The 72089-nt window shown below is 35.4% G+C and overlaps 1 long non-coding RNA gene across 8 annotated transcripts; it reads left to right on the plus strand.

Annotated features, from left to right (window-relative positions):
* Positions 1-30193: 30193 nt before the first annotated feature.
* On the plus strand, positions 30194-48977 carry LOC149558342 (uncharacterized). 8 transcript variants are annotated; one of them, XR_016365020.1, is made up of 2 exons: positions 30194-30707; positions 48546-48977. It is a non-coding gene; the product is annotated as an uncharacterized LOC149558342 (long non-coding RNA). The 8 variants fall into 8 exon arrangements; XR_016365023.1 differs by having other exon boundaries at positions 48550-48977; XR_016365019.1 differs by lacking the exon at positions 48546-48977 and adding an exon at positions 40023-40420.
* The last annotated feature ends 23112 nt before the right edge of the window (positions 48978-72089 follow it).

A 72089-nucleotide genomic window follows, 5' to 3' on the forward strand; every position in this document is an offset into this window, starting at 1 on the left:
GACTCAATTCTTCTTACTTGTTCTTGTAGACTTAATCAGTGTATCCATCCTTTGCAGCCTTAAGTAGATAATCAATGTAGTATATCATCACTATCTCGACTGATATTTGTACTCCTTTTTCATATCATAATTCAACCTTTCCTCTAGGTTCTCTTGTTATCTTATTTGATCAAATCCTCTTCATCAATCAAACAAATGTTAGTACTTAAAACAACTAAGTAGTTGTCTTACTAGCAAGTAGCAGCTTTGACATCAGTGACAAAACAATGATTGAAACACATTCTCATACTTCTATCAATATTTTCTCAACATAGGAAAGGGTATGTATATATATATTTTAGTGTGTGTGCATATTTGTATCTATATATATGTAATGTATATACATGTTTACCTGGCATGTATGTGGCTTAGGGTTAGTGCATAAATATACTTATTGTGTAGATATACTAATTGTATATATATGAATACCATGGGAATGGGTGTGTTTTAAATGTGGTTCAGGTGTTGTATTTGTGTTACTACTTAAATCTGATATAAAGTCATCCTAAGAATATTGGTGCCAAAAATTGTGCTACTCAAATGTGACAAGGGTTACTGTGTTCTTAGGTTATAATTGATGGTGTTTTTGCACATATTTTTGTGGTTTCTAGAAATTTCATTTTTTAAAATCAGGTTTCAAGATATGCAATTTCATTTTCAAATCGCATAAATCAGGTTTCAAACAATTTCATTTTAACATCACAAAAATCAGGTTTCAAGCAATATCATTTTCAAATCACATAAACCTGAAGCAATACACAACCTTACCCAAGTAATGTTAATGATATGTTAGCTTGAAATATTGAGTCACTCATATGGGAATTTCATGCTCAAACTTTTCATTGGAATTGTGCCTTTTGTGCACGGTCGGCTATGAAAATGATTTGGTATTTGTCTTTTTTTTTTTTAATGTTGCCTGCGATCATCAAAATTTAGAAACTCTCAAAATAGGTAGTCAAAATTTTGATGACATTAGGGGGCAATTTTTTTTTTAAAACATCAATTTCACAAAATGTGCCCCCTCCATCAAAAATTATCATAAGAAAATAAGGCCAAACTATTGTTGCAATTCATTAAACAATTGCTACATATTCTAAAATAACACTATGACACAACCTACTTGGGCACATGAGTAAATCATATTTAATGAGAAAGTGTTGTACAAAGATTTGTCACAACAGTATAAGGAAAAAGTAAATGATTATGTAATGATGGATGATATTCCAAAATATGATGCTCTAGAGGCCCCGCATGATTTGTAACAACATAAACAAAAAATACCACAAACTCCAATAAATGTTGGATAATCAACAAGGCTAAGTGGACCTCCTAAAATATTCTCTCTCTCTTTGTATTCTATTTTATTTACAAATACTAGTAAACCAGAAGGATATGATGAATCTATGTAGGTAGATACAAATATTTAATGGGAGTCTTCAATTATAGGAGAAATGGACTCCTTTCTAAAAAGTCAAACTTGAGCATTATGTAAGTTACCTATAGGAAAAAGGGTTTTTAAAAATAACTAGGTTATAGGCTAAAAAAGAAGGATGGAGGTAAGAAAAGACTTCAAGTTAGATTAGTTTTAAGAGGATTTGTACAAAAAAGGGCATTACATTTGATGATATGTATTCTCCATTTGTTAATATGACTTTAATTTGTAATGTTTTAAGTATTGTGTCCACTAGAGATTTTCATATGGAAAAATGATGCTAAAACATATTTTCTCCATACTGATTTGGAAGAAGACATATATATGGAATAACTATAGGGATTTTAGGTTAAAGGTAATGAGAATTTAGTGTGAAGATTGAAGAAAAGTCTATATGGCTTGAAGCAATCACCTTGGTAATGGTACATTAAATTTGATAGTTTAATAATTGAAACATGGATACAATTGGTGTCATTTAGAATATTGTGTTTATTTTAAGAGGTTGGATGATGATAGCTACATGATTTTTTTAATATGTTGATGATATTCTTAACACAAGGTCTAACATGGATCACATCAAGGGGTTCAAAGAACAATTAGAAAATTCTTTGCGATGAAGGATTTGGGGGAAGCAAAAAAATCTTTGGTAAAAATTTATAGAGATAGGAAGAATAGATTATAAAGACACAGGAAGAGGAGAATAAAATGTCTAAGGTACCTTGTGCTTCAAGAGTAATTAGTTTAATGTATGTCATGATATGTACTAGACCAGATATTGCACATTTTGTGGGATTTGTTAGTAGGTATATGAGAGTCATCTTGGAATCAAGCATTGGAATAAGTTCAAATAGATCCTTAGATACTTGAGAGGTACATTTAAGTAAATGTTTAACTTTTGGGGGCTCTACTACTAACTTACAAAACTAGTTTGACTCAAATTTGGTAGGGGATATGGATACCAGGTTGACTACATGATATGTATCTACTATTATTGGGACAAAAGTGAGTTGGGTTTCTCAATTATAGAAGGTGATTGTTTTATCTACTACAGAAGAAGAATATGTTGTCATACCAAGATAGCCAAGGAGATGATATGGCTATAATTTTTATGGAAGAATTCAAGCACTCAAAAACTAAAAATTATATACAAATAGCCAAAGTGTCATCCATTTTTTCTAAAAAATTGAATTTTACATTTAAAGAAAAAATATGTACATCTATAGTACCACATTATTTGGAAATCATTAGATGATGGGTAGTTAAAGCTAGAAAAGATACATGTAGATGGCAATCCAACCGTTATGTTTACAAAGGAAGTACCAAGGAAGAATATAAACTTATATTTAGCTTTATTTGGTCTTCTAGACCGAACATAATAAAATAACAATAGAGTCTAGAGTGTATCAATCCAATAAGAGCTTCAAGGATAGAAGTGTGGCTATAAGATCAATGTCAAAGTGGGAGGTAGTTTAGTGTGGAACATAATCAATCCCCAAGTGAGTAATTTGTGGTGATTGATCAAGTAATAAATGTATACTTTTCATAAGGCATAGGGTTTAGTACAATGCCTTAATTTATTTTTTTGGTTAGCTCATCAAGTATTTTTGAGTTGAATCTCAACTATTTCCCAAGAATGACTTATTAAGTATGTTTAGGGTTAACTTTTTAAGTTGACATAATTCATGATTCAGTTACATTCATAAGTTGGATATCACAATCCTTAGATGGTATATCTTTATAGGACAAACACAAATAGGTGCTTCATAGAAAAAAAAGACATTATTGTCTCAAAGCCAGAGGAGATGTGTTAGTTTGGGGAGGGTGAAATGATGGAAACTATCAATTTGAAGCAAACTATGATAAAAATATATATATCTCAAAACTAGAAAATATCAAATTTCCTTTTGAATTTAAGTTGGGAAAATAATTGTTCGCCTAAGACAATAACCTTCTTATGGGTAGTTGTGCAAAATAGAATGCTTACCGTAGAATGGTGTAAAATGCTAGGTTATGAAGGTCTAGATCAAGGTGTATTTTTAATAAAAATGATGAAGAAATTGTAGAACACACTATACTTTATTCCCTCTTTCTAAATTATGCTCAAACAAAATTTTCCAAAATTTGAATTGGTCCATAGTGCATCACTAGTCCTAAATAGATTTTCTTAAGCAATGGCCGACAAAAATACCTAATGGTTTATATCACAAAATCTAGACAGTCACACCCTCTATAACTACATTAGATTTTTGGAAAGAATGTAATATAAGACTTTTTCAAAAATAAAGAAATTTCACCTCAAGCATTAGGAAACAAAATTGAAGTATTTAATGTAGAGATCTTCAATAATTTAATGAGAAATACCAATAATATAGAAGGTGTATTTTCTCAATGGAACACCTTCACAAGGAAAACATAGGTGCGGACTAATTATTGAACCTTAATTTAGTAAAGGAGGAAAACATGGCAAAGAAGAAAGATCAAACTATAAATGGACTCCAACTAAAATGGTTTGGTGCAAACTAAATTTTAATAGGGCATCAAGGCACAACCCAAGTAAATCTAGAATTGCATGCATTATCCGTAAGTGGGAGGGAAACATTATACAAAAATAATATAAATAATTGAAAAAATCTACCAATAATCAAGCTGAAACTATATCTCTCATAGAAGGTTTCCATTGATGTATTAATCTTGGAATGAAATCCTTAGAAATAGAAGGAAATTCCCAAATTATTACAAATGCATTAAGGACTAGTAAAACTTTAAATTAGAAACTTCACTCAAATATAAAATGAAGCTTCAATATCCTTTTATCATTATCATACCTTGAATTTAAACATAAAAATAGAGAAGGTAACCTTATAGTAGATGATCTGGCCAATAAAGGTGTTGATGAACTAGTTTTTACAGAAATTGTAATGCCCCACTAGGGAACCCAAAAGAAATTAACCTAAAGTTTCACTAAGTTTGTCAAATACATTGTTTTTAAGATAACAATTAAGCAATGACATATAAAATATAGTGGAAGCAATAATTCACATACATACAACCATCAAAACATATTACATCTCTTAAAGGTCTTGTGATGTTGAATCACATTTATATAAGTTTAATTAATATTAAATCTAATTCACAACAAATCCACATCAAAGAATAGTCGCAAGTACAAATACATTTAAATAATAAACAATTATAGGATGCCAATAGGCAATAATCAGAATGCATAATCATCCATTTTATAAGTCATAGAGAATAAAAATCTCAAAGAATATACATCATAAATAAAATACATCATCTCATAAGATCTCTAATAACGAAATACAATATAACAAGGTATAACCATCCAACAGAAATACAAGATCAGAAAGAAAGGAAATACAATATAGGTACATCAAACAATGACATCCAATGGTCGAATCTCAATGGTATAATAAAAATGCACTACCACTTGACCTCACGGAACCTAAATGGCCCAAAACCACCTTACTAAGGATATAGTCTCAAGTCCCAAATACATAACAAACCACAAGTCATAAACAACATCTAGGTCAAGGAAACACTGATAGAAAACTATCTCAAAGGTACCAAGACACAAGTATCATCTAATCTAAGAGGCAACAAAGACATGTAAGAAACTTACTATGTAAGTGGGCAAGTGCCAGCACATGAGCCAACTCTAAGGTTACCCTGGCAGCCTCTCTAGACTTTGGCCCCCTAGTGTCTCTATGCGGCACCAATATCTTTTCTTACAAACAAGGCATACTAACAAAGCAAGGTCACAACCAAGAATCCTCTCTACTCCCATCCTAGCCTATAATAGCACTTGAGGCATGGGAGAGGAAAACACTGACTCTTATTAGATTATTTTACTCTCATTTAATGAAATGTTATCACTTATTAAAACAACTTACTAAGGGTTACCCAAGCATCCACTTAGGACTCTGATCTCCATTGCAAGTGACTTCCCAACATGCACATAGATTACCTACCCTAGGCTTATAAAAGTACAACTCATAAAATCACAATTTTTACCTCATTCTTTTACAAGAAAATGGAAAGCACCTATAGAAAACATAGTATTTGGAAAACATAGTATTCACCTCAGTCCTTTACAAGAAATTGGAAAGTACCTAAAGATAAATCACAATAATCACCTCAGTCCTTATACAAGCAACTGGAAAGCATCAAAAGATAATTAATCAAAACTCAAAGGTTACACTAGGAAAATAACTGTAATCACCTTAGTTCTATACAAGCAACTAGAAAGCACCAACAAGCATTGATCAGATCTCATCATAGAAAACACACAACATCATAAAAACTTGAAGTTCCATTTTCCTATGATCCTATTGGTGGGATTATTTCCAGTGGGATGTTCTATTTTAATCTTGATGCATCATTCATCTTTTCAACATCAATGGTTGGTGCTTTATCGCAAGATGGAGCTGCTCAAGCATTAACCAAAATGGGTAAGCACTATGTTGAAACCTATCCATGATGATGAAAGGAGAAATATCACATATAGCTCTCAGGAATGCTTCTTTTCCACCATTGATCTCAGCAAGATCTATGACTGGTGCTTACCTGCATTATGAAAGTGAAAGATCTTTAAACAATGTAGGCAAACACCTTGTTAACATCTAGCACACGGTGATATAAGTGCCACATTCTCTAAAAAGAATTACTACTAGTCATAGGTGTTACATACTACTATGAAAAGTGTAATGCATTCATTGGCTAGGGTGTTTGACTCAGCACTAGCCCATGTAACTCTATTCCACCATTGATCTTTGGCAGATCAATGGCTAGTGCTTTCTTGCTATCTCGAGTTGCAAGTTTTTTAAACAATGTAGGTAAGCACCTCAATGAAACCTATCCATGTTAAAATTATGATTGGTGTTTCATGCTATTCAAAAGGTACATGTCACTCTACCATTGATCTTGACAAGATCAATAGATGGCGCTTTACCACTTTGAGAAAGTGATCAATATTTAAACAAAGTGGGGAAGCACTAACATGACATGTAGCAGATAATGACATCATAAGGGTAATAAAAAATTCTCTATCATGGCAATTGTCAAAACATGTTGGCTAGAAAGAAGATATTCTATTGGTCAATTTAGATGATTGGGTGCTATAAAGGTGCAACTTTTGGTGATCATCAATCTGCATAAGATCAATGATTGGTGCTTATGATATGAAATTGCACGAACTTTAAATAAAGCTAGGAAGTGCCAATTTGTTGAGTGGCAAGGTGGGACTAGTTGTGAATGAAATTTTATAACTTATGTCAAGTTCGAAAAAGGTGCTGAAATGGAATGCCAGTTGGGTCACAATATTAAAAGTCTTATTTGCATGATGTTGATCACCTTCTTGAAATGATTGAAGGGGTACAGTGATATGTGAAAATCCCCTAACAAATCTCCTATGAAACCTGTAGAGACCAAAGAACCCCTTAATTTGTCTAAGGTTCACAGGAGTAGGGTAATTGATAATAGCTCTAATCTTTTTAGGATCTACTCGAACTCCATCTGCATTGATGATATGCCCAAGGTATAGTAACTTAGTCAACCCAAACTTGCACTTAGGTTCCTTGCCATATAATGTGATGTTTCTCTTGCATCAAGACTACCCCAATCCCATCACAATGAAGCTCAAATGGCTTCATGAAGTCTGGTAGAGCTAATAATGGGTATGATAACATCACCTTCTTGAAATGATTGAAGCATCTTTGTACTGCTCCTGTCCATACAAAGGCCCCTTTCCAAAGAACCCCTTAAGCTGTGTAAGGTTCGTAGGAGTAGGGAAATCGATAATAGCTCTAATATTTTTAGGATCTACCCACACTCCATCTACACTAATGATATGCCCAAGGTATAGTAACTTAGTCAACCCAAACTTGCACTTAGGTTCATTGCTATATAGTGACTCTTTCTCCAAAATGGACAACACCATCTCAAGATGTTGTAAATGCTCCTCCCAAGTCTTATTGAAGACCAAAATGTCATCAAAGAATATCAGGACAAATTTCCTAAGCTACCCACTAAATACCTGATTCATGCAACTCTAGAACATAGCAGGGGCATTGGTTAGCCCAAATGGCATAACCAAAACTCAAAGTGGCCATAGTGACACCAAAAATTTGTTTTCTCAATGTCATCCTCCCTCATCATGATTTGATCATATTTTGACCATAAATCAATCTTTGTAAAAAAAATGCACCATGCAGCTCATCAATCATCTCATCTATCCATAGGATGGGATATCTGTTCTTAATGGTCTTCTTATTTAATGCCCTATAATCGATGCACATGCCAATCATCCCATCCTTCTTCTTTACCAACACTATTGTTGAAGCAAATGGGCTCTTACTAGGCCTAATATGCCCCATTTCCAATAAATTCTTAGTTGTCTTTTCTATCTCATCCTTGTGTTTCTTAGGGTGATGACAGGGGGTAATCATAACTAGTTTGGTTCCCTCCTCGAGTTCAATAATGTGCTTCATCCCTCTATCAGGAGGAACCCCATGCAGAATCTCACCAAAAACTTTGGCATGCCTATCAAGTATCAACTGGATATCTAGTGGATGGCTCTTCACCTATGGTTCCTATGAGGCTGGCATAGTAAAACATTTTGTCGCCCATTCTACATCATCATGCCAAAATAGTCTCTGCATTATCCTCAAAGAGATTACTTTGTAGCTGCCATCTAAAAGTCCTCTAAGTATAATAGTTCTACCCTCATGTTGAAATATCATCTCCAATTTTGCTAGGTTAAGTGTGGACTTGACTGGTGAGGCCATCCATGTCATGTCGAGGATGACATCATAGTCTCCCATGTCTACTACATAGAACTCATCCTCCAACTCATAGCCATCTCCAACCCTGATGTGAAGATTAGATATCTTCTGAGTGCATAATAATTTGTCACCATTAGCTACCATAGCCCTAAACTTGACATGCTCCTTGATTTGTAAACCTCTCTTGGCTACCAATTGTGCATCTATGAAATTATGTGTAGCACCAATGTCAATGAGTGAGATCACTTTCTACCCCTAGATAGTACACCTGACCTTAAATGTGATTTCCTTTTGAACCCCCATTAATCATGATAATGACTTCTCATCCTCAGGAATGTTGCTCTCCTCTGTAGTGCTATCCTCATCTGAATCAGAGTGATGATCCTCCCTCTCTAATTGTGACTCCTCTGTTGAGAAATACTCCAATTGATTTGCCTTAGCTTTGAAAGGACACTTATGAGATAAGTCCCAAGGCTCTTTGCAATGAAAACACAACTTCTTCATCCTCAACTCATTCAAGGTGTCATTATCAAACTTATTATCCCCTTTTGGCTAAGCATCCTTGTGAAAAGATTTTATGTCCTTCTCCTTGTTATTTTTCATATATGAATCCCTGTGTTGAAATTTTCTCTTAAAAGAAGAAGGTACCAAGTCGCGAGCCTTTTTAGTGACCTCTTGTAACATAGCTAGGTCATGCCCCTTGACCCAACCCCTAAAGGGATTTGAGAGTTCGTCCATAAACAATGCTACTAACATCCTCTCTAAAATATCTATGACCAACATAGCTAACCTCTAAAATTCACTAATATACATCTCAACTGATCCCCACTTCTTGAGTTGTGCTAATTCCTTAAACTATAACTTGGGATCTTTGGTATCAAATCTCTCTATGAGTCTCTTAGTGAACTCCTTGTAAGATGTGATCTAATTATGTCCCAAGGTTACCATGCCATGGTGCCACCACTCATGTGTTAGTTCATTCAAATGAATAGCCGCATACTTTATAGCCTCCTCCTCAGGCATAGGATTTAGTTGCAAGTATGTATCTACCTTCTGCACCCAAGCTCATGCAATCATCTTCCCTGAAGCATCATAATAAGGTAAAGAAAGTTTTGCAACTTTCTTTCTCAACTCAAAGTTTTGATTCCTCCCTCCTACTCTAGGCATGTGTCTCATCGTCAAGTTCATATAATCTCTAAGGGAAATTTCTGCCTAAAACTCTAGTCCGCTAGCCTCCCAGTCCCTCTTGAACTGATCCTATAACTCAGTAATCTATGGTTCATTTACAAGTTGAACTAGATCTCTGGGTGGGAAGGTGGGTAGAAGAGGTCCAGAGCTCATTGTTCGAGCTGGGTGTGCAATGTGTCTAAAGTTATTAGCCTCATTCTCATTGTTTCCATATCCATTATTACCATTAATGTTATTCTTAGGACCTTTGTTGTTGCCTCAGCCTCCATTATTATCATTTCCCCTATTGTTATTGTTTCCATTGTTGGCATCACTTGGATTAATATTGACACCCATCTATCTAGCCATAAGCTACAACATCATATCCATTTGCCTATTATGCTCCTGTTGCATATGTTGCCCCTCCTCTAATGTACCTAGTAACCATCTGATCATTACCTCCTTCTGATTTGGACCAATATTCTTGCCTCCACTTAATCTTGTATTCTTGTCATCTTGGTCACCCATACTATTTTCTTGTTCAAATAATATCTTCTATGTGTTTGTATGACTGGATTGTATGTCCCTCTGCACAAATGAACTAGACTATTCACACTGTAAGTCTAAACTCCTACTTTGTCTTGCTCTGATATTGTGAAAATTATAAAGCCCTTGTCGCATGTTCAAACATAAATGATTAGCCCTTTTAATTTTTGCTTTTAGTGTTTTGACATTTTTTCAAACACTTTTCCCTTTATCTAGTTGTTCCAAATTCCCTATAAGACCTCCATAGGATGGTAGGACTTATAGCTCTGATACCACAATAATGGGCACCTTGGAAATGCTCAAGAACTGAACCAACTATTAATAGAAATTTTAATGTCTTTGCATAGAGTTGAAACCACATAACATGAACAAGAAGGAATTTATGTAAACTGAAGATTGAACTATTGTTTTAATAATATTATTTTTCAAACTAATAAAATTAAATATTTAGCAAACTTTTCAACTCACTAATTACTCCAGCATTATAACATGATAGTCCAGTAATGAATACCCATCATGCTACTACAGTAATATAAATAGGTCGCACTATAGTGCTGCTCTAGTAAAACTGCCTTCAATCAGTCCAAGACCCTCATAAAATCATCCCTTTATAATGGCATAAGTATCAAACAAGAAGTGAGAATGATATGAGAAAATACCCAATCTGCCTGTAGCTGGAAATGCACTCACGCTGCATGTTAATGAAGTTGATAAATTATAATTCCAAATACTTGAATATAGAGAAATGGCAAGAAGAATACCAAAAATGTCATAAGGATGATCACATTGCATAGAATGATATCAAAACAAGTACAAAATCATGTACATACATTCATAAATATGTGTATGTACTTGTAGTGTGTGTGTAACAGTGACCTTTATGGTAGTCAATAAACCCCCTTTCTACCGCAAGTGTTCCAGCTGCAACTTTACTTGCAGAAACCCCAATGGCTAGATGGTGGTGCGAAGATGGTGTTGCAGGACTTAGGAGCATGAAGTCCTCCCCAACCGGGTGTGTGGAAGTTTGGTGGGAGGTGGACAAGTCCCCAAATTTTGGTTTTCCCAAGAGACCAAAAAAAAAACAATATCAGAATTTGGCAGGTTATATGTATTACATCAGTGCTAAGTTTCATGTAATGGCCAACAAATGTGAGTTGCCATAAATGGCATGTGAACTAGTTGACAGGAATTCTAGTCTCATGTATGGCACTGTTGCAGCATAGACACAAAATGGATATGTTGAAAAAGTTTCTAAAGCTTTAAAACTAATGCGCTAGGTATCTACAAAGCCTAGGCAGTATGTTAAACCTTCATTAAACTCCAGAATTGAACCAGTACATTGTTCATGCAATTGAAAGATTGGGCAGCCAGAACAGTGAGTGTTTTTCCTTTAGCTCTTCTAAAAAAAATCTATAATTTTCAGCCTTTTCAGAGGACTTTCAAAACTCTATTTATATAATAAAATTATAAAAAAAATCAGTTCGCTCCTCCATACAAAAGATAAGCCTTCTTTTCATAAAATTTAATATCTAAATCATGAAAATAAGTGCCCCATCAAAAGGGGTAATATGGCCCTTTGGTGTGGATAAATGAACCTAGTGAAAAAAAGCATATGGTCTATTAGCATTATGCATTCAGCTAAGATCTAAAAATGTAAAAAGTTTTGAAGAGAAAATCATTGTCTATTGATTTATGAAGACCAATTTTTTCTATCAACTTATAATTTCTCGCTAGACTAGTAAGACTTAATGAATTTTAAATTTGATACTGTCCTAAATCTGTCATACAATAGTCAATACCGTCGGAAATGATAAATTTTGAATTTGATACCGTCCTAAATTTTGAATTTGAATCTCTCCATCTGTCATACTATTAATGAATTAGAAAGTAACGAAAACAATTGTAAGGCGTTGGTGCAACCCTGAAACCAACGTAGCCTAGGCATTTCTTTTTCTAACCTACACCATCTTCCCTGCCCGCGGCGCACATGCAAAAGAATGAAACATAGACATGAAACTGAACGGTTAAATATAATGTCTAGAACACTGCAATAATTTCAGGATATGCAGCGAAAGGGAGAATCTGAGATATATATTGATCGTTTGTATTTTATTAGCTACTTCTCTGGTGATGCCGATTTCAACTTCTCTGTTTTCAGCCACTTCGCTATAGTTAGAAATATGTTCTCAAAAACCAAACTAAGGTAATTTCTCATTGCGTGAAATGACCATGCAAATTGGATAAGAAAGAGCCTGACGCATGCGAAACATAGCAGAATAGGCACAGAGTGAGCTTATCAAAATAGTTTTAAAAATCTTTGACGTAATTGCAAGAAACGGATATAAAGATTTAGAATGGGAGTGTAGAGACAGCCAGTAAAGCCTGGACATACCTGAATAGCAAGTCAATCTAATGTGAATGCTCAAAACTCTTCAAATGTTCATCCTTTCTCCCTGTCTGTCAATCTCCACACACCAGACAGCATATGCGAAACATTGTTTATGCTCAGAGCAAGATTTCCGAGTAGGCCTCGGTAAATCACATGGGCGACCCAATAAAGTGGTATAATGCATCTTCTCACCAATTCGTTGCAACATGCATTCTCCTAATAGGCCCACAAATATTTACAAAACTCTATGTAACACACCCGTTACAAGAATATCACAACTTTACATTGATATTATTTTCAAAAGGAAATATAAATTTCTTTAGAGGAATCCTCTTCCTTGCCAAACTATTACAGGAACGACCAGTGGCTATTCGCACATAGAGTTCCTAATTCCTTTTATCCCGAAAATAGTACTTTTTGTAAAAATAGATCAATCAGAAATTAAAAAAGGCTAAAAATTAATCAATTATTACATCCTATAGTAATACAAAATAATTAGGTAATCATAAGTTCTATAGAATGGAGTATTTGTCTTTTACTAAAATTAAATAATATAGATGATATAGTATTAATATAGTTAAAATTGAAAAATAATATATTTTGATAGAACAAAGATAATTTTATGTGTTTGATTTTGATTTTGATATAAAGTGGAGTATCATTAAATTGTGATTGTTTATTAGTGTATCTATCTTATCTTTACAATCATTTATAAAGTATTTTGAATTAATGAATCGAAATAATATTTATGTTAGTAAATATTGGTAGGGTTTATTAAAACCAAGAGACGTTGGGGTCTTCTTAGGGTTGTAGAGCTTATGTAGAAGTTTCTAGTCGAGGTAGTAACTATATTTTAAATTTAGTTGTACTATAAATGGCACAAGTTAGCTTTTTTTGTAGTTAAACTAGAGGTTAGCGAACATGGATTTTGTGGAATGTTTTCAAGTGAAAGATACTAAGGGCGAGACAAAAGCAACACATTAAACAATTCAAATTTGAGTAATTATTTTATGTTACATGTGGCATTTAAAGTGGTAGTTTGATCAAGAAATAAACAATACGATGAAAGAGAATCTTGGGTGTAAGGGCAATATTGCATCACCCAAAAATATTTCTATTCCTAGTTTTTCAATTTTGCATTTCAATAAGGGTTATTTATGTGCAGAGTTACTATTTGTGGGAGCTTGCTAATTTTAGTAAGTTGGTCTCATGTGCTCAGATTGTTCTAATCTCATATGTGGAGGTTCGTCTTAGATGCATTGGCCTGTCAGATGAGTTTCATTGTCATATCATATGTATTAGTGCAGTTATTATAGATTTTTGGTATGAATTTTGGCTATCCAAAAGTCAAGTCTGATGAAGGCCTAAATGACTTTGAAACAAGGTCATACCCAAACTGATGGACACTTGCACAAATAACTGATGTAGAACTTTAGTTAAGGATTCTAGAATGGGGTTATAATAGCCCATCTGGTCAACAGTTTGTCAGTTATGGTCCCTAGAAGTGGACCCATGCAAAAATGTTGATTGTAAATTGTCTTGAGTCAATCCTATGTAATAAAATGTAATAAACTAATATAATATTAGGTTGGTTAGCCTCAAGGGTGATGAATAGTGTCTAAAACCTTCCTAGCAATGAAAAAACACCTATATAAGAAAGGCTCGTAGTGATGTCGAGACAGTTCTAGATGATAGTCACAACTATGTCTTATAGACTATTGTAAGGAAAGGACCTATGTGGGCTTGCATATTATAAATATGAATTATGGAAAACTCATATTTTTTTCCTCTCAAGTTGTTTTTGTTTCATTGTTTTTGTTGTGTTGTGGTATTAAGGAGAGTACCCTTCATCAAGTGGTATCAAAGCAAGAGTTTTTACTGTGCAAATAGACCACTAACTATGAGAAACTTTGCACCAGGAAATTGGTTTGGGTTGAGCATGTAGACAGATTCTCAATTGTGAGGTACTTTGCACTAGGGTTTCAATGGAAGTGCAAAAATGCCTCCACAAAGAGAGTGTGGTGTCTAAGGTGTTACACCTAAGGTTAAAAGTCCTCCAAAGGAAAATGAAAACAATGCAAACATAAATGTGTAGAGGGATGAATCTCACCATAAGAGATGAGAGTGAGGATGAAAGAGAAGGAGAAGGACATATTGATAAAAAAGAAGAGGAAGTTTTGAACTTAGAAGAAGAAAGTCTTTTTACGGTCATTTCCAATATTGGAACAAGACCTAAGGTTGAGGTTCCCACTTTTTTGGGAAATTTTAACCCAAAGGAATTGATTGATTGGATCACTAAATTAGAGGAATACTTTGAGTATGAAGATATTGAAGATCCAGATAGGGTCAAATTTGTGAATGCCAAACTAAAGGGCCATGCAAAGATCTGGTGGTAGGAGATTCAATTAGAGAAGAATAGAAGAGGGAAAGATTAGATCACAAGATGGGATTGAATGATAGCTAAAATAAAGAAACAATTCATTTATATGGATTATAAGCTTGATTTGTCGAAGAAAATGCAAGGGTTGAAGCAAGGGGGAAGATCTATTCTAGAGAATACCAAGGAGTTATATTGAGTTCTCATCATAACCAACCATGCAAAAGCTAACAAGGAGAAAGTTTCCTATTACCTAATGAGTTCAGGCCAGCCATTCAATAGGATCTAATGATGGCTCAAATGACCACTATTGAGGAGGCATACTAGTTTACCCTAAGAGTTGATGAAAAGTTGAACAATCTTTTTTATAACGATAATAGTGGTAGAGGTCACTGAAGATCTAGAGGACGGTCTTATGGGGGCTAAAATGATGATCAGAAGAAGGATGAGGCTCGTAGTAGCAATCAGAACTAGAGGGGGAATAATCATTTCATTATTAGAATAATAAATATCAAAGAAGAAGAGGAAGAGGGAAATGATCTGGAAGAGGAGGTTTTTGAAGAACATACTTTCATTATGGAGAAGAAGGGCTTCAAACATTTGAATGTCCTTGATAGAGAAGATCATCCTCAACTCTCCTATCCCACTCTCTTCTAGGACTCCATAGGGCTATATTCTAGGTCTTCTTAGGGTTTACTCTAAAACCCCACACTAGGAGAATGCTCACTTCAATTTCACTTTCCTTTCAAGGATATCTCTATCAAGTTACTTCTTGCAATCTACCTTCACAACTAAAGTCAACAACTCCTCATTCCATTCACTAATGACTTCACTATGGTCAAGATAGGATGTAGGGCTTCTTCCTTAGTCCATTTAGTAAGAATGGAAGTCTTCTTTCTCCCAAACTCAATTGGTTCTCTACAGATCTCTTCAAACCCTTCTTATAAGGCTAGTAGCCCTTGTACCCAAATTAGGTCTCCTAATTGGCTTTTTCTAAAAATAACTCCCAAAACTCATTAAAATGACCTCAAACAAAGGAGGTTTCCTTCTACCCTTATGGGAGAGCTAAAGAATTTTCTAGGTCTCAAATGCCCAAAATGTATGTACACCTAATTTCCATAAATGCCCCTATTTTTAAGGGTTTCTAAGTTTTGTGAACAGTCTTCTCTTTCAAGAGTTCAATGGGCATGAAAATGGATTCAACTTCCAACCAATTCTTGTTCCAATGATCTAGACACATTATTCTACTTGCTCCGACTTTTGATTAGCACAAACCAATCTGCTATCTCCTCCATCCAAGCTTTGCAATCTTCCAAGTCCCTAGCTAGGTGCATCAATACTCACCTAGGGCTTGGAATTAAAAATAGAAAACTGTCTCAAAACAAATCTAAATTTCATATGTACATTGTATATACATTGCCCTAGATAAGGCCATGCAATTGGTTCCCACTTTTCATCAAGAATGAAGCAGATGAAAAGTGGAAAAAAAATTAGGGGTCTTTGGGCGAAGCCATGACTTCCATCAAAGCCTCCACATGGCTTCTCTTGAAGCCATATGGATGTGGCTTCGACAGAAGCCCTAGGCTTCACTCAAAGTTTGAGTGGCTCACAAGCCCATTAGGGCTTCAAGTGAAGCCTAAGACTTTGTTCAAAGCCCATTTTAACCCTAACTATTACCTAAAAATAGCTAAATTTTGAAGTCATTTTACCATTTCACATGTTATTATCATGGCGATGGTTTTGCAGCAGGGCTTGGAGTGAACTTCGTGATGTCTTTAATTGCATCATCATTCTAGCTTACCATTTTCAACCTCCTTTGAGCATTCAATGTACCAGGTATGTTCATTTTTGTATTTTTAATGATTATTTAGTTATTTTTAATGAATATTCAGTTGATTTTGATGAATTATTAGTAGTTTTTGATGAATATTTAGTTATTTTTATGAATATTTAGTTATTTTATGGGTATTCTGTTATTTTCTTATAAATTAATTAATTTTACGTTTATATGTTATATTTTAGTTTAAATGTTGGAAAATATTGTTAAAACTATAGTTAATGGAGGAAATAATATGTTTAATTTATAAAAAAATCCTAGGTAGATAAACAATAAAAACAAAAATATGATTAGATGTAGAAAACAAAAAATGATTTAAAACTCTACATAAATAAATAAATAAATAAAAATTCCTTCAATATCTAGAAAAACTCTCTCTCCTCACTTTCTCTCTCTTCTTACCTTCTCTCTCCTCACACTTTCTCTCTCCCCACTCTCTCATCTCACTTTCTCTCTCTCCTCACACTCTCTCACTCTTATTACTTTCTCTCTCTTCTCACTTTGGCTCTCCTTGAACTCTCTCTCCTCTCACTTCTTTCTCCTTAATTTCTCTCTCCTTTAACTCTCTCTCCTCACACTTTCTCTCTCTTCTCACTTTATACATGACCTCTTAAGACCTTAGAAATACTTAAATAAGACTTAATAAGACTCCTTATGACTTTAGATTAATAATAGAACCTATCATGACCCCTTATAAAAATATATGTTCTTGTAATTATATGGCACCCCCTTATTGACCCCTTATGTTCTTGTAATATTAAATTAACATTTAGTTTGCATGTCGTACCTCTAGAATATGGCATCCCATGATCAACCTCAACCTCAAGATCAGTGATAGGGAGAGGGTTAGGGATAGGAACAAGATCAGGGACAACCCGGATAGTGACAAGGATAGGCTCAGGCTCAGGCTCGGGGACATGGATAGGGACCACCTATTGATGTATCATCTATCCACCCTCACGTTCCTGATATTATGACTAAATTCCTATTTTCAACTATAGAGACTACTAGATTGAGATCAGCTACTGAGAGATCTTAGGATCATCTATATAGAGATATATGCCAGCATATTTTGACTAGTCTTGTTAGATCACAAACTACATTTACATCACAGTCTATAGATAGGATTTTTGTTGAGCTTAGAGTAGAGATCTCAGTTGCTATATCCTTAGACCAAGTTTAGAGCCTAGTTTCTAAGGAGATTATCAAATGAGATGTCTTTCCATTTTATGAAGGGAAGAGCAAAGTCAGGGCATATAAGGTTGCTAGATGTATTGTGGCACAGATTACTTGTATGATATACCCTCAATCCCTAGCAACACATGGTTGTAATCCTAATAACAACCAAATTCCGTTATATTTTTCCCAGCAGTTGTACGTGAAGTTTTGTTTGGAGCATCACGTCAACTATTTAGATATTCTAGGTTATGATGGTCAGGGACACTGTAAATTTTGTGATTGTGATGCATACCATGAGTTGACTAGTGTTGTTCCTCATCATCATGCATTGGTGGGATCTAGGACCCCTATAGTGACTCTAGTGATGGTTGCTACTATAGATATAGTTGTCATTTCTTCTCAGAGGGAAGCAATTGATCAAATAGGACACATTGCATCTGCTGCTAAGAGCATTACATTCAACACTCTGAGCAGATATCTTTTGAGTAGACCTAGTTAGCGTAGATCATCTTCTAAGGCATCATCGAGTACTAAATTGCCCAAAAATGACATCTATAGAGTTGCATGTATTCCTACCCCAAGAGATATATGTGGCCTCACTGAAGAGCATAGACATATATAGATGGCCTTGTATCTTCTAGATTATCTTTTATAGGCATATTCATGCATTGCAGATACATAGGGGATGCCTTTACATAGTGTCATAGAGATGATTTCATAGATGCCTATATTTTGAGTGTCCCATGGAATTCCATCAGGTCATGCACACTAGAGTACATAACACCCTACACAAGACTTTGGTGTTGAGTACTTTACAAAACACTCAAGCACTCAGTAATCTAGTGCTCAACACTCAAATGCACAATAGTCTATTGTAGCTCCACCTAAGGGGACTTTAGGAGTTGGTCGAGGTATTTCTATTATGGACTTGACATGCTTGATCAACAGTTACCAGATTTGAGATACATTCATGTTCTCGCTAAGATAGGGTCATTCATGGGCATACTATTTCAATCTACTGACTCTACACCACTTTTATCCCAGCTTATTAGTCCTTGGCACTCCTCACTATTTCAAAGGATTAAGACTATTGGTGAAGGAGTTTTTGTTGATGACACCTTAGTACATGTCACTGATGACCCTCTTTCTCCTTAGACCATAGTACACCTCTTTTAAATTTCAATTTTACAATAAAAAATTTCTATTTACAATTATATAATTATGTACTCATATTTCCAAATGAAATATATTTTTGTAGGCACTAGTAGCAAAGCATGCTTCTTCCAGTGTAGGCTCTAATCGTAGTGGGAGGAGAGATGTTGTTGATGTGACACCTACTACTCATGGGGTTACAAATATGATGGATGTGAAACCCACTAGTGCTCAGGTAAATTTTAAATATAAATATAAATTAATTTGAAATTTACTAGATACATGTGCACTTGTATCAATGCATTTAAATTTACATACAAATATTTGAAACTAGAACCCATGTATATATACGGACCTATATGTCTAACACATTGTTATATTTTAATTTGCAGGGCTTAGTTGATACTCAAGAGGCACATGATTCTCATGAGTCTCGATCAAAGGGTTGCTCTGCTCGTATGTGTCTAGATGCCTCTCTAGTTTAGAACACATGCACATGTTTACTTCATCATTGATCTAATCAAGACATATACATTTATGATTTGACACACACACACACACATATGTATGTACGTATGTATGTATTGATGTTTTCACATGTGTGTTTATGATTCATTTTTTATTAAACACATGATTGGTTCAATTTATGATCGTCATATATATTTCTAGTTTATGCTCTAGATGTGATATATGTATTTTGTTTATGATTAGATGTACATGAAATTGGTTCAATATATGATTAGAAATATGATATATACATGTTTCTAGTTTATGGTCCATGTGATATACATGTATTTAGTTTATGGTTACACATGTACATGATTGGTTCAATTTATAATTATTTAAATTTGTGATATACGTGTTTCTAGTTTATGGCCTGGATGTGATATACATGTATTTAGTTTATTTTACGGCCAAAGATTGAAACCAGAATTTTTTTTAATGTCAGGTACAAATAATACATTCTTTAACTAAAGAGCGACTCCTATTTTCAATTTTATTGAACATGTTCCAATTCCCTTTACTAGATATGTAAGATTATCCCCTCTTGTTACTTCTTTAGTGCAGTAACCTTCAATAATTTTGAATTTGTCTTTGAATCTCATTATATGACGAGATGCTCCACTATCTATTATCCATGTATTTTTCTTGGTGTTCAATTCACTTGATAGAGCTAAATAAAATGCTAAATTTTCATTATTTACTTCTATTAGACCAACTTGAATTTTCTTCCTTTCTAGGTAGACTTTGTGAGTTTGACCAAATTTGTCATATTTAAAACATTTTACTTTAGACTAGTCTCTTTTCTTGTATGTTTGATTTCCTTTTCCCCATTTCCTTTTCAATTGACCCTTCTTCCCTTTGTTATTTGTATTTGTTTGATGAGCTTGAATTTCTCCCTCTTGATTTAAACTAATTCCTCTTGAAATCACTCTTAAATCTTCTTCTGTACAATCATTCTTAAGTTGATCAAATTTCAACAATTAGGTCTAGAGCTCATTCCATAGATAAAGGTTTCCCAGGATATGGGTAACCCTTTAAGGTTTATTAAAGAAAGTTCTTTGTCATCCACCTGATTTCCAATGGTTGCAAGTTGGTCTTTTAAATATGCAATTCGTAGGAAATAAGATGTAATAGTCTCTCCATTGTCCATTTTGATATAAAGTAGCTGTTTCAAAGTGAGCAATTTGTAGGTGTTATTGATTTCAAATGTGTTTTATATAGTCATGAACATTTCATTGATAGATTTGAGATTTAATATAGATGGTAGTACATTATCTTTAAAAGAATCTATGATAATCTTCATTGCTTTATTATTATGCATTTTCCAAGTTGATTTGTTAGGATCATTCTAATGCATTTTCTTATCTTCTTCCACACACCCTTCTAATTTAAATTCTCGTGGAATAATCATAATTTGAATTTTTCATGAAACAAAATTTGATGCACCTTGAAGTCTATCTTCTAGTCTTACACAGTTCACCATGATTCTAATTTGAAGCTTTGGTGATAAATGAGTATAAATGCTCTATCAAATTAGCTCTGATGCCATGTAAATGTTTATAAGATCTTTGATAGAGTAATCTATGTAACAATTTATAGGATCTTCAATAGAGTAATCTATATTCAAGTTCTGATAATAATTTTTTGTATATAAAAATCTTATGTGAATAATTTAATATATTAGCATACAAATAAATCTGTATGTGATACTACGATGTAGATTGTGATCAAGTTATTGCAGAAGGAACTAAAAATGGCTTCTGATTGATGTCATTCCCTTCAGCAATATCATGAATATATATATATATATATATATATATATATATATATATATATATATATATATATATATATATATATATATATATATATATATATATATATATATATATATATATATATATATATATATATATATATATATATAGATATGAAACAATAAGTCAGACCTACATAGAGTCATGACTCCATGTGGCTTGTGGCCATGTAGGGTCATGTCCCTACATGGACCTAACTAATTAAGCATCTGATAGCTAACATGTTATTCAGTATAATATCTTGCAGACAACTTACTTGTCGCAGTCAATGATCATGATGCCCAATTAATATAATTTAACAATAGGCACATAGTGAGCTTAATAAAATAGAATTAAAAAGATCTTTGCGACTCGAAGAAACACATGTAAAAATCTTAAGAATGGGAGCTCTGAAATAGAGCTTGCATATCCATTCAAGCATTAAGATACCTGAATAGCAAGTCATCCAGATGTGAATGTATGGAAATGCTCAAAACTCTTAAAATGCCCATTCTTTCTCCCAAAATGCCAATCTCAGATTTGAGTAAATCCCTGCACATTGCGTAACATATGCCAAATGTTGTTTGAGCTAAAAGCAAGATAGCCTTAGCAAAACAATTGCTTAGGATTTTTGAAGCATTGACATTTAATCAAATCTACCAAGAAGCAAATGGGGATGTTGATGCATTGGCTAGCTTGGTCGAGGATGGCATTGAGATGGGAGTAACTCACTTCGGGCAACATGGTGGTGGCAACACATGGAATATGCCTTGCCTGATGCAATTCTTATGGTCAGTTTTGGTTTTTTTGGAAGTGAAGCTTTTCAACTGTCATGCAACTTGGCATCTAGATTTTGTGAGATCTTGAATACGAAAATGACATTAATAGGTAGAAATGTGGCCTCTTCTCAACTTTGGCCAGACAATGCATTTATATTATTGTCTTTCTTGGCAATTATGTGAGAGGAATGGTACAAATTCTCCTAAGTTAAGTGTTGAAGAGTCTTTGCTCACTTGTTTCAAGCATGGAGATACTGAATAGGCTATGAAGTGAGAAAAGATAAATGTCATTTCTTAGTTTTATCATTGACTAGTGACTTCAAACAACATGTAATTAGCCAAGTTTTCCAACGAAAGCAATCAAGATGGTGCTGGGTAGAGTTCCTAAGCTCAAATTTCAGACACCGAGTCAACACAAATATTTTTCCCATTTTCTTGCATCTACTCAACCTAGTGGAGGATTATCTCATCAAAGATATTTTTGCCTAGTGGTAGCACTCACTGTAATCTAGGTATTTGTCCCTATGGGATGGCTTTTGGGGTATGGAAAGAATGGCTTGAATTTGCAATTTTTTTGCATCAATTGTTGTGATTATGGTCTTTAGCAGTCATCTTGGTTTGTTTTTGGTTGTGATTATGTAATTTCCTAATACAATTCAACAACTAAGGTTGCACATTACATATCAAAAAATAATAATATAGTCAATTCTAATCAATGAGTCTATCATTTAATAAATAATTCATAGTATTTAACATTAACAAATATTGTTTAATCCAAATATCATGCAAATTTGACAATTATTTGTTGCATATAAAAATATCACAAAATTTGGCAATTAATAAAATAGCTGAATTTTTTTGAATGAAAAAGTAACTTATGTAGATAATCTTGGTGAAATTTTTTTGATTACATTTAATAAATTGTTGAATACATAGGAGAGGATTACATGAAGACAATGACTACAAATGCATTTTAAGAATCACCTTTTTTACAAGTTAGATCAAGAAAATTTTTGAACATTAACCCATCAACTATACATTGATGGCAAGATAAGATAAGATAAGATAAATTTATTAATGTTCAACAGGAGACCAACGAGGGTCTAAGGGACTGGACATAGTACAAAGGGAAAATGCTAGTAGGGGGAGCACCAAACAGTGTTCACAGAAAGAACATGAAAGCAAAACAATAAAAGAACCAAGAAAAGGAATACCAACAACTAAGAACTCTACACAAGCAAGAAGTAGTCCAAAATGGAAAGGTGGGCATTAGAGCAATCAAGTACTCTAGAAGGTTTCTGCCAAGTGTGATCTTTGTGGGGTCTCATAGATCTAATGTGAACTGAGATAAAATAGGGAGACAGCTTCAATCCTTGAGTAGGGACTGTAGGACTGAAGAAAGAGGTGATGAGCTACGTAGGGGTCAATGTCGAGCAAAGCTGGAGCTGTATGGTGTGCTCACAAAACCACATGGTCTCCTGAAGGTAGAGTGCAAAATAGTGTTGGTCAATATATCTAAAGAATGAGGGAAGAGACTGACACTCTCTAAACAAATAGTAGAATCTCCCTTGGATCTCATAGTAAATGGGACAATGAAAAATAAAGTGAGACTTGGTCTCAACCTACCCGAGGTGACAAAGTTGATAGATCTTTCCTCCCTATCAATCTAGTGATTAGTATGAATACATAGCCAGTAAGATCCTGCTCTAAAAGATCCCAAGGAGATGTGAAGAGCATGAGTCCAATGACGAGTGAGGTACCAGGGGTGTAAGATGATCCCAAACTAGATATCAAGGAAGTGCTCAGCATAAAAGGCCATCTATGAGCAGAGTCCACCTGGGGGATTCCTCAAGGTCATGATAACATATTGTCTATAGATGTCAAGTCTAACGTGCTCATTCAATTCCCGCTAAGGTGGAAGAAGATGGGCTAGAGCATCTAGAGAAAACTGAAAGGGGGGAAGACGATCCAAACTAATACCAATTGAGCCAAAGAGGACATAGACCTAGGTGTACCAACAACGAGACTTGTGTCCAAGGTCTGAACCTATAACCTCCATAGAGGAACAATAAGCCAAGTAGGAATATCTATGACAACCATCAGAGGAATCAGTGAAGCTCTAGATCTAGTGAAGAAGCCAAACTAAATCAAAGATGGTCCCCAATCTAAAAGGGTGAGCACCAAACTCTGCCAGAATGATGTTGTGCGGTGTGGATTGGTGGCATCTGATAATGCGCCAAAGGAAAAGAGTTTGGGCTCTCTCAAAAGAGGCCTAGTCAAACTCGAAGAGGGAGAGGCCCCAAATAGTAGAGCCATACAGGATAGTTGGCTTGACCAAGGAGTCAAGAAGAGACATCTTAGTCATAGTGTCTTGGAAGTGGTGTCGAAAGCACTATAGCTCAAGAATAGCGAGGGAGTCAAGCCCCTTGTTAACACTGGGTTGCATGGATGGTCTCAGACTGAAGCAAGGTTCAAAGAACTTAACACTCAATTAAGTATATGAAGATGTAATCTTGATCTTGGTATTCTAGAAGTAAAAATGGAGGTGTGATGTCATTAAACAATTGAAGACCATAACCTGAGTCTTGCCCAAATTTACAACTAGCTCATGTGAGTCACAAAAAGAGGCCAAGCCATCAAGGAGCCACTAAAGACCATCGGGGGAAGATGCTAGGAGAATCACATCATCAGCAAAAAAAAATAGAGATAAACACTTGATGTAAATAACAACCATCACTAGGAAGTGAGCAATCATAGAGAAATGCCTCAAGCTCGTTGACATAGATGCCAAAGAGAGTGGGGGAGAGAGGAAAGCCATGTTTCACCCCAATAGTGCTCTAGATAGGGTCAGTAAAGCCCTGTAGAGTCCTGAATCTGCCCACAACACACACTTATAACCTCATAATAGTTGTAAGGAGAATCTTTGAGATCCTAATGTCCCTAAGACACTAAAAGAGAGCCACCCGAGGAACAGAGTCAAAAGCTTTGTGAAAGTCAACAAAATAGCAGTAAACTTTTGCCAAGCGATGGCGAACCTCCTTAATCATGGCCCATAAGGTCAAAATGTGATAAGTGGTCTAAAAATATGTACCAAACTGAACCTAACCTCTAGCCCGACAATGTCACTGATTGAGCTCTTTGGATAGGATACCATTCAACACAATCGCATAGAGTTTGACAAAGGTATGCCCAACCATGATGGTTTTGTAGTTCCCAAGGTCGAAGCTAGCCCAAATTTATGGATCGAAAAGATAATATATCATGACCAAGAGTCAAAAAATCTAACACAAACTACTCGATTAAAGAGCACTATAAGAAAGGGACGCAAGACAGAGATACCTAATTTGAAGAATTCAACTTGGAATCCTTCCTCATCTCAAGTTTTGCTACTATTCATAACTCCAACTGCCTCACAAAAATGGGAAAAGGAGAAGAGGTGACAACGGGAGGGGGAGAGGATGAGATGGAGAGGGGGTTGGCCAGGAATATCATAGAGGGTGGAGGTGTGGGAGGCAAGGGAGTGAAGATCCAGTTTTTTTTTTTTTTTGGGGGGGGGTGGAGGCACAAGGAAACATGGTGTGCTAAAAGAGCTTTGGAGACTGGAAGAACGTGGCACAAAGAGATCTACACTATAGTAAAGTGAACTTCTATTTTCGAAGAAAGCGGAGGTAATTGAGCCTCAACTGAGAGGAAAAGGATGAAGAAGATAACGAAGCATGTAGCGAAAGGATTTACAGTCCTCATCGAACCACTGGTTCATGGGGCAAGACTTGCGAGTGGGATGAGGGGTGAGCAAGGTGCAGTGGGGAATGGAGAGAAGGGAGTGGAACATGGAAGTGACATCCCTAGAGTCAGAAAAGGGGTCCTAGGGAAGAAGTTGTCTAATATGATGGATGAAGAGCTCCACATCACCATCGGTGAAGTGAAAAGAAGTGCGAGCGTGGGGGGGATGCCACTAGAAGATGAGGGGCAAGAAGCAGCAGATAAGCAAGACAGAGGTGTTAGGAGTCCCCGAAGGATGATACTAAGGAGGGTGTGGTCAACCAGAGGAAGGTGAGAGATGGTAAAGAGACAAATGAGAGGGATGAAGGAGGGCATGGAGATAACATAGTCCACAATGCTAGCACCACCACCATGTGGCCAACAAGTGAAGAGTTCAAAATCAGGAAAACAAGAGAGCCCATTCAAAATCACTAAGTCGGATGATTCACAAAGATGAAGTAAATTTCAACCATACCTAGTGAAGGGCCCCTAACGATCCTTGGAGAGCTGATGTACTAGACCCACAGAACCAGGATCAGAAGTAGTCGTAAACATGGGATCAACCCTATGATCATGGAGGGGAGGTTGTAAGTCTCTAGTTCACGCGTTAAAGTCTCCCAAAATGATGATGTCCCCCATGGAAAATAATCTAGTAATGTACTCAAGAAGGTCTTCATAGGGGTCCCCACCCTTAGTGCTATGAACTCCATAGTACAAAGATGCTAGCGGGAAGTTGCAGACAACAATATAGGTATCTTTATAGAGCGAGGTCCCTTGATCAATGTGAATCCACATTAACCTGGTATAGCTGTCGGAGTGAACCAAGGAGATAGTACTCAAAAGGTGGTCCCAAATAAGACAGGTGACCCCACCAAACCCCTTGACCCCACCAGAGCACCGAACCTCATCTCTAAAAGAGGAGATCCACTGATAGCCAGAAATACTGGGAAAAGGATGCATGAGACTCTCAATTGTCTCTGTAATAAAAAGAAGGATAGTAGAACCAATAACATCATTAAGTAAGCTAGGCATAGACCAGAGGATACCATTACCATTCTAGTAGTTGAGGCACAAAGAACCTATGCTCAATTACCAACTGAGCCCATCATTTGGCCTTAGAGGCCGCCCTTGAAACCCAACTTGTAGGAAAGGTGTTGTAGATTACTACTTTAAGATTTCTGATGACTGCATATTTACCCTCCTATCTAGCTACCATAATGAGGGCACGAGCTTGCTTGAGTTCTACTACCTATGATCGGTTGAGGTCCTCATCTAGGTAGATCTTAGGAGAAAGAGAGAATAACTTTCTTTTTGCCCTAAGAGCCCACAACCTATCAAAGAGGGAAAGGGACCAGATAAAGAGAGTGTCATCTGGGCCTAACCAACACCTATCAAGAGTGATGTCTGAAATGTCCAACTGATCCTTGGGGAAAGATTATCCAACAATCGAGGGATCATCAATGGAGGGGAGACCACAAACTCATAGGTTAAGTTTACAAGTCTGCCTAACCCACTCACCATCCATCTTCCCTTACTAACTTCTCAACTCTTGAAAGGGGAGCATCAGCTACAGAGCTGCATAAAGAAGCCCAAGACTTCACCTTCAATTCAATCTCCATTAATAGTGAAGAATGCCTATCCACGATCTCCAATTGTTTCTCTTTGATAGAGTCTAGATTAGCCTTGAGGCCTGTATTTTCAACAACTAGAGATTGTGCAGTATCTCTTAGAGTGTGATTCTCGGATTCCAATAAAGTCAACCATTATGTGAGTTTAATATAGAGTGAAGTTGACTGAGCAACCACATTTTGTAGGATAGTATTAGCGGACTCTAGTATAGTCAAGCGATTAGTGAGCTGCTGGAGTGTAATTGGATCAAGTAAGGGTACGATAGCTTGTAAAGGAAGGTACGCCCACAAAAAGCCCTTGGAAATTCACAACTTTACCACAGACTAGGCATTCTATCAAACACATGTCACAATGTCACTAATTGCCTCCAAATGCCACCACCAAATGGCTCCACAGAACAGTGAATAGAAGCACAGTTCACCAGTCAGACATTCATTCAAACATTTTGTCAAACAGTTCACATGCAAAGAACCACTACCTTCTCCCCCAACCCATGTGTTATAGCACCCGTGTGCAAAAGGCAACAAGTAGACAAGCTCTGATAGTTGCAACTCACATCAGAAGAGTGAGTGAGAGTGGACACAGGTCACGGTTCTGACAATCACACCACGACAAGGAGAGGAACTCTTCTATCTTTTGTAGGTGTGTATTTTTTCAAATCTTGTAGATTTCATTCATTGATTCTAATCATATGTTCGAATAGATCATTTTGTTGAGGCTCCATAACTAGGAAGAACACAAGCGTGTAGGAGAAGATACTATGGGTGTTGACTGCTTGCCAAAATAAGTCATTTCCCTTTTGTTTTTATTTTAAGACAACTCAATATCATATTTAAGTTCTAAGTCTCCTCATGCCTTTGGGCATTATAAATGATGAGGTTCAAGAGTATGTGTGCTTTTATGGTCTACAAACTAGGATTTGTGTGAAGCTACCAGTCTAGAAGAACACTTATTTTTAAACTCATTAAACCTGTAGACATCCAACTTTTGCTAGAAACAATCTCATTTACAAAATTTTAGTTCCTAATGCTTTATAGATTTTTCTTCTCCTGTACAAACAAAAGAAATTTCAATCAAGATTATATTTCTATTTGATTTTATTATTATTTCTTACTTTCTTGTTAATCAACTTTGCCCATTAAAGTGTGTTTTTATATTGTTGTTATTTTACCTGCAACAAATATATCCATTTCGATACAATATTTTTCGAACATAATATTATATATTTTTAATCATAATCATCAATGAAGTTTAACATAATAATCAATTAATCTATCCAAAAAAACATGTCAAAAAATATTTTACATCCGTAAACCTATAAATTATTAAGTTTGACAATATTTTCTTATTAATTGAAAGATACATGAACCCTTTAAAATAGTAATAAGGTTTACAAACTCATAGTCAAGCAAGAATTAAAATTCATATAATACAAATTCAAAGATAAAAGGCCTTTTTTCCTGTGTTGAACAAAGCTAATTACAAAAAATAATAGTTCGATGAATGAAGCTACAAAAATGAGAAAGTTATAACATATCCGCCAAAGGTCCATTAGCAAAATTGTTCCAAAGGAAGCAACAACAAGCTATACCATGTAAATAGAAAAAATAAATTGTTTTTGTTTAAACTCCTCTGAAGTGTTCCTCCATTGACTCTATAATAACCATAGATAGCCCACTCAAACGAAAAGCCAATGAAAGGAAAGTAAGCTGTAGCATTCCTTCAAAACTAGTAGGCATACCCATTGAATACAACACAACTAATAATGCTATCTCCACAACCAGAACTACTAAACCCACATCGATTGCAAACCAGCTTAACTGAAACATATAAGCTGCTGCAAAGATACTCACCATGAAGAATCCTTCAGAGATACACAAAAGCACATAACCGATAAATAGAATTCTTTTTATAGGAAGGGCTGGCCCAATTCTCCTTGTATAGAGGACCCGCCCAAACTTACTGACCATTCCAACTAATATCGAAGCAAATCCAGACATTAGAAACATAGTAAAAGCAGTGGGTGCCCTTTTCTCAAAATGCATCAAAACCCACATTAAGAAGATTATGAAGATGGTTGATGTTATCATTGTATAGTAGGAAAATTTTTCTAGTGCTATAATAGCATTAGAGTGCTTCGCTATAACTAATTCTCGTTTTCTCTCATCAATCCCCAAAACTTCAATCCCTTGTTCAACTAGTCCTTGTTCAAGGTCTCTTTCACCATTGCTACTGATCAATGATGCCATCTACAAAATGTCTCCCATCAAAATTGTCAATTTACATACGCAAATTAAAAAAGAGAAAGGATTAAGAATCTGCAACTTTCAAACCTAAGGATAAAAAGATATATGACATGATGCTCATGTAATATTTTTTATTATTGAACACTGCACCTAAAATTTATTTAGAAACAATCAATTATTTTTTATTCTCTATAAAAAAAATGACTTATGTTACAACATATATTAAGATACACTTTCAAATTGTTGAACAAAATTGAATATTGATTTAAAAATGAATAGCTTAACCAACAAAAACACAACTCGCCATAACCAACCTTCTGAAGAACATAAGCGTCAATAATCAATACAGAATAGAAATTTATATTTTCAAATCTTAATTAAAACATGAAAGAAAATTGTAGATTTTATAGTCATGTCTATTTGATGTTAATTTTCCGTATTATTCTTAACCAACTGTATCTAGCTCACAAGTTACTGCTTGTAGCTTCCCATATCAATGTTTTAAATTAAAAAGCTTTCCAAGAATTCATTATCTTTCTCTAATAGTTTTCACGTCTTCTCAAACATAGACTTTTGGAAACGTGTTCTCACCTTTGCCGAAGAATTCACCTTGCAAGCTAAAGCTTAATAATAATGGATACACTTTCTAGCTCTTCGATGGTGCCACTCAATGGTCTTCAACACATGTGTACATCCCTAGAAGAATGGTGGTGGTAAGAGCAGTTCTTGAAGCTGAGCTAGTGAAGATGACTTAATCAACTACCAAAGTGGTGGAGTGTAGATAGTTGGAAATCAAAGAAGGCGCTGTAGCTGCCAAAGTATCCTAACAGGGAAGACCTTGAGTTAGTAATCAAGACCTTGAAGATATTTCCTCCAATTGTGTTTTTAGGGGACCCAAGGCACTTGCAGGATAGGCTGGCAGATGCTTCCCATGGAAAGACCTTTATCCTTCAAGGTGGGGACCATGCAGAGAACTTCAAGGAGCTCAATGCAAATAACATAATGATACTCTCAGAATTCTTCTGCGGATGGGTGCTGATCTTATGTTTGGAGGTCAAGTTCCTATTGTCAAGGTATGTAGAATACACAAAAAAATGTTTTTCATATTAGGGCATTGATATTGTACGTTTGTATTTCTGGTTATGTGTGGGGTTGCGGGTCACAATGGTCTTGTAGACCAAATTTCAGACGATTGTTATGATCTTGCTCGTATGATATAAATCAAAACTTCACTGTAAACTTATGCATTTTTGCTTAAGATACATGTTAGCAGTGGTCCTATTCTCTTGTTTAGTTATAGAGTCATTTCAGGCATTAAAACCCAGTATAAATGCTCTTAATCATCAATAGTGTTTTGGATTGTTCCTCTTGCAAGTACCCATTTCAAAATACCTATATCGGATCATGTACCTATAGTCTAGTGTATGCTTTTCATCACAGTTGTATTTTGGATTTTTCCTTCTGCATATAGCTATCTTGAATTGGCAAATTGTGATCGTCCACCGTGGGGTTTTTCCTCTTTGTATCTTTCATGCATATGTCACTTATTTGTCAAAAATATGCTAAACTACTAGACACTAAAACATGTTTCTCCAAACTTTTTTCATGTATGTAAAAATATCTATTCCAAAGTTTTATACTGTAATTTGAATTTCCTTTGAAAATTTGTCATCGTATATAAATATTTATCATTGTTGCTCATTGAATCCTTTTATTTATAATCTCTTAATTTTCTATCCCAATCTTGTTTATATCCTAAATTTAGGACCATCTAATGCAAAGGCCCTAAATCTTTTACATTTTGCACCCTTTTCAAGAATGAAACCTTTTGGAAAAGTTACTTTACTAATATCTCTTTACGACATCCTCTTGCTTTTAAGCTTTTAAGATCTAAAACTATCCTTATGGATATCAAGTAGGCAGATTGGCTGGACAATTAATGAAACCTCAATGTGAACCATTTGAAGAAGTAAATGGTGTAAAGCTTCCTAACTACAGGGGAGATAACATTAATGGAGATAACTTTGATGGAAAGTCATGAATTCCTGACTTGGAGAGAATTGTCAGGTGTTAATCCCAAGAAGCAACCACAATGAATCTGCTTCATGCTTTTGCAAAAGAAGGCTATGCTGCAATGCAACATGGCATTCAGTGGAATCAGAATTTTACAGAGCGTAGTGAACAAGGCAACAAGTATTTAGCTTTTTAATTGTTTGTGGGTTCTAAGGAACTGGCTTATACTGCTTTCAGCTAGCTGTTAGACTTACTGACTAATTTCATATGAGACAGCAGTCATTTAATTCAATTTAACTTGCTTCAGTCTTCCCATGAATCAAATGAGTCTTTAAAATGATAAGATTTTTGTCTTTTAGATGTAAATAGGTCATGTGATTCCTCAATTCGATAACCATACTGACTACCATAGTGTTATCGATGGTTAGTTTGCACGAGCTTTGTTGTAAAATTGATTCTGAAGTAAACTCTTCTTGTAATTAAATTTATGTGTTGCATGAGACTTGTTTGACCCCTAGAATATGAATTGTGAAAGTGTTTAGTTATAACTTATAAGCTATTACGTGACCTCCATGAAATCACACATCATAGAAAAGTTTTCAATTTAGCATATGGTTGTCAAACTATTAAATTTGGCTGCCTAGGTGCACATTTCTTTCATCTTAAAAAACCCAAAAAAATATGGGTATTGAGTACTTAGTATCTTGTTATCCTCCTCTTATAAAAGAAAAACTTGTCAACACAGGACCAAAAGATTGATGCTTTGTTTAGCGTGAAACTTTTAGTTCCACCATTTCTTAATTCATTTTTTTCAGGAAACTCAAAGTCAAGGCCATCATGCGCAATTATAGTCTCATGTTAGTGCATGATTAGTGGTAGGATCACACAGTTCAATAAAACAAAAATTTATTCCACAACTTGCTCAATTTTCATAACTCCATTTAGATGTGTGATGACTGCTGTTACAGACAGTTTAGTTTATTTCAATCAGCAATTAAGTAGTAGATGTTATAAGTCAGTCTTGAATGTAATAAAATAAGTATGATGGTTACACACTGCTGTAGTTTTTTTTTGGGGTAAAATATCAATAAAAATAAAGGATTATTCTTGTTGAGATATCCTCTGTTCTGAAACAGAGTTTTATGAATGCATTTTTATTTTCCTTTCCTATTTGAATTTGTTTGGTGTTAGCTAGTGTGATTCTATTTGCAGTTGCTGCTTCAACTTTTTTACATTTGGTATCAGAGCTAAAGGTGTTTGGAAGACAGCAGTATGGCAAACAACTTGCAAATTCTGGAGTTTGATGGAGTTGATTACCAATATTGGTTAATCAAGATGAAGACATTTTTCATTGGGAAATATTTTTGGGAGATCATTGAATTCGGATATGAAGAGCCTGCAGACTGGAATACTCTCCAGCCTAATGATAAGAGATTGAAGAAAGAAGCTAAGAAGAAGAATGTAATGGCATTGTTTCATATTCAGATGGCTCTTGAGAAAAGCTTGTTTCCCCAAATTGCTGATACACAAATACAAAAGAGGCCTAGAAGACTCTAAAAGATGTTTACCATGGCAACGATCAGATTAAGGTTGTGAAGCTACAAACCTTGAAAAGAGAATACGAGAACTTGAAGATGAAGGAGACAGAGAATGTGGGAGATTTCTGTGTGAGAGTGAAAGATGTGACTCATAAAATGACCACTTTGGGTGAACCTATGATTGAAGAGCAAGTTATACAAAAGGTATTAAGATCTCTAACCCCAAGATGGAATACTGTAGCAATTGTCATGGAAGAAAGCAAAAAGTTTAGCCACGATGGACTATGATGAATTGGTTGGATCTCTCATATCACATGAGAATAGAATAAGGGACATGTCTACCAGTGTTAATGAGAAGGCTTTTGCTTCCCAATTGCAAATTTCAAAGAATGATGGTGCTAGCAGCAACAATAACAAAAACAAAGGCTCAAGAAGGGGTCAAAATCAGAATTATTCAAGAGGAACCTGAGGAAGAGGAGGTGCTCAAGGAGGAAGAGGTAGAGGAAGATCTGATAAAAGGAACATCCAATGCTATCATTGCAATAAGTATGGACATTTTGAGAGAGAGTGTAGATTGAAATCAGGTATCAATAATGCAAATTATGCCCAACAAGATGAGGATCCTTCCTCAGGTAATTTATTTTTGTGTGATGGGAAAGGTGAGAGTAATGTGAATGATGTTTGGTATTTGGATTCTGGATGCTCTAACCATATCTGGTAACAAGGAAATATTTTCAAAGCTTGATGATAGTTACCGATCCAATATTACTCTTGGTAATAACAATACAATGGATGTTGTGGCCAAAGGAGCCATGGATATTCAGACAAAGGAAGGTATGAAAAGTGTTTAAGATATTTATTATTCTCCAACATTGAAGTATAATTTATTGAGTGTTGGGCAGCTATGTGAGAAGAATTATAGAGTGGTATTTGAGAACATGAAATGTACTATCTATGATAAGAATTAGAGAAATAAAGTGATTACAGTTGTTCCTATGACAAAAAATAGGATGTTTCCTTTGAAGTTTGGTGAGAATGACAATCAGCTTGTCAATATGGCTTATGACGATAAAAGTTGGTTGTGGCATCTCAGGTATGGCCATTTGAATTTAAATAGTTTGAAGAATCTAACATCAAATGCATTGGTTCTTGGATTGCCTAAGGTTGAAGAGCATAAACAGATTTGTGAAGGGTGTGCAAAAGGGAAGCATGCAAGAGAATCATTTCCAAAAGACAATGCATGGAGGGCCCAATACCCACTTTAGCTTATTCATTCAGATATTTGTGGTCTAATGCAAACACAAAGCTTGGGTAGGTCATCATATTTCATTACTTTTATTGATGATTACTCATGCATGTGTTGGGTATTTTTTTGAAGACTAAGGATGAAGCCTTTGATACATTCAAGAGGTTTAAAACTCATGTAGAGAATGAGAAAGGGAACACAATCAGAGATTTGAGAAAAAATTGTGGAGGAGAGTTTTGCTCAAAAGATTTTCAAAATTTTTGTGAGATGAATGGGATCAAACGACAACTCACAACTGCATACACACCTCAACAAAATAGAGTGGCTGAAAGGAAGAACCTTACTAAGATAGAAATGGCAAGGAGCATGTTACAAACCAAGGGTTTGAACAATTTTTATTGGGTTGATTCAGTTTCTACAGCTGTATATATTCTCAACAGGAGTCCTACAAGTGCCCTAAACAAGATGACTCCATATGAAGCATGGTATGAGAAAAGGCATAATGTAAATCATTTGAAATTTTTGGTTGTTTGGCTTATGTTTGCATCCCTGATTAGAATAGGCAAAAGCTAGATGCTACAAGTGAATCATGTATTTTTATGGGCTATAGTGAGGAAAGCAAAGCTTATAGATTATTCAATCCTATTACTAATAAGATTGTTGTTTCAAAGGAGATGTGATTTTTGATAAAGGGGGAGTTTATGGTCATCAAAAAAACCATGTTGAAAAGCCAAAATTAGTTTTGGATGATGATGTTATTGCTGATAATGATAATGAGCAGCCAGCTAATGGTTCTATTTCAAGATTACCAAGCCCACCAAGAAACTCCTCACCAATCCCAAGAGCAAGTCCATCGTCAAGTCCTCCAAGAAAGGTAAGAAGATTGAGTGATATCTATGAGAGGTGTCAAAATTAAGCACATGAAGAAGATCCAATAGGTGAGATAGTAAATTTTGCATTACTTGCTAAAGCTAATTTTGAGCCATCAAGTTTTGAAGATGCATGTGCTAATGAAATTTGGATGCAAGCAATGAATGAAGAGATGGATTCCATTCATAGGAATGAGACATGGGAGCTTGTCAATCTTCCACATAAGAAGAAGAAGATTGACACAAAATGGGTCTACAAGACCAAGTATAATAGTGATGGGAGTGTTGAATGACACAAGGCAAGATTGGTTGCTAAAGGTTTCACTCAATGGTATGGCATTGATTATGAAGAAACTTTTGCACCAGTAGCAAGACAAGAAACTATTAGGATGCTAATCTCTCTTGCAGCTCAAAAGAAATGGACTATTCATCACATGGATGTGAAAAATGCCTTCTTGAATGGGTACTTAGAAGAAGAGGTATATGTGGGATAGCCACAAGGTTTTGAAATTCAAGGCAAAGAAGGTCATGCCTACAAGTTGAAGAAGGCTTTGTATGGCCTCAAGCAAGCACCACGTGTATTGTATGCAAGAATTGATGGATATTTTCAGTAGAATGGCTTTCAAATAAGTACGAGTGAACCTACCCTTTACTACAAACAAGAAGGTAATGATATTCTCATTGTGAGTTTGTATGTTGATGATTTGCTATATATGAGTAGTAGTTCAAAGATGAAAGATGAATTCAAAGTTGCTATGATGAATGAGTTTGAGATGAAAGATTTAGGTTTCATGAAGTATTTTCTTGGCATGGAGGTTTATCAAGGTAAAGATGAAATTTTTATTTGTCAAGAAAAGTATGCAAAAGATATGTTGAAGAAATTTGATATGGCTGATTGTAAACCTCTTTCCACTCCAATTGCTCATGGAGTTGCATTATGTAGAGATGATGGTGCTTAAATTGTTGATGAGACATTATACAGGACCATTGTGGGGAGTTTGATGTTTTTAACTCACACAAGGCCTGATATTGCTTATTCAATTTCATTGGTTTCAAAGTATATGACAAATCCATCAGAGGAACATATGAAGACAGCCAAGAGAATTTTGAGGTATGTGAAAAGCACAATAGATTTTGGCATTCACTATTCTTCTAATAAGTTTGAGCTTGTTGGCTTTAGTAATTTAGATTGGGGAGGTAGTTTGGATGACCGAAAATCTACATCTGGTAACTGTTTTTCTTTGGGTTCCAGTTTAATCACGTGGAGTTCAAAGAAGCAAAGTATGGTTGCTCTCTGTTCTATAGAAGCAGAATATGTTGCGGTCACTTCAGCTGGCACAAAAGCTTTATGGCTTAGAAAGCTTCTTGAAGAAATTGGAAAGATACAGGTTCAACCTACTGTGATCTTTTGTGACACTATAAGTGCCATTAAATTGGCCAAGAATCTGTTAGAATTCTTTAGAATAACTGAGAGGGGGGGGGGGGAGGGGGGTGAATTAGTTATTCAAGGTCCAAATGCCCTAATAAAACTTTTTCACTAAATGTAGTGAGCCCATAAATCTTTTATCCATCCAAGCTTAAATCAACCATATTATCAAGTTACAGTAAATCAACATGCAAAGATAAAACATGCAAGATCAACACATGACACAATGATTTACGTGGAAACCCAATTTGGGAAAAACCACCAGTAACATGCTACTTGTTTCTCACTCTTCTAAAGTGATGCCCTATTAAAGGCTTACAACACACTGTTAAATGTGACCTTGTTAGAGGATTTCACCAAATTGTTAGGAATGGGCCTGGTTAAAGGACTTTAGAACATTCACTTGGAATGTCACCCTGTTAAAGGATTTATCTCATGGCTATCAAACCAACCTAAGTCCATAGGATTTAAACTAACTGTTACAATTGCTAGAAAGTAACGATAATGGCTTTTTGATCTGATACAACTTACAACATACTTTGCAGATTTCAGATCACACTTTCAGTTCAATCCTTTTTGCTTGGCTTTTATCATTTCAGCTCTGATTGCTTGTCTTCCTCTCAAGCTTCGTCTCCTTGAGTCTGCTTACTCATTATACCAATGCATTCATATCAGGGGTCTTTCTATTGAAACAGAGTAACTATGCTCTCTTTCCTTTTTAGCACCTCCTTCAGCACTTTACGCTTTCATGCTTGACCGCCCCTCTACACTTATTTTTCATTAACTTATGACTTCTTAAATAGAAATTTGATTTTCCTTTGCCGCTCAATTCTCCTTCTCTAATTTTTAGGGTTTCAAGATGGATTAGGTAGGATACAATGTATCTACCCCATATCTTGTTCTCTTCTAGAAACTTCGCCAGTTGTATCCTTAAAAATGTTCTACATGGTGTTTTGTGCCACCAGCTCATCATTCTTATCTTCCATTTAATTCACAAACTTCTAGATAACAACCTTGTTGGCTTAGATCTGGCGAATTTTTGATCTTCGAAATAATGCAGCAACTTGGCATTATTGATTTTACTGATGCTCGACACCTCTGTGTTATTCAGCACTTGTATTTGCTCGGCACCTGTATCTTGCTTGGCACTTGATTCTTGCTCGACATCTTTATCTTAATCGGCATCTGAAGTTCACTCAGCATCTGAATTTTACTCGGCATCTGAAGTTCACTCGGCATCTGAATTTTACTCAGCATCTGAAGTTCACTCGACATCTGAATTTTACTCGGCATCTGAATTTTACTCGGCTTTAACTAAAAATTTGCTCGGCTCTTACTAACTTGCTCGGATCCTTCTTACCAATGAACTTAGTTGAGCTTTACAAAAGACTTGGCTAAAACCTTACATCTTTGATATGTTTCAGTGTGCCCTTTCTCTGTGTCTTATAGTATGTCATCAACACACTTTTTCATCAGTGGCTTAGCTGATCCTTGTACTTCATTACAACATCATAACTTCAACCTTTTTCTAGGTGTTCTAGTTACATCTTATTGATTGTCACCACCTTGTCAATCAACTAATTGATAGTATTTGGATCACTAAAGTAGTTGTCATTTTTGCAAGTAGCAAGTTTGACATCAATGACAAAACAATGATTGAGAACATTCTTTACCAGTTCCATATATCATTTCAACAACTTTCCTCATGATCATTTCAATCATTTCCAACAGAATCCGGTTCATCATAGCAGAACCAAACACTTTGATCTGAAACAACATTTCATCAGAGATTTGGTACAAAATAAAGTGCTTGAGTTGAAGTACATCAACACAAAGGAGAAAATCGCAGACATCTTCACAAAGGCAGTTGCAAAAGATAAATTTTTAGCACTCAGAGATCGAATTGTTAGTCCTCTCAGCATCAAGGGGAGTATGAAGATTGATGCTCTGTTCAGAGTGAAACTTTTAGTTCCACCATTTCTTAATTCAGTTTTTTTCAGGAAACTCAAAGTCAAGGTCATCATGCGCAATTATAGTCTCATGTTAGTGCATGATTAGTGGTAGGATCACACAGTTCAATAAAACAAAAATTTATTCCACAACTTGCTCAATTTTCATAACTCCATTTAGATGTGTGATGACTGCTGTTACAGACAGTTTAGTATGTGTTTCTCCACCGTAGGACTCTGTCATTCTTCCAGTTTATTTCAATTAGCAATTAAGAAGTAGATGTTATAAGTTAGTCTTGAATGTAATAAAATAAGTATGATGGTTATATGCTGCTGTAGTTTTTTTTTTTTTTGGAGTAAAATATCAATAAAAATAAAGGATTATTCTTGTTGAGATATCCTCTGTTCTGAAAGAGTTTTATGAATACATTTTTATTTTGCTTTCCTATTTTGAATTTGTTTGGTGTTAGCTATTGTGATTCTATTTGTGGTTGTTGTTTCAATTTTTCTATAGGACCAAGTTGAAAAAGGAAATGTTTAGTTCATTATTACAGCGATCCAGTCCCCCGTCCATATTTTGGAAGGTAGTTTGTCTAGAAATGAAACTAATGTCACATCATGTTGTGTATTTCAAGAATGTTTTTAAGGGATCATGCATTTTTGTAAGTTCAATAAGATTGGGGAACTTTAGTCTAACTTTGAACATCAAACACTAGAATTTTGATATAAATTATAAAGTGCTTCATTTCAATTAATTTTATATATATTCAAGTGAATCGCTTCTTATAATTTCACTTAGTTCTGTCAGAAATCTAGTGCAATCTTTAATTGGCTTGGGGTTGAAGATATCGTGGCCTAATTAGGGAAGAATAGACTGTAGAGTCATAGACAAATAGTGCATGTAAATAAGAAGCTTTGAACTTTTGGTGAAAAGATCCTGGCACTGCTCTTTATTTCAGCAAAATACATAGAGATATTAATAATATATGAATGGTAATTTGTTTACCGAATTTTCTACCCTTTTTTTCCCAAAATCTTAGGATCTTTGGCTGACTATCAGCATGCTTTGGTCTCAAATTCTCTTTTCATTTGTGCAGAAAACTATGAATCTTTTCATTTTAGAATACACCACTTTAAAGTATTGATATTCTCAACTCACTGCTACTGAGCACTGTTTGGATATCGATTCTTTAAATGCATGTAGATCAAGAATGGACATTCTATAAGTTCTTATAAAAAATTCGATGTATTTCTTTATATTTTAGAAAGTGATGATCGTTTTGGATATTGTAATCAAACGGATAGTTCATGTTGAGAAATCTGATGTTGATCCAATTGATCATCCAGTTCATTGAGCTGAAGACTTTCCATGCAGATAATCATGCACATGTTCAGTGTCATGCCTTTCATGCGAGGATATTTTTGTTTAGAGGTCTTGGGGATAAAATTATGACTTGCAGTTTGTTTTTCCAGTAGTTTAAATTTGTGAATGACACATAAGCACTCCCATGTGGAGTTAGCGCATAATGCAGCTTTAGTTTGATGTTTAGACTCTACCACAATTTTCAATATTAGCATGTAATTATGGACAATATATATAATGTTCTATGATCTCAAACTCCTGTGGCAAGCAGTTAATTAAACATTGCACTGCTGTAAATTTCAAGACAGCAAGTTTTTAAATTGGGATTGATTCTATGATATGCATATTACGATAATAGATAGTTTCTATTTACTCTCGCTTCCATCTTATTGTAATGGTCACTCTTTTTGTGTAATGTTTCCATAAGCTCCTCTTGTTCGTTATGGAAACTTTCATTTTCACTCTATAAGAATGTTTCTTTTCTATTTCCTCTCTTGTTCATTATAGAAACATTCTCTTATGTCTTATATATATAGATCATTCACGATATTTGTTTATTAACACATTCATTATTTTGCCATAATATGTTACCAAAGAAAATTCTTGGCCTCTTCGAAAAAAAATTAGTTCTTTTTCGTAATTATTAGTTCAAAAATTTTGAAATATTTGCCCGAGTTTGTTCAAAATTTGCATTTTTTTATACTCCAAACCTGACTAGGGATTCAGTGTCCAATTTTTCCTGCAATTTTCTTTGTGCAAAATCTGCCTTTTATTCCACATCCAGTCTCTGTTCAAGTACTCTGCAATTTTTTGCAACTTTTTATTCCGAATAAGGTTCTTTTGAAAACCCATGATTCTTGAGTCGGATTAACAAAACGTTACATATTCTTGGTGGGTTTTTGCAGATTTCAACTAGGTTAGTCTTGCTTTTTCTGGGTGCATCATTTTTTCATGACTCGATTTTTGAGCTAGCAGAATCAAAATCTAACAGTAGATTATAAGTGGATTTTTTGAGCTCTTATTTGGCCTAAAGTTCATGCCATCTCAGTTTTTTCATGCTTTTTCATTAAAAAATGTGTAATGGCATCTCTCACCAATCTTATGCTCGAAGACAATCAATGATTTAATGGAAAGAGCTACAACACCTAGAAGTAGAGAATGACGACGATCTTTGAGTACTGTCACCTTGAGGTGCTTGTTCTAGGTATTGAGATTCATCCTACCATAGTCAATGCTGCCACAAACCAACATTGGAGAACATGCAAACATCTCTGATCAACCAAAGCTTCCTTTTATGCTTTCTGATGACATGCAAATTTATGTTTTTTAAGGTAGATTGACCATTAAGGGAGGGTATTACGATATTAGATAGTTTCTATTTACTCTCTCTTCCATCTTTTTTCTAATGGTCGCTCTTTTTGTAAAGTTTCCATCAGAGTAACGAGACTTGCTACGAGTCGAGTGAGTCATCCGCGTCTGCGAGTTGAGTTACCTTAGTCGGGTCAAAATGACCCGTGACCTTGACTCGGCAGGTCAACTAAGCTGATTTGGTTGACTCAACTGGGCAACTCGGCTGATTTTTTATTTTTGTTTTCAAAATATCTTAATAATCTAAAATTTACCTTTGTACTTACATAATCGATCTATGTTATGTATGTGATCAAATTACCTTCTATTTAAGCTTTATTGAATAATGGATGCATGGAATTAATTAAAATACTTAAAAATCTCTAAATTTCAAGGGTTTTATCACTTTGCCAACTCACAGGCAAGTTCGAGTTGGGTCACGAGTCGAGTTACCTATGCCGAGTCTGAGCCGGGTGCGAGTCTCGTTACTTTGGTTTCCATAAACTCCTTTTGTTCATTATGGAAACTTTCTTTTTCACTCTACAAGAATGTTTCTATTTCCTCTCTTTTGTTCGTTACAGAAACATTCTCTCATATCTTGTATACATAGATAATTCATGATCTTTGTTTAATAACACATTCAATATTTTACCATAATAATGTGTGCAGTGTAATCTTTCAATGCTGTGATGTTTTTCCTGAGAAGGTTGGAAAATGCCTCTAACCAAAGGCATAATGTAATGGATCTAGAATATGAATAAAGAAGATTTATGTAATTGTGTTAAAATCTTTTATTTGTGTTCCCATGTTTTTTCAGATCTACACCTCAAACACCAAGAGTTAAGCACAAAAGGAAGCAAAAGACATGCTATAAGTTATAACTAGCTACAATACAATGGCATGAATATTCATTTTTTTCCCGTCAATGATCTATATGTAGTGTTTGCTAATATTTCTTCAATGATACAACTCATTCATTACTTGAAGAATTGTCTTTTTGGACTTCTAACTTTCTGTGTTGTGTTTTCTTCAAGATGGATGGTATTTAATAATTAACAAAATATATACAAGATGGATGGTATTTTAGTGATTGACAAAACAGATACAACTCTCCATTTCTATTGGTGGAAGTAATTTTAATTTCCTTGTACAGTCATCTATTGGAAAATCATTGGAAATGATTTGAAATGTCATAAATTTGGGTAGAATTTTACAAATAATGAAGAATTAATAGATAGTGCATTCTGAACAGTATTTAAACTTAAGTTTTCATATAAGCATGATCTATTCTATTATTTTCAGATGACAACCTAAACTTATGTCGATATTATTTTTAGACATTATTTTGGGATAATAATTGGTAATTTTCTGCTAGAAGTGATAAGAAGATTTGGCTTTAGTGAGAAATGGGTGGATTGGATCAAGTGTTCTATTGAGGGCCCCAAATACTCTGTATTGATTGATGGGGTAGCCCAAGGTTTCTTTACATCATCTAGGGGAATAAGACAAGGGAACCCTATATCCCCTTTCTTGTTTATCATTGTGGTAGAAGCCTTGGGCAAGGCTATCTAGCTTCAAAAACAAATAGGCTGATGGATAGGCATGGAAATATGTATAGGAATGGAGAACATCACTCATCTCCAATTTGCTGACAAAATTCTATTAGAGAAAGCTTGCAAAGTAGAGGCAAGGTGCATCAAGAGAATGTTGGATTCTTATACTAAGGCCTTGAGCTAGAGTATCGAGTAGGCTGATTCAGAGGTGTTCTTCCCCATGGTTAGCTGACCTAGCTGGAATTCTGAATATCATACCAATCTCCTTTCTAGGTAAGTTTCTAGATTTACCCCTATTTGGTGGTATTAACAAATTTTTCTACTAGGAAAATTGCAAGACCAAGATGGATTTATGGAAGGGGAAGTGGTTCCCCTAGGTAGGCAAGATACTCTTCATCAACATTGTCTTGTTTACAATTCCAATCTACTCTATGTCTTGCTTAAAACTATTGGACTTACAAGTCTCATTATTATTAAGTTTTTAAATTGGTGTTGTCATTGATTGGCAACCGATGAAGGAGGACGTAGTTGTTACAAGGTAACACAACCATCAGTAGAACAATGAATTGATATACACACGTATAGTAATAGAACCTTAGCTACCACTAACAGATAGGCATGAAAGTTAGTTGATCACGGATCATATAGGGAGTGAGTCATGATGGATGTGACAAGACGTAAGGTCAGTGGGAGTTGATGCGACTAGAGTAGAGATCGAAGTGGTGGTAGCAAGCAAGGACAAAGGCTATGCAATAGGCTCATAGATGGACTGGCAAGGCTACCAATCTAGAACCTACGAGTAGGGGTCATAGGTTTTTTGTGAACAGCTCGGGCATGAATTCAAATTGAAAAATGAGCGGGATTTTGTTTTTGGGCAATCATGCCCTAATAGTGCAGAGTGTATAAAGGCACTCAGACTTCATTAATGAAGTGGAAGATGCTTGAAAAAGAAGTAGAGTGTTGTTGCAGCCAAGAGAGTGAGCAGCATTTTGTTGTTTGAAGTGCAAGCTAGTGAAGAGAATAGTTGCAGAGGGAAGTGTAACAATGGACAGGTTGTTTTGAACAACAAAGACAGAGGTGAGACTGAAGGGCTCATGAGACAAGAAGAGGAAAGAGAAAAATTAGAGAATCTTCAAGGATATGTGATAGAGATCTACAAGGCAAGATAGTGATGTTTATAGATCAAACACTTAGATCCCTTTCTCAATATTGCATCTATTTGTAAGCCTTTAACAAGGAAAGCTTCAATAATAAGCTTTTATACATCCTCTAAAAAGATGTCTCTTAGAAAGAGATTTGTAAATCCTCTAACCAGGTAGCTTTTATAGGCTCCTGTAGCCCTAACAAGTTATATATACATTCCTAATAGGATGTGTTCCTAAAAGAAATAGTTGTAGCTCTTAACCAAGTAACTTTTTACATGCATTATAAGGGTTGGTGAGTATATTACTCCCATCGTGGTTTTCATACTCTTATCAAGGGTTTCCATGTACAAATCAATGTGTCACTTGATGTATGCTTTGATATGTGAGTTTGTATGCTTTTATTTAACTACTTTCATTGGTGAGACAATTAGTGTTAGGAATCTATGTGTTACCACAACTAACCAGTAGAAAAGTTCATACCGATTTGCCCAACCTCTTCGTACTGGTTGGGACCAACAAAAAGTACCAAAATCAGTGGTGGATAGTCTTAGACAAATTATGAGAAGGTTCATATGAAATGGACGAGATGATCTCCACAAGATTAGTTTGTTGGCTTGGGATAGTATTTGTCATCATGTTAATGCCAAAGGAGTTGGCATTGGGAGTTTACACAGTATGAACATTTCTATGGGGGATAAACTAGTCTAGAGCATATATAAAGATAGCAAAAAGAAATGGGTACAGATAATCCAAAATAAATACTTGGACTCAAGTGACCCTGTCAAAATTTTGAGCATACAGAACCCTACTTCAGGTTCGTCCATATGGAATTTCATCACAAAATGTAGGCAAGTGATTACTAGGTTCATTACATGGGAAGTTAATGATGTGAGGAATGCCTAGTTTGGGGAAGATTCTTGGGAAACCTTGCTCTAATAAACATGATAGACATGGACATAATCACCAAAGAAACCAAATTACATTGGGGGAGTAAGATTAAAATTTTTGGAAGAGTAAGCCAATAGAATGGTGTCCAAATTTGGGAATGGATGTCCTTGGAGGATATACAAGCCCCAAAAGAACAAAAGGAAACACTTTATGAAACATTTTCTTCACGAATATTTTTCTGGGAAGATAAATGAAATATTATTAGGTGGGATGCCTCTTGGACTAGTGATTACAAAGTGAAACTAGGGTACAAAGCTTTAGAAACAATAGCCCCCCAACCTAATTGGCCCACAAACCTTCTCTAGGGAAAGCATTGTAGCACTAGATTTGAGGCCTTCACTTGGCTTTCAATTCAAGGGAGGATTTTAAAACAGGACTAATTGAATAGATTTGGCATCAAAGGCCAAGGTAGATGCCCCCTTTGTAAGAAAAGTGAGGTAAATGCTAATCATATCCTTTTAACGTGTCCTTACACTAACTACTATTGCAACAGTTTGCAACACAATTTGGATTGAGCCTCTCCCAAACATCAGACCTTAGAAGCCTAGTTTTGTATGTGGCTAGAGAAGAGATGTTTGAGTGCTTTCTCTAGCCTATGGAAAGTTATTCCATCCAAAATTGTGTGGGAACTTTGGAAAGAATCAAATAAAAGGATTTTCAGAGATAAAGCCTTACCCAAAGAACTTGTAAAGAAGATTGAAGGTTTGGTCATGAAGCCTATCAACACAATTGCTACAACGTTTAGAAAGTGTGTATTCTTGTCCTGGGATGACAAGATTTCAAATTTATTCCCTTTTCTATTGGTCCCCAAATTAGTTGGTCCTTCATTAGAAGATGAGAAGCATCAACACCGACAAAATACGCAATGGCTGCTCCCTAAGGAAGGTTGGGTCAAAATAAATTTTGATGGTGCAACCATTGGAAATCTAGGACCTAGTAGTATTGGTGTAAGCATCAAAAACTGTCCAGGAGAAACCTTGTAGGCATTCAAGGAGGCTATTGGTGTCAGGACTAATAAAAAAGTTGAATTCAAGGTTTTTGCCAAAGATTGGAATTGGCCTCACAAATGGCCTTTCGTTGAGTCCACCTTGAAGGAGACTTGATGCCAACGATCAATGAGGTTAGGGCAAAGACTGCTCAAGATTGGTGTTTACAGAAATGGGTTGGATGCATCATCTCACCTTTAGAAACCTTTGAAGACTTCAAAATAGATCACATTTTTAGAGAGGGAATGGTATGGTTGATTAACTTGCTAAGCAAGCTTCAATGGAAGCTGAGTAGATTGGATCCTGTGTAGCTTTTGATTCTTGGCATATTTTTCTGCAAGTGTAATCATTTCAATTAGGATAGGGGAATGAAAATAGGAAGTAGAGGCAATATGTTTTGTAAAGCATGATGACTTGGCGCTCATAATTCCTCCTCTCCTTGGCATATGTGCATTAGTGGGCCAAGTGGTTGATAGGTATGCCCAGTTGAAAAGGCACATTCAACTGCATTAATGTTTGATATGATTGAGAGGTACACCTCATCCCCCGAGTAATTAATGAAAGATCGCACTTAGGATTTCAATCAATTTGAAAAATTTTAATGACTTGTGGGAAGTGCCTATTTAACCACGCAATTATCGATAGTTGTGTCACTTTGCTGCTAAAAGAATATGAAAAAAAAGGAGAGGATAGATGCTTCGCATTGTTTGGAGTCTTTTGTCAATATGGTCACTTTCTTGGGCGAGGTTTTAGACGAGGTTTCTATGAACGCTCAACCTTAGACGGGCCCTATCATCCTGTATGCCATGAAGGAGGTTTTGGGGCAAGAATTTATCTACACCCACCATAGGTGTAGAGTGAACATTAATATTATAGGGATGTTCCTTGCGCTAGTTCTCACTAGAGGGATTCCGAAAAGCCACATGAAGAATTTGTGGCAAAGAGTTTTCAAGCATAAATACTTGGGAGAAATTAATAGTCTTAAATAATGTGGATAATGAAGGGAAGGTTCTAGTGGCACAATAATATTATCTGGGCCTAGACAAGGGCTACTATAGAGAGGTAAGGAGATTCCCTATTGATTTTTCTATTAAAATGGAAATGTTAGAGAACCATTCAGGGAGTCTAAACGGGAAATTAATGTTCTTGCAAATTGTGGCCTCTCTTCTCCCCCCCTCCCCCAACATCCGTGGATTAGTTCCTAGGGCACCATGAGTGTGAGGGATTTGGATCTCTTGAAGGTGAGAATTTAGCCCTAAAGGACTTGAGCTTTCCTAGTTTCCTAAGTGTGGGGAGGATTGGTATGCTAAGGATACAAGAGAGGTGGAGGAAATTTCTCGATGCCCTAGGCACGAGATTTAAAAGGAGAATGCACAATCAAGGCTGGAGTAGCTCATGCTAAAGCGATGAAGTTGTCTCGGCAAGGGATTCCCGCTAAGTGGCATGAGGTCTCCTTCAAAGACATTTCTCCTAAGTTTTGGCTATGGATAATGGGTAATGATCGGTGCACTGGGTCTTTATTGGTTCCCTCTAGTTTTCTCTGTTTTTAATGATTTCATACTTTAGATAGCTTTTGTATAAAGCCTAGCATATGTATAGGTAGTCTACCATGTTATTATTCAAATGTGTTAATGTTTGGACGGATTTTGTTAAGGGTCAAAGGGTCTTGAAGTTTTTTGTCTCCTCTAGTTTCTTTTTTTGGGTTGCTAGGATCTATATAGTCTCCATACTTGTAGCTCTGCCACCATGAATATCTAGTATTATCATGTAAATCTCTTTTTGAAGCAATTTAATAGGAGTTGGCCCTATCTAGCTATCAACTTATCCAAAAGCAAAACTAATATGTAATTTTCTTGATATTTCAACTTTACAATGATAATTTCATATGATTTAATCATGTGAATTTTATAATGATTTTTATATCTTATGTTGATGTCATTTATATAGTTATGTTATATGACGATGATGCCATAATTTAATTACTATTTACCTGTTATATTCAATATCATTATTTTATTTTATTTTGATTATTGGGCAGTGACCTGCTAATATAGTTTCGAGTGTGTCTGAATTGTTGTAGGATGAAGGAAAGAGTGTGGTTGAGGTAGAGGAGGCTAGCTCCTCGGTAGTGATGGGTATGGATGAATTGGTTGCACGAACACACCACGTAGTAATCTATTGGTTGATGTCAACATTTATCTCTTCTTTATCTCAAGTGATCAAATGTGGAAGTTAATATGAATAAATTATTCTCTTTCTTTCATTCATTTTTATTGTGGACCACCAGGGAAGGGTAGAAATGAATTTTTTTAATTTTTAATTAATATATATGGGAGGGATGTTGATGTGGACCACTAGGGAATGGTAGAAATCAAAAAGTTATTTTCTTTCTAATTGTCAATTGATATATAGATTTAAATGCTTTGGCCAGTTATTTCTACATATGCTTTCTTAATATGCTTGTTTATGTTTCATCTCCTTGCCACATCCATGATTATGCTCTAATGTTAGGCATATGTTCTTTGTAGTTAGTTTCACAGCTGCACTAGATCCGTCAGATCCACTAGTTTTGGGTTTCTAGGCTTTTAAGGCAAGGTTGATGCATTCTTCATGTTAAGAAGATCCTTGGGGAGCTAACCACTTCATAGTTGGGCAGAAAAGTGCCTGGGCTACACTTCCATCTTAATTAGCTGATGGACAGATGTTCAAGAGCTCATGGGATAGGGACTTCTAGATGGACAGTTTTCTGAGTGCCTATGTATTATGTACCATGGAATACTTACATTTGATGCATTTGATCCTATGTAATCATGATTTATCATGTTGTATTTGGAACACTTGATGAGTAGGTTGGCATCATTGCATATGATCATTAAAACATTATGTTATGCTATGGCATAATGTTCACATTTTATGCATATTTTCCTCTTTGTGGAATTAATAAATCTTGTTCACTAATCTATTGGGTATATCAACTTTGACTCTTATTCGACTTATCCACATTTTATGAAATTTGCTGATGTGGTATGATTACAAGATATGCAACCTTTACATCAATCTAATTTCTCTCTATAACAAAATTGACTGGATGTCATTTACTGCTTTGTCCACAAGCAAATAGACAAGACCAAAATCATTTTTCCAGTTATGGCGCTGTCATGCAGCTCTTGTTTTTAATTGGAAAGTCATTATACAACATTGTTATAATTGACACTGACACTTGAAGTTGAATGTGTCATTTTTGGCTATATGCATGTCAAAACGGCAGCAGTGCCCAAGGACATCACCAATGAGCACTAGTAGATTGATATTGATGTATGGAGAGAAATGATTGATAGAAGGAATGAAATTGCTAGTAAATTGATTGATGCAAATATATGGGACAAATATGAACTTTGTGAATGTCTCAAGGTTCATAGCTTACCTGTCTGTTGGAGAAAAGAAAGACCAGGTAATTTACTAACAAAGAAAAACATGGGACTATGACACATATCTTAAGTTGGAGAACAATTTTCACTTTCAAAATGTTAGTGCTCTCCGCATTTGTGTTCATTTTAGTTTTGTGGGTTTCTAGAGAAGAATGGAGCAAGAACATATATGCTAAAGTGGTTTGAATGCGTTGATAATACTTTCTTTTTCTGTCTCTAAAAAAATCATCTTCTCCCAAGAAGCATCTTCTAATGAGTTTGATGAGCTAGGTAACATAGCCTATGTTTGTTGCCAATAATTTCTATTTCTGTATAAGTACCTTGCTCTTGTTATTATTTTGTAGGAGTGAAAGGTGTGTCAAAGGGGCAACACCTCATATGGTTTGAATGCATCTCAACCAAAAGAATGTGCTTGACTAGCAGTACTTGCTTATCAAGAATCTTCTGATGATTTATTAATGAAGGTCTTTCCTTGACATTTTGTGTAGCATTTATGTTGCTTTAGATTCTATCTTGTCCTGATAATATGATGTGTATAAAACTATAAACTTGTTATGAGTAACTGAAATCACATGATCCTTGTTTCCTCCAATAGATACAATGTATGCCCACCTCAAACTACTCTATTTTTGGGAATTCAGAAGACTGGGTTATGTTAATCAATGGAATTTTCCGGACCTCATGTTGGTACAGGATAAGAAATGGTTCCATTAACTTGAAACAAGAGTTAAATTATAATTATCATTCAGTATAGAATAGAGTGCTCAAATGTATAATTGTCTTAGCACATTATCATGAAGCTACAATTCTCATGGGCATCCCTTACCTCCTATAGCCTATAGAAACAATGGGTAGGCCATTCAGGCCCCTAGAAATTCTATAGGGGGTAATTAAATAAATATTAACATATATATAAACTATTATTTATATTTTAAGCATTTATGCAACACTATACTGTTCATCAACATAACCATAGAACTTGTTTATGCATAAATTGTATTCAGGGGCTTAGTTCTTCTATCTACAACTCTTGAACTTATATATTCTTCATGTGGCAAAAATATAATTGTATATGTAAGTTTACAGATTATAGATAGGAGTCAAGATTTGACCTCAAATAAATAAATCATCAGGATCTCATTGTGAAGATCCATTTTAAGTTCCCTTAGTCAGAGTGACATCTAAGATGATTCTGTTGATTATGTTGATCAAGTTAACACATCCCTGTGTAGGTGTAGATTACAACAATCAATGAGATGAGGTACAATCCTGAGTGAAGATGATGAATGAGATACCACTAAATTATTGCATCAAAGCAAAAGTATTCCCTACAGAGAGAATTTACCAATCAGTGGGAAACTGACGAATTCAATAGGTGCGAAAATTGTGATTATACTTTACCATTTTCCATGTAACATGGGCCCTAGGGGACATCAGGACAGTAATAAAGGGCTTCAATTTGTGGACGGTGGGGGGATGATGGTGGCGAGGGAGGAGGGATGTATTAATATAATATACATATAGCACTTAGAATGCTAGTTATGAAATGATGTGTAATAGTGTACATACTAATAAATTATAATACCGAATACTTGAAAATAGAGAAATAGCAAGAAGAATACCAAAAATGTCATAAGGATGATCACAATGCATAGAATGATATCAAAACAAGTACAAAATCATGTACATACATTCATAAATATGTGTATGTACTTGTAGTGTGTGTGTAATAGTGACCTTTATGGTAGTCAATAAACCCCCTTTCTACCGCAAGTGTTCCAGCTGCAACTTTACTTGCAGAAACCCCAATGGCTAGATGGTGGTGCGAAGATGGTGTTGCAGGACTTGGGAGCATGAAGTCCTCCCCAACCGGGTGTGTGGAGGTTTGGTGGGAGGCGAACAAGTCCCCAAATTTTGGTTTTCCCAAGAGAGAAAAAAAAAAACAATATCAAAATTTGGCAGGTTATATGTATTACATCAGTGCTAAGTTTCATGTAATGGCCAACAAATGTGAGTTGCCATAAATGGCATGTGAAATAGTTGACAGGAATTCTAGTCTCATGTATGGCACTATTGCAGCATAGACACAAAATGGATCTGTTGAAAAAGTTTCTAAAGCTTTAAAACTAATGCGCTAGGTATCTACAAAGCCTAGGCAGTATGTTAAACCTTCATTGGACTCCAGAATTGAACCAGTACATTGTTCATGCAATTGAAAGATTGGGCAGCCAGAACAGTGAGTGTTTTTCCTTTAGCTCTTCCAAAAAAAATCTATAATTTTCAGCCTTTTCAGAGGACTTTCAAAACTCTATTTATATAATAAAATTATAAAAAGAATCAGTTTGCTCCTCCATACAAAAGATAAGCCTTCTTTTCATAAAATTTAATATCTAAATCATGAAAATAAGTGCCCCATCAAAAGGGATAATATGGCCCTTTGGTGTGGATAAATGAACCTAGTGAAAAACAAGCATATGGTCTATTAGCATTATGCATTCAGCTAAGATCTAAAAATGTAAAAAGTTTTGAAGAGAAAATCATTATCTATTGATTTATGAAGACCAATTTTTTCTATCAACTTATAATTTCTCGCTAGACTAGTAAGACTTAATGAATTTTAAATTTGATACTGTCCTAAATCTGTCATACAATATTTAATACCGCCGGAAATGATAAATTTTGAATTTGATACCGTCCTAAATTTTGAATTTGAATCTCTCCATCTGTCATACTATTAATGAATTAGAAAGTAACGAAAACAATTATAAGGCGGTGGGACAACCCTAAAACCAACGTAGCCTAGGCATTTCTTTTTCTAACCTACACCATCTTCCCTGCCCGTGGCGCACATGCAAAAGAATGAAACATAGACATGAAACTGAACGGTTAAATATAATGTCTGGAACACTGTAATAATTTCAGGATATGCAGCGAAAGGGAGAATCTGAGATATATATTGATCGTTTGTATTTTATTAGCTACTTCTCTGGTGATGCCGATTTCAACTTCTCTGTTTTCAGCCACTTCGCTATAGTTAGAAATATGTTCTCAAAAACCAATCTAAGGTAATTTCTCATTGCATGAAATGACCATGCAAATCGGATAAGAAAGAGCTTGACGCATGCGAAACATAGCAGAATAGGTACAGAGTGAGCTTATCAAAATAGTTTTAAAAATCTTTGACGTAATTGCAAGAAACGGATATAAAGATTTAGAATGGGAGTGTAGAGACAGCCAGTAAAGCCTGGACATACTTGAATAGCAAGTCAATCTGATGTGAATGCTCAAAACTCTTCAAATGTTCGTCCTTTCTCCCTGTTTGTCAATCTCCGCACACCAGACAACATATGCAAAACACTGTTTATGCTCAGAGCAAGATTTTCGAGTAGGCCTTGGTAAATCACATGGGCGACCCAATAAAGTGGTATAATGCATCTTCTCACCAATGCATTGCAACATGCATTCTCCTAATAGGCCGACAAATATTTACAAAACTCTATGTGACACACCGGTTACAAGAATATCACAACTTTACATTGATATTATTTTCAAAAGGAAATATAAATTTCTTTAGAGGAATCCTCTTCCTTGCCAAACTATTACGGGAATGACCAGTGGCTATTCGCACGTAGAGTTCCATTAATTGGATTAACCAATCTACAAGAGATGGGAACCTCCAACTAGGACAAAATCCATCTCTAGGAGTAACCAAACCACAAGAGGCAGGAGCATCCAACCAAGACTAGATCCATCTCTTAGATTAAACAATCCACAAGAGGCAAGAACATCCAACTAGGACCAAATCCATCCCTTGGACTAACCATTCTGCAAGAGGAAGAAATGTTCAACCAAAACCAGATCCATTTTTTGGAGTAACCAATCTGCAAGAGATAGAAATGTGCAACCAAGACTGGATCCATCTCTTGGATAATCAATTGATCACTTAGTCCACAAGAGGTAGGACCAATCAACAAAGAAAAAGTCCATCCCTTGGGGAAATCTAACCAGCTAGTTTAGAAGAATTAACTTAATCATATGATTATCCAATTCCACATTTACATAATGTTCTATGGAAAAATTTCAATTTGGCATGTTAAAATTTTTATTATGGAGATTTATCGAATAATTTGTTTCTTGTTTCATGAGGATGCAAGGTATTGTAACACCTAGATTTGTTCCTCCACAAAGCTCCATTTGTTTGTTGTCCCTTCTTCCTTTGATCGAATGATGTTAAGACTTTCTCCATCATACTTTGTTTTCTTTTTTAGGTTTTATTTTCCCTCCTTTCTCTATTCTCTATTGGATATCGCTAGTATTCTATGGGCTTGGCTTCTCTTCCAACATTTATGCCCTTTAATTTTGAAACACAAGTTCGTTTGCCTAAATTCTCTTGAATTACAAATGTGTTTGCAACTCTATTCATCTTTGCACTTGTAGCACACTTTTTCCCCTTTGTTCTTGTCTCTCTCATAAATGTTGTCCTAGCTTCCACCTTCCTTTTTGATGGAAACAAAAAATATTGTCCTTGCATCATTTCTACTTTCAAGGATAAATGTCCTTTCATGCCTTTCTTTATTATAAAGAATTATATCCATAAATGTCGTGTGTTTGGAATTCCCCATTCTATTTGTTTGGGCACCATTAAGGCATGTGGCCTTGTGGATTGCATCTTTAAGTATAGAAGGCTCCAAGGCACTCAACAATCCTTGGATATTATCTGACAACCCTTCCATGAATTGTGAGTATTTCCTTGGATATTAATGTGACCATAACCGATAACATTTGGAATTCTACGATATTTTTCTTATCCTTTTTAACTCCTTAAAGTGCTATTGGGGGTGAGTTTGATCAAATCTTTCAATGACTCTTCTGAAAACATCATAGCTCTTTATACCTTTGTGGTCATGGATAACTAGCCCATGGTGCCACCAATCATGTACCACTTCTTCCAAGTGTCATATGGACTATGTAATGTTGTCTTTTTCTATCATGGGGCAGAGATTGAGGTATAATTCTAGTTTATGCAAACATTCTTGTTCTATAGTATTTTCTGATCCACCAAAGATAGGGACAGATAATTTTCCCATCTTATACTGTATTCCTTGGTTGAGTGGGTTATTCCCCCTTCTATGGATGTTTTTCATCCCGACCTTGCAATATGCTATGAAGGGAACACTTCTTTTACTTCAGATTCTAGCCTTGCATATTCTATGGCAAGTTCCTGTTGAAAGTTTAGCATCGGTCAAAATAACACTATCTGAATCTATTATGCTCTGATATATATACATAGACGTACACATATGATAATAAGCATATGTATATATGTACAGATCTGTATGTATATAAGTTTCACAAGACATGATTTAGATGGGGCCTATATTACTGTTGTTGCCGATTCACATCGGGTTACTATCATTATTGATATTATAACATTGTTATCTCCAATCAGGGATTGGGCTTCATCTATATTGCCATCAATATACATTAAGTGTTGTTATCAAACATGTTGTTATTGGGCGTGATTAAATCACCAGTTGTTTATGATTAACTAATGGTTGGTTGTGACCACATAGGCTCATGACCCTACGTGGCCTTTGGCCAAGTAGAGTCATGCCCCTATGGGGACATAACCTTTCACCATTATATAAAGCAATTGCTCTCATCGGTGGACAAGGCAATATCAATACATAACATAGTTGCAGTCCCGGAATCGACAGAGCAACATTGCAGATTACTAAATACATTCTTTTCAGCGTTCAATATTCCAGACAAAGCACATTGGAGCATTCTGAAGGTACACTCCTGCTACATACAAACAATAAGAAGTAAAGTCTGATATAATTTGATTATTTTTCTATCAGAGAACCTATTAAAATAACAGTTCCATCATACTTGGCTGTTAAATTCTCCAATTTCCCTAGGTGACACTTCCCCATCTAAGAAAGAGCGCCTATTTGTGTTTTCATGATTACTTTCAAATTCTTTGCAGGTGACTTCCCTCTCATTTCTCTAGTTGGACCTAAGAGTATTTATGGTCGAAGTGATGTTTCATTGGATTTGGGCCATTTGTTCAAAAAATGCCCTAAATTCTTTCTCCATCTCTATGTTTCTTGTGTTACCTTGGCCTACAATCCTCTTCTTTTACCTTTCAGGAGCCCTTAAAGATATTTGACTAACCAGCATCAACTATTCCTTGTCCCTCAAGTGGACGGAACAATGCTTTGATACCATTCTAATGTCCCCTAATTAAGACTACTCAAGAATTTTCCCTAAAATCAGAATTAAGGTTATGATTATACCTTTACCAAATACATATCTCCTTTAAACAAGAGAATTTGATTTACCTTCACAACAGTCAATATTATTATATTTTGGTATATCAGATCAGAATTAGAGTTTGATCTTGATTGTCTATATGCTGCTTATATTTGATTTAAATAGTGTCTCTTTTTTCTGCTAGCTCTAATTACCTGATAATGAATATGCATGCACTTTGTAATGTTCTTTTTAACAAGATTAATTATTAAAGTTATTGTCTATTTGATGCAGTGGACGTAGATCTGATTTTCATGTCTTATTCATCTATTCTCAATGATCTTCCTCTAGTTTGTATGTGCTCTTGGTACTAGTACTACAGATACTTCAATTTGTCTTATGGTCTCTTCATCTCTTTGTTTGATGCTTATTGAATTATTTTCCTTGGTTAGAGATCCCTCCACTATTTCTTCTTTTAACTTGATGGATATCTTATTTTCTGCTTATGTTTTCTGTTAAGACTGCCTTAAAATAAGTCTTTCTTTCTTAATATCCATTTATGTTTCTTGTGTTGCTTTAGTTAACTAGCTCCGCCATACATGTATTTTCCTCTATAGCTTATTGATGTTGATTGATTGTCTTGTTCAGTATTCTTTCTGAGCATAATATCTCTTTTCCCTCTTGATTTCATTTGTTCTACTATGAAAATTACTTCTTAGGATATCAATTATTTTTTCTTCTGTGTATATTGTTTTTGTTTGTTTTTCTGCTAGAGCCAAGTGTATATATGCTTCTTTTCTTGCTTCCTTTTATATGCATTTTTTCATTTCTTTCTCAGAATGAATTTCATATCTTATCCTTTGGTGTAGAGGAGAAATGTCTTTTCCCCAGTGGGTACCTTTTTCTCAAAGGTGACTACTCTTCTTAGAGTCATGACAATTCTAAAGTCATATCTATCTTCAAAATGTTGTACTTGATTAATAACGATTTGTTATTGCTATACTTTTGTTTGGGTCAGCCCTAATAAAAAAAACCTTACAATTAACTTGCCCAAACTTGATATGTACATGAAACATAGTTCTGAGACTCACCAAGCCTCAGAAAGTCCCAAGCTGAGTGACCCACGAAAAGTCTGTGGAGCTTGGACTCTAACTTGACCAAATCCTTGGTGAAACATGCAAACTAACCAAGCCTAAACTAGTTTGGATGCTCAAACTTGGCAAAATTGTTTCTTTCTGTTAAGTCTAAAAATTTAAATGTTTTTTGGGTTTATCATTTCAAATTATTCATGAAATGTAAGATTTAACTCACCATCTCTGCCTTCAAGTCAATCTCATTCTCTTCAGTTTAGTAGAATATATAAATGAAATATAAAATTTAAGAATTTTCTTATACAAGTTATATTTCATGTATATATTGTTAAAATGATTGAGAGTGGCTTCAAATCTCTAGGAGTCACAACGCTAATTCTAGGTTTAAGATTTTTGTAATGTCCCCTTCTCCGTACTAGGCCTATGGCACCTTGTTGGTCTATCTTCCCATCCCAATAGGTTAACGACATTTATTTTGAGGATTCCAGCCAATCACCGAATTATTTTTAGTTTTGTTGAAGAGATATTTAAGTGTGGAACTTCCTATAGTTGAGTTACTTTATTTTATAAAGTTACTTTATGACAAAGGTAACTTAAGTGACTAAAATATGAAATTGGCTTCTATCCCACATTGCCTAGTTGTTTGTATTTCCCCTCACATCAAGGTTATAAAAGCAAGGAGCTACATTGGGATTCACACCATGAAATACAATATGATACAAATGACAGGTTGCTTAAATGTGACTAGTTGCTTTTGAGTATGAAACCCCTTGAGGCAGATTTGACAAGTTGGATATAGCCCCAACATTTGATGAAAGTTTTTGCTCAAAATTCAAGCAAAGAGTTGACAAGTTGAAAAGATTGTTTTTACTTGACTCCACATTTAGAAGTAATTTTGTTTAATGATTATAAGCATTTGTGAGCTTTGGTAATAGCAGGAAATCACCTGACCCATCTTCAGTATATCTAGAAACCAAGGGAAGTAAGTTACAGCCGTTAGCGGTAGGTTGGGAAGTCTAGAATCAGTGTGACAAATCTGGCGTGTAATTGGGAAGGATGCGAACACTCATTGCAACAGTCCATGGCTCCTCACTATGATCGGTTGACGTGAGTGTCAAACTCTAGTCTTGGTGTGCAAGTCAAATTGCTTAGCGTGGTGCTTAGTAAACAATCACAAGTGTATTTTGCAAGTCTTGTGTCCAAGTATCTTCAACCTACAATATCCTAATAGGGCCTGTGATTTGTATTACAGTGGTATCAGAGCCACAAGACCTACCAACTTGTGGGTAAGTTATTAAGTTGCAGGCTGGTTTAAAAAGGAACAATGTCAAGTAGGCATGAATAGGAAACCTTATAAATTTAGCCACACCCAACCTAAACAGGAAGGATCTTCAGATTAGATTGACATTGAGGATAGTTATATAGTTCATGAGGAGCTAACCTTTGGGACAAACTTACAAGTTGAATAGGGTGAATAGGTTGAACAGGTTGAACAGGTACAGGTGTTTCAGATGACACACGAGGGAGGTGGTAGTGTGGTAGGATCACCCCAAGCTGCTAGGGCCCCCACACGAAACACTGACAGGCCACTAAAGCCCATTTTTGCTGAGAATAATGTCGAGGAGGAAGTAGAAAAACCTATGGCACCAAGTACTTCCGGATAATGTTATGGCTATATACAATGAATGAGATTTGTTCCCTGATTAGATTAAATAGAATCTAATTTTTGTTCAATACATGAATTAGAAAATGGAGATAGAGAGACCACAGCAAGACAGGAGGCCTAGGGCACAAAATAAGGACTTCAAGCACGTCATGAACAAGTTATCTTTTCACAATTTTGATGGAAGCAATAAGACATCCGCTAGAGCTTGGATTCACAAGCTAGACACCTACTTGACACTTAAGCCCATGTCGAAAACAGAAGCCATTAGATTTACCACAATGCATTTAGAGGGACCAACATATGATTGGTGGCATCATGGGTTGGTCACCTAGAATCATGGTCTCATTACATCTTACAAGATTTTTAGCTCTAAGCCAATCACCCGTTTTGACAGGAAGGACATTGAGATCTACTATAAGGATTTGGCTCAGTTGTGATAAGGTGGATCTCTAAATGACTTCATTGATGAGTTTCAGTGGATTTCAGTAATGGTTTTGGATATGACAAAACAACATAAGGTAATGTTGTTCACCAAGGGCTTACAAGACAGATTTAGAGGTTTGGTCAAGGTTCTTAAACCAAACACTGTGGATGATGCTATTAAGATCGTACATGATCTAGACTCACCTTCTTCGATACTACAGCCTCCTAAGAAACCTTATAAGGGGTCTACCTCGTTCCAAAAGAACAAGAATCAAGCATAAGGCTACCCCTCCCTGATTGAACCTTGAGACAGATAATGAACTTAGGAGGAAGAAGCTATGCTTCACTTGTAGGGAGCCATGGACATTGGATAACAAATGCCTTGGCAAAGATAAAATACATTATGTCAAGGTTTTTTCGAAAGAGGAGGATGAGCAACTTGGGGCAGCAATGTTGATGGCAGCGATAAGGAAAAAAGAGAGGAGCAGCCTCCTAAAGAGAGAAAGAAAAAATCCACTCCAAAATAGTCTCCTACTCCTTTCTAGCAATCCCACAGGTCACTCCTTTTGCTTGAAGGGTGTAATTAGAGGGCAGTGTATTGTGTGTCTTTTAGATACAAGTGCATCACATAACTTCATTAGCATGCGTTGGATTTCAAAGAGAAAGTTATAGATTAATGACATACTCAAGTTCAAAGTTAGAGTAGCAGGAGGCGATAGATTAAGATGCATAGGGAAAGTACCAGGGATTTTGATTCACTTTGATGACTTCTTCTGGAGGCAAATTTTTATATTGGTGATTTCGATAGATTAGACACCATGTTGGGAAGACACTGATTGTAGACTATCGGTAGAGACACAGTTGATCATGATAAGATGCAACTGGAATTCTTACAGGATGGTCGGCAAGTGATTCTCAAGGCCATGCCAGATTATGAACCCAAGTTGATTTGAGCTCACAAGATGGAGGCTATTATGAGGCATGACGACATGGAGTGGGCAGCACATAGTTTTATTTCCTCTAAGGCTACTTTAAATTTAGGATGGTAGATTCATGTTGATATTCAGTTGGCGCTTGATAAACACAAGAGGGTTTTTGTGGACATACGCCCGAGTATTCCCCTAGATAGAGGGTTTGAGCATATCATCAAGTTAGAGGAGGATGCCAAACCCATCATCACCACACCTTATCATCATCCCAGGTACTATAAAGAGGAAATAGAAAGGACAATTAAGGAACTCTTAGACATGGGGCACATCAGACCTAGCTCCAGTCCCTTTGCCTCTTTAGTCATTTTGGTGAAGAAGAAGGATGGCACTCTTCACATGTGTATTGATTACCGTGCTCTCAACAAGAGAGCCATTAAGAAAAGGTACCCTATTCCTTGCATTGATGAGTTATTAGATGATACATGGGGCAATTTATTTCTCAATAATAGATCTTAGATCTAGATAGAATCAGATTGGGGTTCGTGAGGAGGATGTGCATAAGACATCTTTCTGCTGTCACTATGGACACTATGAGTTCTTTGTTATGCCATTTGAGCTCACCAATGCACTGGCCAAATTTTAGTATGAACCATATTTTTAGAAAATAGTTGCACAAGAGCGTGTTGGTATTTTTTGATGATATCCTAGTTTTCAGTAAAACTTGGGAGGAGTATTTGCAGCACCTAGATGAGGTACTTAGCATTATGGAGGAGCACTCATTGTTTGCGAAGGAGTCAAAGTGTGAGTTCGAATTGATTGAGATTGTTTACCTTGGACACGTGATTGGTGCAAATGGGGTGAAGGTACACCAGGAAAAGATACAAGCGATCCTAGATTGGCCACCTTTGAGGAACGTATCAGATTTGAGGGGCTTCCTTGATCTTTGCTCTTATTACAGGAGGTTCGCTAGAGGCATCTCTTAGACAGAAACTCCCCTCACCGATCTCACATAGAAAGGGGCATTCAGGTGGATAGATGATGTAGAGGTGACCTTTGATAAGCTCAAGAAGGTGATGAGCACATGTCCAATTTTGGCACTTCCTGATTTCTCTCACCCTTTTTTCCTAGAGTGTGATGCTTCAAAGTGAGGAATTGGTGCAATTCTAATGCAGGATAGACATCCAATAATTTATGAAAGCCATAAGCTCAAGGACAGTGAGAGATTGTACTCCACCTATGACAAGGAAATGTTAGCCATTATGCACGCTTTAGCCAAGTTTAGACAGTACTTGCTGGGTGGAAAATTCACGGTTAAGACATACCACAACAGTTTGCTATACTTCTTAGAACAGAAGGATCTTAATGAAAGACAATAAAGGTGGGTCAGCAAGATTTAGGCCTATGATTTTGACATTGAGTATGTCAAGGGTAAGAACAATATAGTTGCTGATGCGTTTTTCAGGAGACCTTCAGTAGTAGAGTGTTGTGTCATTTCCGAGATATCAATAGATTGGAAGTCTTAGTTGCTAGTTGAGTATTCTAAGAATACTCAATCTTGTCAGATCATGGATGGGCAGCTCCAAGACAACAAGTACAAGGTAATTGATGATGTGATTTTTTATAAGGATAGGATCTATCTCGTACCAGAGTCTAAGCTCAAGGCAAAAAATATGGAGACTCTTCATAATGCACCATCAATTGGACACCTAGGTTTCTTCAAAACCTATAGGCAGGTCAGGGAAAGGTTTTCATGGAAGAGCCTCAAGGATGATGTCCTTCAACACGTTAGAGAATGTCGGACTTGTCAGCAGAACAAGATGAATTACAAGTTTCCAACCGGATTATGATAGTCTCTTCCTATTCCAGTATAGAAATGGGAGAGTATCTCCATGGACTTCATTACAAGATTACCGAGAGTGCAGGGAAGAGATTCCATTTTTGTGGTTGTGGACAAATTGACTAAGTTCGCTCACTTTTTTGCTATAGCAGTAGATTGGTTGACCTCTCAAGTAGACGAGTTATTTTTTTGAGAGGTTTTTCATCTACATAGTCTCCCCTGAATTATTGTGAGCAATAGAGATAGCAAATTTCTCAGTACATTTTGGCAAGAACTATTTAGATTGGCAGATACAAAATTGACACCTAGTATGATTTACCACCCACAGATGGATGGGCAGATTGAGATAGTAAACAAATGGGTGGAGGGTTATCTCTAGAACTATGTAGCGGGGCAATAGAGAGCTTGGGTTAAATGGTTATATCTATGGGACAACTGTTAGAACTCTTACCACATGTCCATCCGGATGACACCGTTTCAGGCTCTTTATGGAAGCAAGCCTCCATCATTTGTAGCTCTAGCTTTGTAGGACAACAGATCACCGCTAGCTAGATATTGGATATAGGATCAATAGGACACTCTAAGATTTCTTTGGGAGAACATTCTACAAGCTCAGAATCAGTAGATGTATGTTGATCGTCGTAGGACAAAGCAGAGTTTTGAGTTAGGTGACTAGTTTACCTTCATCTTCAACCTTACAGGCAGAGCTCCTTGAAGAAGAGTGGGTCCGAAAAGATTTTGCATAGATTTTATGGTCCCTATCGCATTACTCGAAGGGTTGGAGAGCTTTCTTATGAGGTGGACTTGGCAGATGGCAGCAGAATTCATAAAATGTTCCATGTTTCTTGCCTCAAGAAGGCGATTGGTCAACATTTAGTTCCCTCCATTGGATTGCCCCCACTTGATGTGGAAGGGAAGTTAGTTATGGTTCCAACAAAGGTGATTGAGATTAGAGAAAGGAAGTTGCATAACAAGTCCGTCAGGAAGTATCAAATTCACTGGAAGGATTTTCCATAAGAAGATGCCACTTGGGAGGGTGAATCAATCTGGCAACATCTGGCACTAAGGTTGCTTGAGGGAAAGCAATCTCGGGAAGGGAGGACTATAATGTCCCCTTCTCTACATTAGGCTTGTGGTGCCTTGTTGATCTATCTTTCCATTTGGATAGGCTAACGACATTTATTTTGAGGATACCAGCCAATCCTAGGATTCTTTATGGTTTCATTGGGGAGATATTTAAGTGTGGAACTTCCTATAGTTAAGTTACTTTATTTTATAAGGTTGATTTATAAAGTTACTTTATGACCTAAAGTCACTTTATGACAAAAGCAACTTAAGTGACTAAAAGACAAAATTGGCTTTTATCTCACATTGCCTAGTTGTTTGTATTTCCCCTCACATCAAGGTTATAAAAGCGAGGAGCTACATTGGGATTCACACCTTGAAATACAATAGGATTCAAATGACACATTTTTTTAATGTGATTGGTTGCTCTTGAGGACAAAACCCCTTGAGGCAGATTTGAGAAGTTGGATGTAACCCCTGCATCTCATGAAAATTTTTGCTTGAAATTCAGGCAAAGAGTTGGCAAGGTGAAAAGATTGTTTTCAATTGACTCCACATTCAGAAGTAAGTTTGTTTAACGATTGTAAGCATTTGTGAGATTTGATAAAAGCAAAAAATCATGTGACCCATCTTTAGTACATCTGGAAACCAAGGGAATTAAGTTACAACAGTTAGCGGTAGTCGGCAGGTTGTGAAGTCTAGAATTGGTGTGAATAATCCTAGGTGTAACTAGGAAGGACACGAACACTCATTGCAACAGTCCATGGCTTCTCACTGTGATTAGTTGACATGAGTGTCAAAGTCCATAGTCTTGGTCTGCGAATCAGCTTCCTCAATGTGGTGGTTAGTAAATAGCTGCAAGTGTATTTTGCAAGGCTTGCATCCAGGTATCTTGAACCTGCGATATCCTAATAGGGCTTGTGATTTGTCTTTGAAGGACAATGTCTCACCTCTACAACTAGCGGTTCAGTTCCAAGGTTTTCCAATATATACTAAGCAACTATCGTGGGGCAAGGAGACTGTGAACTAATTCACTCGGGCCTGCAGTGATCAGATTTGAGACTAGTTCGATCACAAGGACTAAAAGAATTCACAGTCAACGGTGACCAACAAAAGAATTTGCACATATAAATAGGTTCTACTTATCCATTTTAATCTTGCACCTTGTTTGCATTAAGAATTGGTATTTGTTGATCAGGTTTTTAATACATTGTATGAGATTTCCAAATCTTTGCAATATTGCATATTGTCACTGGTATAATGTGGGAACACCTGTTTGGTTTAATTGCACCACTCTCGTCACTATTTTTTTATTTGATATGTTGTGTCCATTATTCCACGGGTTTGGATTATTACAATCTTATAACTTTTCAAACTTTGTCAAACTTCAGTTGTCAACAAGCTCCTATCAGCATTCTCTTACTCTCTCTCTATCTGACTATATCTGCCTTTGTGAGGCCTCGCCCCGACCCTTCATAGCTACACTATTATTTTGATACTCACGACTCGAGATGTCGAGACATTATTTGATGCTTAGAACATATTATATTATTTCATGCTGTGTGATGTTACTTCCAGATATTTGATGTTTGTCATCTAAGGTTTAGGTATATGTATGTTGATGAATTAAGTAAAATGTAGGATTAACACATTGATTTTTGGAATCTTTATGATTAAGGATATAAGTAGGATGAAAGAAACCCTAATTGATGTATGTTTCAATTTATGTGAATTTCTGATACGTATATATATGTACATGTGATTTTATGGGACTACTGATGTGTGCAATGAGTGTGCAGATATTTTAGCCGAGAAAACCGATGGAGGAACAGAACTAATCTCTATGTGCTAATTTTGGAAACCTTTTTATTCGTAATTAAATTGTGATGTATGTATGTATCCTTATGTGATCAGTAAATTTTAAAGTTCGTAACTATGTTTCTTTAGTGTCGCTTGACACTCGTGAATTGTTTATATTCTTCAGCGTGCTAGTTAGGGTTAGCTGTGTAACCCTTGGACCTAAGTCGGATTAAGTTAGTATCTTTTGCTAATTTGATTCTTAATCAAGTTTAGTCATCCTTAATTCGGATTAGTGCTTAATCTGCTTTTTAGAGTTGTTAGTTGGTCCTAATTATTTCCTAGCTTTTGTTTGGCTCTAAACCTATTCCTAATGCTTTAAAACATGGAATATTTATACCCAAGGGGTATGGGTATGGGTTGGGGGTCTTTTCCAACCCGTAAGCCCCTTTTATTGACTTTTGAGATCACTCAAAAAGTCTCTTTTTGCCTTTGTGCGAAAATTGACTATGGCTACCATGAGTTGCCTCACCCCACCTCCACTTAGTGGTTAACCATAGTATGGGTTGAGTTAGGAACTTCTAGATTTGTAGGTGGGTGGGAGAAGTTATTACTCTTTTTGGTAGTTGAGTTTGAGGCTTATTTAGAGGCCCTTCTTGGAGTAGTTTAGGTTGTTACCCAATCTCTACATTTAGAGAGGAGTCTTGGAAGATTGAAGGAAGGAAGGGAAAAACTCTACTCAAACTTGTTCATTTGCCATTACCTCTTTGTGTAGGTAGGAATTTTCATCTCCCTTGTTTAGATTTCATGTTTGTTGCATGCTTATGCTACCTTGTTGTTGTTTGAATGTATGTATGTTTTTGGGTATGTTGGGAAGCTTTGAAAACCATGCTATTTTGAATGATTTCCTTTCATGTTTATGTTTGAATTTTGAGATGTTCTTACATGGGTGTTTTGGCATTTCTCACCCTTGGAGAGGGCAGAAGTGGCCAATTTCAGGAAAGGGTATTTTAGTTGGACTCCAACAGTGTAGAGTCTCTTCTCAGGACGAGAAGAGGGAGAGAGGGTAGGGTGTTATGGGCCCCTACCTGTCAGCACAAACCACGTATGAGTTTTGGCATATAAGAATGGAAGAACGGAAGTTCTTGATTTATAGCCCCGATTGGGCACTTGGTTTGGTGTTGTGTCTAACATCTCCTGTTGGAAAAATCCACCTTTCCCTAGTTTTGATTCATTGTGAATCCTAATGTGATAACCTTGTGTGAATATGCATGTTGAGTTGTTTCTGGGTCATGCTTGTTGTCACCTGATCAGATTTTGTTCCCTCCACGGTTCTTAGAAAAGTGTTGCAAAAATTGTTATGGAACCCTTGATGAGGGTCATGAAGGAAATTTCATTTAAGTGTTGTAATTCAGGATTGAAATCCTATGTAATTTGTATCTCAAAACCTTGTTGTAATGGCAACGAAGCCGGGTTTTCTTCCTGGTTCTTTCTCGGCTGAGCCTTTGAATCAGGTTTGCCAATAAAAAAATGGTGATTGAGTATATTTGTTTATCATGAGATTTAATCGTAATTTTAAATTAGATGGATGCACATCAGAAATAGGACGAATGATGATGGTTTAATTAAGCAAAATTTTCAGTTCCTTATATGTTCAAAATGAAAATTATGTTAAGGAAAGAAAATAATGGATATGGTTGATATATTTCAATTCAAGTTTGTTTAGGAGATCAAATAAATATGGTGTTAATATGACACAAACTATTGTAACAATGTTTTAAATCTATTCAAAAATATTCACTTTGAAAAAAAAATATAATGCTTTGTAAATCTAAGAAAAATTTTGACAAAAAAAAAAGTATTCCAAGAGAGTAAAAACTCTCTGGTTTTTGTATGGAGAGAAAATTTTATTCCCCTCATTACAACAGAGAATCTTAAAAGATTCCTTTTATATTTTGATTGAAAAATATAAATTTAAATTAAGCAAAGTATAAATAAATATAGCAATGCAAAAAAAATAGACTTTTAACATTTTAAACTATCCTAATATCTATTCTCACCAAATAAACTTTATCTCTTAAATGCTTAACCATCTCCCCTTTTGGGCGACAGTTCTAAGGATGCATTTTAAAAGAGGTTTTAATTAAAAATTTCTTAACAAGTCAGATTTGGCATCATTTGGAGTGACATCACCCCACTCTCTTTCCTCCCCAAGTTGGACGCAGTATGTAATGGTGTAAAGTGAAAGTTTAGTCAAAGTTAGTTTTGGGGCAGCATAGTTTGGTAGGTTTAGTTTTTAAAAAACTTTAAAATCAATAACTATGCTAACACCTTTGTCTTCATCCCCACCACTTGCATTTGGGCGTCCAGTTAAGACTGCTCATGCATAGCAAGGTGGGGGCGGTAGGGGACAAGACTGACATGAGGACAGTCATGGGGCAGCGCGCAGTTTAGGAGAGTGATAGTTTTGGGGAGAATGTGATGTAGGGTAGAGGGGAGTAGAGGGTAGAAGCTTAGGTTAATGTTAGTTTTGGGGTTGAGGTAAGTTGATTGGTGGGTGAGATAGGTGTGTAGGGTTAGGATGTGTAGGGTTTAGTGCCTAGGTTAGTGTTAAGGAGTTTTTAGAGTTAATTGTTTTTAAGTAAAGTTTTGTTAGTAAATTATGTTTAGATTAGTTTTTCTTTAGTTATGTGCTGGTTAGCCTTTGTTAAATATAGTTACATGTTAATTTATTAGTTTTAATTTTATTAGTGATTTAATAAAATTCTTTATAAGAATTAGTATGTTTTAAATTATTGGTAGTTAGTGATGTTAGAATTGAGATTTAGTTTTAATTTAGGGAGCTAGTATTTCTTTTGTAATAAAGTTAGTATGTAGTTAGTTTATATTAAAGTTAGTTAGTTTTAAAATTTAAGTTAGTCTTAGATTTAAGTTAGGTGTTGGAATGTTAGTTTAGGTTAGAAATTTTGTTAGTATAGTTTGTTTAGTTATAAATTAAGTTTGAAATTAAGTTTTAGTTAAATTTAATTAAGTTAAATTTTCTTTATTATGTCAATAATTTTACTTTAGTTTTGTGTAATTAAGTAGTTGTAGAATAAATTTAATTCATATGTTTGTTTATTATTATTTCCTTTTTAAATTTAGTTCGTTGGTATTGTGTTATTAACAATTAGTTTTAGTGTTTAGAACTGTATTCATTTGCATTGATATTCAATACTTCTTTAAATATAATGTTATATTAGTAACGAAATAACGAAACCCTCGTCGATATCAACTTGATAATGAGGGTAATAATTTAACAGTGTAGAGGACTTATACTTAAACTGTAAGCATAACCTTATCCTTAGAGCATTTTAATTATATTTAAAAAAAAAAAACATTTGTTTGTTTTTGCCCACGTAGTTTGGGCATGACAGCCTCAAACTCTAAACCTGTCTCTCTCCCTATCACTCTTTCTTTACCTCTTGTTTATCTCTCTCTCTCTCTCTCTCTCTCTCTCTCTCTCTATGATCTAGACCTCTCCCTCTCACCCACAAACCCTCGCAAGGGGTGCTATCCTCAAGCTAGTTTTGGTGTTACCCAAACCCATGTTAAACTTTATGAAGCAAGTAAAAAGTCAACGATATATCATGGTCATAATACTCTACGTAATTCATATCTCTTGTTGCAAATCTTTGCATACTCATAGTTTACAAAATATTTAAGCTGTTATATCATCCAAGACCTACGTTAGATACCTTCATAGGAAGGATTCTTGCTCCTTTAAGCAGCCAAGCAATGGACTTGTAGTTTTGTTTTGATATTTGTTTGAAACATTTTATGCCATGGATTTCATATTCCATGATTTTTATATATATTTGAGAATATTTATATATCATGTGTGTTAATTCCCGAATCTACAATTTGTGTTTATAGTTTATGCTTACATGATTGAAGTAAGCTTGTGTATGTGATTATATTAGCTTCTATTTGATTATTTTATTGTTTTTGAAGGTTTATTTAATTAAAGGTACATGGAAGTATTAAATCCTTAAAAATCTATTAACTTGTGGGGTTTTCTCACTTTTTTGAGTTTTTGTCGAGTCCTAAGTCCAAAGTCGGGTTAACCTTGCCAAGTTTGCACAAAGTCTGAATCCTAGAACTATGATATGAAATCACTTCCGTTGGCCAAGTAGGCCACTTTGATCACAATGCTTATGAATTCATTGCTCATTATGTCAGCCCTGTCAAATATAGTGGGATGTCAAGCTTCATTAATCTTTTCATTATGTAGTAACTGCTTCCTCTAAGTGCCACCTAATAAGAAAATCGATCTAGAATATTAATTAGTAATTCTGATCATTCTTGCTGCCTTCTTATGGAAAACAATCTCCTAATCTGTCATTACACTTAATCTCTGACATCATCTAATTTGACATATCTTGACTAATATTAATCTTGATTGGTCAATGTTTCTAATCACCAGATAATGTTGTTTGACAAAACCACCTTTCATGATTACTATTGATAGGAGACTGACTTCTGATATTATCCACTTCCAATTATTGTAATTGCTGGTTACTAAACTTGATCATGTGTAATTGTGCCTTTTAATTACTCACAATTATTATTTGTGTTTATCTATGACCATATAGTATTATGATATGGGCAGTGAACCTTAAATTTGTATTCAATGTATTAAATATCACTATAATATCGGTCTTATATTCCACCCTTATAGATCCATTACCTTGTCGTATTTGTATTGTGTCATTAGCATTTGGTGGATATTATGGTTATTAGACTTTAATGGTTATTACTCCAATTTAATTTTTCATTGATCACTTAATCAAAGTTTGGTTCTTGTCTCTAATGGTATAGCAGGAGTGTTCTATTCTTAAATATTCTTTTTATTCTTATTAGTCAGTATATATTATTAAATTCTATTTCTGGTGGGAACGTTACATCAAGAATGTAGTTGGCTGGAAAAGTCTGTCAGCAATTATTGCACTTGCATGTCGTAGATCGCTTTTCCTTCTTTACGCATCCTCTTTGACATTATACCTCCATTGTTTCATTGAATATATCAGTGAGAAATTGTACCCAAAATGAGACCAACTCAGCAGAAAGGCTAGAGAAAGTTTGGCTTCCAATTTTTTGAGTGTGATTGTTTCTGGGAATTGAGACAAGTATAGCCATATAAAGATGCACTGGTTGGGCTAATTTGGAAGGATATATGTGGAAAGAATCCTCTGAGATGGTTGTGTCATAAAATTAGTGAAAACCTAGATATGACTCCTTTCAATGATAAAAAAACCAAGATTTAATATTTTTTCAGTTTCTTCAAATATTTATAGTTAATCTCAAGGATTGGCTGGTAATGTGCAACACTGGCAAGTTGGTCATCTTCATGGCTGGTAACCATGACTATAAATTTAGTATTTACTCTGTGATTGATCCTTGAAGTCAATTTGTTTGTAGTCATTTATCTGTCCAAACTATATTTGCACTCTTTGCTTCAATAGCTAATTGTTCAAGGGGTTTATATATCATTTTAGAAACATTCTCGCTTTATGCCATCATATGCTTTTTTCCTTCAATCTTTGAGGCCCTTTTTGTGCCTCAACTAAAGAGTGGACTACAGAGGAAATCTAGATATTGGTCAGAGGAGCTTAATTAGGAAGAAGATCTTACATGGTTCCATATATACCTGCAAATATTTGCTATTGTACATACACAATTACGTGTTAGAGAACCTAAGGTCATTCTGATCATAATAGGGCTGGCAATACTAATTGATAGATAGGCTTTATTAACTCAAGTTTCAATCCTGATGCTTTGGTCTATTTCAAATAGTTTCTACTAAATTAATTATTCAAACAAGTGCTTTTTAGATTTAACAAAACATGTACATGGTTTAGCTAATAATTTTATTTTCTACCATGACAAAGGTGATTTTCTTGTGTGTTATATTCCATGAATTCTAGAATGCAAACTCAAAAAATTAAAAATATCAATAAAACCTTGAAAATCTTGCTTTCTATATTTTGTTTGACTTGCAGCTTCACAAAATGGGTAATGCCTTGTTTATGACTCACTTGAATTTATGGTTCAAATACTACACTTATTTCATGGCCAGTAATTGAGTAAAAATAGTTTGTTTCAAGCGAAGTGTATCGATGGATTTCAAGCCTATTAGGAAATAGTAAAATATGCTTCATTGTTTATCATATTTAGGTTGTAGCCTCAATATTGTAGTAGAGATATACAAACATTATTAATGTGTCATTTGCAATTCCAATCTGTTTCTCTTCCTTTCTCTTCCTCCTCACCTCTTGGGATGCCCATTGCACACCAATGTGCTTTTTCTAGTACTAATTGTTAATGTTTTACTTTTTATAGCTGCAAAAAATGTCATTCTTCATATTTGTTGCCCTGGTATTCAGTCCGGTCAAAATTTTGAAAATTTCATTATTTTTTATCAAAAGTGCATTGAAGCATGTCAAATTTCCAGCTTTAAAATGGTCAGCTATCCATTCAATTCCTGGTGGTTTTTTTTATTTCAATTCCATCCAGCATTTCGAATTTCCAGAATCGGAGTCTAGAGCCAAAAGTTATGTGAGTTTGAAGCTGGTGTGCTATTTTCAATTGTTCAAAGTTGAAAATTTAATTTTTTTTGAAAATCATAACTTTTCAAACGTTAGGAGTTGAATTCTTAACTTTAAGAAAAAAAAGGCTAAGAGTTAACGGTTTGGGTTTGATTTTTACTTAACATACAAAAAGTGGGTTAATAAAAAGGTTAAACTCTTAACTAAAAGGTTAAAGTCTTAACTAAAAAGGTTAAGAAAGTTGAGGACATTTTTCTCCAATTTCTTAGGGTTTTAAAAATCAGAACCCAAACCTGGAATCCCAGCTTTGTAATAGCTACTCACTGGAAACTTATGGAGCTGTTGGAACTGTTGGAGCTTCATCAGAGTCTAATGGAGCTACTGAAACATTTTTTAAACCCAACACAAGCTGGAATCTTCTGAGATCATCGGGAAAATAAGCATTTAAATTAGTAGAATCATGGAGAAAAACTGTCAGGGTACCTGTGAAGTTGACAGAGAAAGACATCATTCATACCCCAAGTTTGCAGAGATTAAAAAAGGTTAAAAATATTTATGTTCACCGTGTTCCTCAAGAAGATAGCGTCCATAATCTGATGATTATATGACAAGTATAAAAAAATATTTGTTGAGAATGATTAGGAAAACTTCCAAAGGTATTTAGCTGGAAGCCACCTGTGGGATGCAACAATTCCATATATCTATGTGAAATAGATTCATTCTCAAAGGCTCAAGAAACTGCAAACAATGTAATGAGAAACTCTCGGCAGTAGGCCACTTTATAAAACATTGTGATTGTTCTATTCACGAGAACAAAACAAATAATCAAGGTTACCTCAAGAGGAATGTTGCCTCATAAATTGTAGTAAAAAGTCCATGGCATCTGCTGAAATTGGTTGGGGGAAGGAATTTATCGAGTTCCTGCAGAAATCAAATGTGTAGAAAGAAGATATGGAAAACGCAGCAGACTATGTACACCATCTGCTTGACAGAA

This window comes from Cupressus sempervirens, chromosome 5 (assembly GCF_028749045.1).
Source record: "Cupressus sempervirens isolate cs-2001-9-10 chromosome 5, ASM2874904v1, whole genome shotgun sequence".
In the NCBI taxonomy this organism is placed as follows: domain Eukaryota; kingdom Viridiplantae; phylum Streptophyta; class Pinopsida; order Cupressales; family Cupressaceae; genus Cupressus; species Cupressus sempervirens.